This window comes from Glycine soja, chromosome 15 (assembly GCF_004193775.1).
Source record: "Glycine soja cultivar W05 chromosome 15, ASM419377v2, whole genome shotgun sequence".
NCBI classification, from domain to species: Eukaryota; Viridiplantae; Streptophyta; class Magnoliopsida; order Fabales; family Fabaceae; genus Glycine; species Glycine soja.
Window position 1 is genome coordinate 24102343 of NC_041016.1, and position 72089 is coordinate 24174431.

Here is a 72089-nt window from a genome sequence, read left to right on the forward strand (position 1 = left end):
ATCGTTCAAAAGGTGAAATCTCCATGGAGTTGAGTCTGTCGTTGGTTTTAATGATTGATGGACTAGTGATGATGATATTTGATGGATAAATCATGATGTATGATGATTGAATCTTGATATGATTATCAATGAATTGTTGATTATTATGATATTCTTTGTTATGTGGATTCTAAGACTTATGTTTTATGTATGACTCCTTCATGTTATGTTTTTATATGTAATGATAGTAGGTCATGCTTAAATGATTTATGTTTATCCCGTTTTTAGTATGCTTGTTTTTGGTAACCTTACCCTTGTGTGTGGCACATGTGGTTGTGACTGTGATGATCTCAAACATCGTATTCGTGGGAGCAGATGGTTAGGAGGTTGATCCTTTCTTTGGAGGCATCATGGATGAGCATGCTTGGACATGAAGATGCAATCCTTCTTGTGTTGTTCTTTGTTAACTTTACTTATAATGTTGACTGACTCAAAATTTAGGTAGTTTATGTTTATATGTATGTTTTGGGGAGATTTTGATTACTATGATGTTGTTTGTGTGTGTGTGAGTGTGTGACATGCGATGTTTTATTTTGGAGTCGGGCGTTGTAGCCTTTGTCCTTTGAAACGCAAAAGCTTACAAGTATTTTCATAATTAAATTAATTGATGACTTTTCAATGAATTAAAATAAAGTATTCCACTTGGGATAGTTTCTATTTCTATGTAAAGATGGCGGGTCGTTACAACTTTCTTTTGTGAAAATCTGTTATATGTAAGTTACACTTCATAAGATAACTTTGTTTTTCACGAAAAATTCTTTTAAAAATTCTAAAATCATAATTTAACCCCTCTTTGAGATTTGCCTTTACAGAGTTTATACTGGTTCACTCAATATCGTGAGCTACATCAAGTTCTCCTTCAAATCCTTGAAGGATTTCACTAATTAATAATAGATTACATTCTGGCTACAACAAATATTCTCTAAGTCACTCCTGACACAACTTTAATCTCTCCTGAGATTAAAGAACACTCAAGTACATATTTTGTCACTAAGTCACTCCTGGTTTTACAAACAACAATTTGAAACAAATACAAGATTCAAAACATTCAAAGAGAAGATACACTATAAGCTCAAATACAATAAAATAACTTTGCTATGCAAAGGTTTTCTCTTTTAGCTCAATGTTTGATCATCCAAGGATTTGAGTAGAATTTCGACACTTGTAAAATAATGAATGCTTTATTGTTGATTCTAGTGCCTTGGTCTTCTATTTATAGACTTCAATGGAATTTATCCATTGTGGGATCAATTCCTTCTTGAAAAGATATGTTGTTCATACAACTGATAGCTTTTTCTCTGTCAACATGTAGGGGGAGAGATTGAAAGGACAATGGTACTGCTCTTTTTGCAATATGTGATTTTTGCTCCACTGCTTGTACTATAACAATTTTGTCGAGAATATCCTTTTTGTTGAGTTGTTCTTGTACACACTTGAAATTCAACTAATTAGAATTCCAATTTGCGAGAGGGAAACATAATTATTTCACATTTTCTAGAATATGTATAGACCTCATGAGTATGCAAGTGTACAAACTCATCATTGGATGTTAACCAAATTAGATATAAATATTTTGTGTAAGTTAGTTAACTCCTATTGGAATTTAAAAAGATTACAACACTTTGGATGTTATTTTTCATAAATGTTTGGATGTTTGTTTTAGTTACAAATATTAGATGCTAAATTTAACTTTTAACAAAATATGTACCAATTCTTGGGTTCTTAAATAATATATCAATAAGGTTATTGATGGATTTTGTTACCAAACAATGATTGAAAGTTTTTGATCCTATAATACTCAGTAAAATCCATTCGTCCATACAAAATATAATATAATTGTTATGATAAAAAATCATAGAAATTTAGGGACCTGGCAACATTTTTACTTTTCTTTTCTTTTCTTATATATAAAGGGTCTTGAGGGAAGGAGACCAACATGCATACCTATCGCCATTGGATTCATCCCTATACAAAGACACTTTGATGCTTAAGTTAGCAAAGAGTCCAACTCAAGGTATGTTGAAATAAGTGTGTACCTATAACAATGATACTTGAGGTATATATATTTAATGAGAATAAAAGGAATTTCTATATTCAGGATCCATGGCCTAAAGGAAGGATTTATATGCTATTATTGGAGTACCATAGGATTATTTTAATCCTAAGTGTCTTTTTCCACAATGTACATGTCAAAGAAGGTGGATCCTAAACTTGAAGCGAATCAGTTGGTCACTAGAATGTGGGTTGAATAGTGACACCAAAACTAATCAGACTATTTTTGCACAAGCACACTTATTTATGACTTTGCTTATCAAGCTTTTTGCTTGGACAATTAGAAAACTTACAGGACTGACATGTTTCCTTTACAAGTACTTGGAAGAAAAAATATTTTCAAGTAAAATCTACCAAGTAATCTTGCAGTTTACCGCTTTAGAATATGATAAATACCATTTTTTTTTACTTTTCTTGTTTAGAATAGATGTTTCTTTTGAATGATGAAACAATTTTATAAAAATATTTTGATCAATGATCAAGATTGAGATTTTCAAAACAATTTTTCTAAACCAAATTTTAAGCATGTAGCAATAATACTAAAGTAGTTTTCAGAGTACTGTTTTTATTTATCTATTCCGAAAAATTGATTTCTAGAATGCAAAAATCTAAAACAACATTTCAAAAACTACTCTCTAGAACACAACAATAAAGTTTTGGGAAGTGGTTTCCAAAATTTTGTATTTTTGGGGTGGAGGCAGTGTGCGACAACGTGAAGGAAAGAATAAGGTTTGAAAAAAGGTCATTTAAGTTATAACCAAATTAAAATAGGGAAGGCAAGTGTACTTAGAAAAAAGTAGGAGTGGATATAGCATTTTCCTTTAAGTAAAGAGTGGGTGGGCTTAGGCCTTTAATTTTAGGGGAATTGCTAGGGGCACCCAGCAACATTGCTGGTGCACCCAACAATTTTTCAAAAACCCCAAAATACCCCTGAACGTTTTTCTTTTATAAAAAGCTGCTTTTTATTTTTTTTTTTCATCATTGCTTTCTTTGTTTCTCGGTGGTGCTTGTACTGTGCGATATTTCTCCATGCTGGTTGTGCTTGTGCTATGCTTTGGTGTGATATTTGTCAACTAAGGTACATAGCTTTTCTATGTATCATTGTTTATTTTGGGTAGTGGAATGGTGTAAGTGTTTGATTTGAAGCAAATGATGAACATCTTCCGCTGTCTTCTGTAGTTGTAATTACAACAGCGGAAGAAATCTTCTTCCGTGGAATGTTGCGGAAGACATCTTCCGTGAGCTTCCACGGAAGAAGTTGTCTTCCGCAGTTGTAATTACAACAGCGGAGGAAAACTTCTTCCATGGAATCTCGCGGAAGACATCTTCCGCGACATTCAACGGAAGAAGTTTTCTTCCGCTATTGTAGTTACAACTGCGGATGACAGCTTCTTCCATGGATTAATTTGTTTTATGGTTTTTAGTTTTAAGATTATTTTGAATGTTATTTTGGTTAATTCTATTTGTAATTGATGTGAAACATAAAAATATATTTCTTGGTTGAAGTGTTGATTTTTTTGCCTAGGTTGAAGTATTTTTTGGATAAATGAACTTTGTAGGTTATAATTTTGAAATTATGTAATTAAAAGTTGAATTTGGTTGTTGTTAAAATATCGATGTATATGTAGATTAAATATTTGTGAGGTTGTCAAATGTTGAATTAGTTTGATATTCATAGTTTGTAAATTATTTTGGGTTGCTGTATTTTCAAATTATTTAGTTGAATGTTGAATTAGGTGATAGTTATAGTTTGAATTAAGATGGATGAAGATCAATGGGCATATTACAGTACGATGTCCGAAGAAGTTGATATGGATTTTCAAGATGAACAAGATTATGGTGTGAATGAAGGACATGTTGATTGTTCAAACGCTTTTAATACTTCTCAGGTAATCATGTCGATCAGTTTGAGTTGTTTGGTCTAATGTATGATTTGTGTAAAAATTAATATGTCGTGGTTGTGTCCTAGGTCTTTGCAACCCGAGAAGATGTTTTGCAGTGGGCTCGAACAGTTGCCCATGAAAACGATTTTGTTGCAGTAATTATGAGGTCTGATACATATACTGGTAGTAGAGGAAGAACTTCATTTGTGTTAATTGGGTGTGAAAGGAGCGGTAAGTACAAGTGTAGGAAGAAAGAATTTGTTAGAAGAGACACAGGCACTAGAAAATGTGGTTGTCCCTTTAAGATTTGTGGAAAACCAGTGCATGGAAGTGAAGGTTGGACGGTAAAGTTGATATCTGGGATTCACAACCATGAATTGGCGAAGACCTTAGTTGGACATCCATATGCTGGGAGATTGACAGATGATGAGAAGAATATCATTGCTGATAAGACGAAGTCAAATGTGAAACCAAGAAACATCCTGCTAACATTGAATGAGCACAACGCCAATAGTTGCACCGCAATCAAACAAATCTACAATGAAAGAAGTGCATATCGTTCTTCAATCAGAGGAGATGACACTGAAATGCAACACCTAATGAGGCTCCTTGAACGTGACCAATACATTCATTGGCATAGATTGAAGGATCAAGATGTGGTGCATGATTTGTTTTAGTGTCACCCAGATGCAGTTAAGTTATGTAACACATGTCATCTTCTTTTTTTGATAGACAGTACCTACAAAACAAATAGGTACAGGCTCCCATTGCTTGACTTTGTGGGGGTGACACCAACCAGGATGACTTTCTCTGCTGGGTTTGCATATTTGGAGGGTGAGCGCGTGAACAATCTTGTATGGTCATTGGAACGATTTCGAGGCCTTTTTTTAAGAAACGATCACCTTCTTGTTGTTATTGTGACAGACATAGACCTAGCCCTGATGAATACTGTGAAAGTTGTGTTTCCAGAGTGTACGAATTTGTTGTGCAGGTTTCACATAGACAAGAATGTGAAGACAAAGTGAAAATCGCTAATTGGTCAGAAGAATGCCTGGGACTACGTAATGGATAGTTGGGGTAATTTGGTAGATTGTCCTTCGGAACAGGAGTTCCCTAAGCACCTTCAAAGGTTTCAAGTAGCGTATTCCCCGTGGCCAATGTTCGTTGACTACGTATGTGAGACATGAATTGTCCCACACAAGGAGAAGTTTATCATAGCCTGGACGAATAAGGTGATGCACCTAGGCAACACAACAACAAATAGGTATTTACATGTTTTATTATTTTTGTCAAGTTTTTTTAAATGATTGTTTTAGTATAAATGATTGTTATTAATTTGTGTTGTCTATTGTGTGTTTTAAATGTAGGGTTGAATCTGCTCATTGGTCTCTGAAAAGGGTATTACAAAATAGCGTTGGAGACCTCTGTAGTATTTGGGATGCAATGAACAACATGATGACGCTGCAGCACACTGAAATTAGAGCATCATTCGAAACAAGTACGCATGTCATTGGTCATGTTTTTAAGAAAACCTTATACAAAAGGCTTCTGGGAATGGTGTCAAGGTACGCTTTAAATGAAATTTTGGTTGAGTTTGAGCGCGTACGTCATTTCAAAGACAATCTGTCTTCTTGTGGTTGTGTCTTGAGAACCACGCTAGGTCTTCCTTGTGCATGCGAGCTACAAAGGTATGATGGTGGCAGCATCCCACTGGATGCAGTCTATATGTACTGGAGGAGACTTAGTTTTTCAGACCAGGGGCTATGTGAGGCCGAAGTGAGCATCAAGGAAGAGATGGATAGAATATATAAAAGATTCGAGGAACTTGATGTTTGCGGGAAAGTTACTTTCAAGAGTAAACTCCGAGAATTCGCATTTCCCGATGAGACCTCTATGTGTCCTCCTCCAACAAAGGTTAAGACGAAAGGTGCCCCGAAGAAAGTAATGAAAAGAAGCAAAAGATCGACAAAGCGTGATCCATCTTATTGGGAGTATGTTAATGCTTATCATTCGATTCAAAACAGCAACACCTTAGTCAGACCAAGTACATCATCTTTTGAACCACCGAAGCCAGCAAGGATGATCCCGATGTTGGATCAATTTGCGCCATTTATGCATGGTTTCATTGAGGACGTTGTTGATGTGAAAGTAGATGGTAATTGTGGATATCGGTCAGTTTTCGCTTTGTTAGGTATGGGAAAAGAGTGTTGGACCGTGATGCGTAACGTATTGATTAAAGAACTTGGCAAATGGTCGCAAGACTACATAAAGATCTTTGGTGGCATGGAGAGATATGAACAGCTGAGGTTGTCCCTACACGTGGATGGGTTATCCAAGGTATGTGTTTTATGCTTTTTATTTATATAAATAATGTTTACATGAGTGACACGTGTATTTTTTTTTTGTGATTTTGGTTAGTATGGACAAATGGATGGATATAACGGATATGAGATATGTAATTGCGTCAAGATATAATGTAATCCTTTTATCGTTGTCATGACAACAGAGCTTCACATTTTTCCCTCTCAGAAGTCGACCACCGGCCGATTCTTCTACGCACCGCATGATATGCGTCGGTCATGTGTTTGGTAGTCATTTTGTTCAGGTCCATTGAAAATTCGTTTACTCAAATAATTTCAATTATTGAATGAGTTGGTTTGTTCGTTTAAGTTATTATTGTAATTTCACTTACAATAGGTTTATCTGAAAGATCATTGTCCCTTACCGCCTATGGCGTTGTTGTGGTCAAGCAATTCGTATCTGGACGCAAAACAGTGGCCAACTGCATATGTAGGTAGAATGCAACACTACTTAAGCCTAATGACAATTAATACAACACACATAGACCTAAGCAGACACTGAACTTGTGATATTTATGTATCTATATTTACGATTGGATTTCTGTTCATGTAGTTAATCAGTATTGAAATACTAATGAATTTTTGCATGAACAAATTGACTACCTTGTCCATTTAAAAGCAATTACGTGACAGGACAATTACTGGCGTGACTCGACATTGATTGACGTGACATGACAATGCTGTGGAAGCAAAGCTTCATGATGAATCAACAATGATTCAAAGGTGTTTTGATGATAACAATGATGACAACAAAAGATGATGACAAAAGTGATGAACAAAAAGCTCAAGTGAATCAAAGAACATCCATCTCAAGAATCAAGATTCAAGATTCAAGTTCAAGAATCAAGAAGAATTCAAGACTCAAGAAGAAAGCCTACAAACAAAGATTCAAGATCTCAAGAATCAAGATCAAGATTCAAGATCTCAAGAATCAAGATCAAGATTCAAAAATCAAGAATCAAGACTCAAGATTCAAGAATGAAGAAAAGACTCAATCAAGATAAGTATTGAAAAGTTTTTTAAAACTTTGAATAGCACATGAGTTTTTGACAAAACCTTTACCAAAGAGTTTTTACTCTCTGGTAATCGATTACCATATTGTTGTAATCGATTACCAGTAGTAAAATGAGTTTGAAAAAATTTTCAAACTGAATTTACAACGTTCCAAATATTTTCAAAAGGCTGTAATCGATTACAATGTTTTGGTAATCGATTACCAGTGTCCTTGAACGTTGAAATTCAAATTTAAAAGTGAAGAGTCACATGATTTTACTCAAAAGCTTTGTGTAATCGATTACACTTATTTGGTAATCGATTACCAGTGTTTGTTTTTGAAAAATAAAAAGATGTAACTCTTCAAAAAGGTTTTGACTTTTTCAAATGGGTTTTAAGTTTTTCTAAAAGTTATAACTCTTTTGAATGGCCTTCTTGACCAGACATGAAGAGTCTATAAATGCAAGGCTTTGTTTTGTATTCTAAATCAATCTTTCTAACAACAATCTTGAACACTTATTTCATACAATCCTTTACAAGCCTTGAATCTCTTTGAACTTTTTCTTCTTCTTTTGTACCAAAAGCTTTCTGAAGTTTTCTGGTTTTCTAAACCTTGAAAACTTGTGCTATTCATCTTTTCATTCTCTTCTCCCTTTGCCAAAAAGAATTCGCTAAGGACTAACCGCCTGAATTCTTTTTGTGTCTCTCTTCTCTCTTTTCCAAAAGAACAAGGGACTAACCGCCTGAATTCTTTTGTGTCTCCCTTCTCCCTTGTCAAAGAATTCAAAACGACACAGTCTGAGAATTCTTTTGATTCTTCCCATTCCCTAATACAAAAGCGTTCAAAGGTTTAATCGCCTGAGAATTCTTTTGTATCCCCATTCACAAAGTATCAAAGGTGTAACAACCTGAGATCTTTGTCTTAACACATTGGAGGGTACATCCTTTGTGGCACAAGTAGATGGTACATCTACTTGGGTTTGACTGAGAACAAGAGAGGGTACATCTCTTGTGGATCAGTTCTAGTGGAGGGTACATCCACTAGGTTCAAAGAGAACAAGGGAGGGTACATCCCTTATGGATCTTTGCTTGTAAAAGGTTTTTTACAAGGTTGAAAGAAATCTCAAGGACCGCAGGTCGCTTGGGGACTGGAGGTAGGCACGGGTTGTTGCCGAACCAGTATAAAAACTCTTGTGTGTTTGTTTCCTTCTTCCCTACTCTTTTACTTTCCGCTGTGCATTTAATTTCCGCTTTTACTTTCTGTTAAGTTTCTCTTCTACTCCATATTCTCTTAACAACATAAGTAAAAGCCTTAAAAGAGTAATTTTTTAATTTCTAAAGTTTTAGGAATAATTAATTCAACCCTCCCCCCCTTCTTAATTATTCTGAGGCCACTCGATCCAACAAATGCTTTACTTGTAAACTTAAAAACAAAAAATGGTCACGGGTCTGTTAAAAGTGAAGCCATGCACCTGCCTGGGCCATGTATATAAATGAGACATGGGCATGTCCATGGTACTCAACAGCAAGTGGTATTCACAGTCTGTCAAAAGAAATTTGGATAAACAATGGCATTCTTAGGAGAAACTTCGTCTCAGACAATCGTCAACTCAAGGTTTGCATTCATTTTTCCAAATGGATCCGTCATTCACAATGAGTGTGGGGTTTATTTTCAAAGTTCTACTCTAGTGCCCATGAGAGTACCAAACCTGTGCGATTTGTCAACTCTTAAAAGCATAATACATAACACCCTTCAGCTAAACAACAATCAAGTTGTGGATGAAATTCATTACTGGCGACCGCTCGAAGATACAGGTAACAACATTCACTTCCAATGTATGCAATTGAAACATGACATGGATGTGAACACCATGTTAATGTGTAATGATCAATTTTCATGTGTTGGACCAGTTGAGTTGTTATGCACCGTTGGTAGAACACGAAATGCAATTTTAAACTTACTTGAAGGCCCCCAACATCCCTACTCATGATGCGGTTCTGTATTACAACGGAAGCTGGAACATGCCACGCCAAAACAACTTTGTGGGTTACGCGTTCACAGGGCATCTAGCACACGTCAGTCACAGTCAGGGCATCCATACGTCTCCAATACGGGGCTCCCTTGATCCCCGTCATATGAGCCTTACCCGTAAGCCACCTGTAGGCCCGTGGGCTCCCCTCATCATAAGCATCATGCACAACGCATGTATGCACTGTAGGAAAGTGCTCGTATATCCAGCACTACAAACACATAGTGAACATCAATAAAAAAAGGGATTCAATGCTACTTCAATTTAAATTATCAATAATAATACGTACTTGAAGAAGTGTAATGTAACAGCCCACCTGTCGTGTAGAGGCCTGCGACGCGTCATTCAGATGCTTGAACATGTGGACCAATGCAGCCGCTCCCCAGGCGAATCCCCCTGCCTGGGCCAGGTCCCTGAAAGCCTCCAGGTGCACAACATGTACATGGGTTGAACTCTTGTTGGCAAAAAGAGTACAACCCATCAAGTGGAGCAGATATGTGCGGGCTGCTACAACCCATCGTCTAGCCCTGCACTGGCTCTCATACACGTCCCGAAGCCACCCCAACCAGACATGAGGCCTACCAGCCTATCGGGTCTCAGCTGTAGCCTCCTCATGACTCACCTTAAGAAGCTTCGTCAGTAGACCAATCGCGTCTGAAGTAATCAGCAGCTCGAACTTATGCAGCGCGCCAGTGATGGGAATGTGTAGGAGTAACGCCACGTCATCCAGCGTGATCGTCAACTCGCCAACTGGCAGGTGGAACGTGCTAGTCTCACGATGCCACCTCTCGAAGAAGGCGGATATGAGTCCATGATCAGTGGTGATAACAGAACACCTGATTAGTGGACTCAATCCGGTGGCAGCAATCATGCCTTCGATCTCAGGCGCTGGTCTCCCAATTTTATCTACTTTTCTACCATGGGAGACTAACTTCAGATCGGGTCGTTCCTAAATTGAATAAAAATTTATAATAACGTGTATATAAAAAACAATCCAACTACAAATAATTTTTATGTAATTACTCAACATTAAAAAGTACGTACCTGTCCACTCCAGATGCTGTGTGCGACATGCTAAGCAAAATCGGTGAAAACCGATGGGTCACGTGGCCCACCGGGGAATCCCTCATCTGCAGTAGGTGACCCCAAGCTCCCATCAGTAGTCACTCCCTCTGTGTGAACAGCATCGGTGGCACCTATCATCTCTAGGGTAGCATCAGACACATGAGGAACATCCTCATGCAACTGAGGCACATCCTCAGTTCTCTCTGTAACGTCCTCACGCACATGAACCCGTTGCCTACGTGCTGAAGCAGTAGGCATGCAACGCTAAGGAACATCAGCCTGATGCACATCCTTACTAATGCCTCTACCTCTACTAGTTCCTAACGCACGATCTAAATCTCGTGTTCTAACCATGATCTGAAATCATGAAGAACATTTACTTTTTTCGCTCAAATTAAATATTCAAATAATTGGAAACAAAGCTTTGTCATTACTAATTTGTTCAAACACATGTTTTGTATGTTTCTCACTAATGTACACACAAGAATTTGCTAGAGTTAGGAGATTCATTTATTTGTAGCTTATTCCAACATATACACTGGATATTTTTCTTTTTTGGTCACTAAGGGTGCATGAAAGCTATCTTTCATCACCATCTAGGGTGCAATACAAACAACCACCAAGGGTGCATCAAAAGCAACAACCAAGGGTGCATGAAAAACAAAATCACCACATACATATACAAACCTTAAAGCCTCAAACAACCATATAATACATATAAGTCACAACCTAGGTTCATTAATAAAAAATTTGCCTTATACAATATCTGCATCTAATTCATATATCAAAGACAACAATTTCTCATTTCTCATATACATATACACTTTGTAATAGCAAATAAATAAAAAAACTTACTAATAATATCAATAAATTGATGGTTCAGACATAATTTTCAAGAAAAAAAACCAATATACAGCAAAACATGGTCCGCAGAAGAAGGCTCCGCAGGTTCTTCCGCAAGAAGGACAGGTAGCCTGCGGAAGAAGGCTCTGCAGGTTCTTCCACGAGAAGGAGAGGTAGGCTGCGGAAGAAGGTTCCGCAGGTTCTTCCGCGAGAAGGCGCGGGCATCTGCGGAAGACAACGTTCTTCCGCTGAATCCCACGAAAGAACCTGCAGAACCTTATTCCGCTGGATCCCGCGGAAGAACCTTCTTCACCTTCTTCTGCTGGATCCCACGGAAGAACACCTTCTTCCGCTCGAATACCAACAATCCACTTTCACACGCGCGGAAGAAGGTTCTTCTCTGCGGAAGAACCTTCGTCTTCAACCTCAAGCACCACACGTCACTAATGTCGTCTATCCTACGACCATTTACATGATTCACAGAGATACGAGGTTAGAACACTAACCTAGATGGCGGAAGGAAACGAACAAAGAAAGTCAATGGAGGAAGAACCCAATGGAGGGGAAGCCGAGGATAATGAAAGCCAACACGGAGGAGAAGAAGCCAGACGAGAAGAAACGAATGGCGTGGAGGAAGAAGAAGCCAAACGGGAAGCAAATTTGAAATGGAAGATTACTGGGTGCACGGGCAACGGAGGAAAACAGAGGAAGAAGAAAGCTAGCACGGAAGAAGAAGAAAGGCTTTTTTTTTAAAAAATATATTATCTTCTATTTTTTAAATGAAGGGTAATATTGGTACTTCATTGAATTGCTGGGTGCACCAACAATTTTGCTGGGTGCACCTAGCAACGCCCTAATTTTAGAAGTAGCATGCTTAGGTGTTGTAAAGTTGGGCATTGTTATTCCCACTACCAGATTTGCTATTGGCATTACCAGCCATAACGAATTGTTCATTTTACCCTTTTTCCTTTTTCTTACACCCCAACCCTTCTCTCTTCCTCTCTCACTTCTCCTTTCCTCTTTCATGACACCCATAACCTTTCGATATACCCCTCTCTTTGTCTCTTGAGGTCACTTGAATTTGTTAACCTTCTCTCTCGAATTCTCTTCTCTCGAACCCCTGCGGCTGCGCCTCGAGGCCTTGTGTCCGTCACCATTGCTCGTGATCGCAAGTGAGCTGAATTGAAGACAACTTCAGAATCAGAGATTTGGTGTAGTGTCGTGGCTGTTTCTGTTTAGCAGCGATGGCCAAAGCATCGATATATTCATTTACATACTCGTCGCAGTGGCACAACGAGGAACTTATGGATCCTTTGATTTTTGCAAAGTTCAAATCGTTCCTCACAAAGGTATGAAAAGATAATTCTTTTATTCAATTTTAGCCTCTTGGATGTTTAAAAAGAACTCAAGCTTTTTTTGAAGGAAAAAAAAACTAGTTGACCTAAATGCTCTAGAGACACATACACACATTCATTGATAGCAGGACATAAACCATTATCATGAAAATTTGAATTGAGTAGTTTCTGAAATTAGTGTCGTTTTAATAAAAATTAATGGTTAATGATCATGATCCTTAGCAGATCACTCAGGAAAGATTAGTTGAAGGACAAACTGTAGGTGGATACTCATCCTAAAGTTAGCATTGTGTTATATATCTAATCTTACCATAGAGTAAGATATTGGGTGACTTACTCTGACAATCATTTGTTTACTCTAAATTGATATAGAATTATTTTACCAGACTTAATCCTTTCTTTTAACAAATATTTCATTTCTATACATCACTTTGTCACCTTTTTTCAGATACCTAATACATCAAATGTTTCTATGCTGCCTATTCTTTTCATCTATCCAGAGGAAAAGGGTCATGCATTGATGTGAACTTTCTAATGATAATTCATGTCTCATCTTCAGGAGTATGATCCTTCATATCTGCGGGAGTTTATGTTGGAAATCCTTGGCAGAAGTTCCCCTTATGGAAATGCTGGATTACAAGTAAGTTTATTCTTCATTGAAAGATGCTTGATATTTATTTAGAGTTACATTCTTGTTTTCAAGTCTTTTGATGCCTTTCTAATTTCTTGCAGATACTTGATAGGAACTGGGGAGCTGGTTGGCACCTTTTATTGTTATTGCTTGCTACTAAACCTTCTCTAAGAATAAGGTATGCTATGAAGAAATATTGCTAGTTGAAAGTGTGTCTAATTTGTTCATCAATGCTCCCATATTGGGCTGAGATAAATTATATCTTGGACGTGTGTCAAGATTTTAAAAATAAAAATGGTAGTAGCATGAAGAAATTTCTGGTATAAAAAAAAGTCATAGAGAAAAAGTGTTTTAATTTTCTTTGGTATTTTAGGGGGCTTTATCTTTTGGGAACATGTTGTTAGTTTCTCATACATTTTTTAAAACATGAATATAAATGGCATTTGATTAGAGATACTGGTTTGATTTGGCCAAGTTTAAAAGTTGTACCCGTGTTGATCATGTGAACTTTATATAGTTGTTTGGATGCTCTTTGGCACACATTCCTTTGTGGGCCAAGATGGCGACTAGTCCCATCAATGGATATCATCCAATGGGGTCTGGGTTCTATTGCAATGTGTATTAGGGAGGAGTACATCTATCGATTTTCCTTATTTTTGTTTGACTGTTGTCTTCTAGCTTTCTGCACCCTGCTGACAGCAAAAATCCTAAGCTTCATCAATGGTTGTGCAAGGAGGAAGTCAGGTAACTCATATCAGAAAAAGTCTATGAAGGCTCAATATATGTGTTGAAATTACAGGGTTATGTTTTAGGTATTGAGGGAGGAAATTGAGAGAATAGAAACTTCAGATGATATTTTATTGTGTATTATCAATTTGTGATGTGTTGCAGTGTGATACAAAACATAAAGCACTAATCTTCATAATCCTAACTAAATAAAGAAACAATTCACATTTTTTTCAAGAAATATCAAAGATAGTGTTGGATATTTTTCATGTAGAAATGTGTTGGCTACCTTTGAATGTTGTCAACTTAACCACTCTGTAGGCCAGTGTTATTAATGGAGCTTAACTCTCCTGCTAAACGCAACCCCCATTGGTAGTAACGAGTGTAGATTTCTTTCTAACAAAACCGCTGATATATGATGTTATTATTAATCATGTTTAGACAAGGGTCCTCAGTTTTCATTAGATACTCTGGTCTCACTCTCAGTCATTAAGAGAGCTAAGAGTCTTCTCAAATTTTAACACAAAAAACATTGTGGAACTGAACACAACATCTTTGCATCAGTCTTCAGGTTAGAACATTCATACATACTTGATGAGATAATACAAGTGTAGTGAATTGCCCCTGTGTGTTGATTAAGAGTTTTTATTTTTTTACTTCCCAAAATTATGATTAGTCTGTTTTTTACTGTTAAAGCCAAGAGATACTGGTTACAACCATAACAAAACTACAAAGGAATCGAGTCTCTGACCCATAATTTATTGAGAATTAAATATATTATTTGCTTGAAGTTATTTTGATTGTTTGCTGGATTAACTTGGTAGTCAAATTAACGAGTTTGACTTTAACGGTTTATGTAGCAAAAAACTAATTAGTTTGAATAGTATGTTTCATGCCTAGTAATGATTAAAGTAAAATTTAATAATTTGACAAGTTAATTTGGAGTTGCACGTGTATTTTTTTTTTTAAATTGGGAATATCTCCAACCTGACATCTGCGTGGGAAGGTAATTTACAAATCTATGTATTATATGTAAAATACAGAATAGGTACTCAATACTCATACCCCAAAGATGCACATCTATGTGGGATGGTAATTTACAAATCTATGTAATTCTCCAAGTTGTGCAAACGAGGTGTCACATACACTATATACACATGCCATGCATGTCTAACAAATTGACACTTCACCACCTTGTCATGAAAAATCTACTAGTCGGCAAGTGTTTTCATTTTAAAAAAGCAACGACCTTTTTCTCTCTTTCTCTTGGCCATGACATGAACCACTATTAATCTCCTCCCTGTCTATAAATATGATAACCATGCTCCATCGAATTCTCCCCTTTTCACCGTCAACCTTGAAGTTTGAAAACAATTCCAAAAGAAATATTATTAAACTAGGAGTACTTTCTTTGTGTTGTTAGTGACACTGCATGTGCTTGGGAATATCTTAGTTTGGCTTCATATGCTAGTTACCCATCACCCACTTATCATACCCCGAGTGTGATACCCTACCCTTTCTTTTCTTTGTAACTGTTTTCTAAACTTGTTAACCAACTTCATCTCTTATATTTTTAAGCCCTTTTTTCTCCAAAAAATCAAAATTCTAAGTTGATTTCTCATCTCAATTCAAAGAGCAAATGGGTGAGGAAGCAAAACAAGTGAGCCTTCAGTTTTGGCATTATGCTTTCTCATTGATATCAGTTAACCTTCTTACAAATTTCTGTGGGCTAGAGAACTCACAATACGCTGTTGTACTTTTTATTTATATTGGTAGGAATCACCAAAGGCTGAGTCTAAGCCAGAGGAAAATCCAGAAGAGAAGAAAGAGCCTAAACCACAATCTCCGTGTGTGTTGTTTGTTGACTTACATTGCAAAGGATGTGCCAAGAAAATTAAAAAATCTATTATGAAAATGAGAGGTTCTATTATGCTATCTATCTCTTTGCTTTTGAATATTCCTCATCTCATGCATATGCATATCCACTCATCTTCATTAATTTGTATTTATCTCCTATAATAGGAGTTCGGGGAGTGGTGATTGATATGGCTGAAAATGAAGTGACCATAAAGGGAATAGTGGAGCCTCAAGCAATCTGCAACATAATTTCAAAGAAAACAAAGAAAAGAGCCCAAGTTATATCTCCACTGCCAGAAGCAGCAGAAGGAGAACCTATACCAGAAGCTGTTACTTCTCAGGTATCACAGGATTTTTATTTTCCTGGTTGCCAAAGCAAAGAAAATTAAGCTAAATCGAAGTATATTATATATACTGATATACATATACATATTCAATCAATAAATAACATAATTGGTTTTTGTTCCAGGCTAGTGAACCAGTTACTGTAGAACTTAAGATAAGTATGCATTGTGAGGCTTGTGCTAATAAGCAGCTCAAGAGGAAGATACTCAAAATGAGAGGTACGACTTATTATATCTTCTCATTTTAATGTGTTGGCTACATTGTTGGTTGTAGTTGAATTGAAAGGGTCTGATTTGGATTGATTTTATTTGGGGGAAATATAATCACTTTGAAGAATTGATTTGAACCAAACATTCTAAAAATGGTAAAGAAATTGACAGGTACTTTGTTAAAGTAGATAAAATTTAGTGGTTCCTATGCAATTTTGTGATTGTGACAAACCCAAAAACTTCATGAATCATTTTAATGATCATTCTTTCACGTTCATTTTGAGTGATATAGCTATAAAATATTTATAAAAAAGAGAGGTTAAGAAAAAGTACAGAAGACATGTAGACAAAGGGATGTTTATTAGTTAGAAGTGGAAAAAGAAAGAGATAAGAAGAAAGTAATGGGAAAGAGGGATAAGAAAAAATAAAATAAAAAATATATTAAACTATGTGATAAAAAATAATGATGAAATAAAGAGTTAAAACTTATAAGTAGTATAAATAAAACATGAGAAAAAAGAGCTTTAAGAAACTTAGAATTTTAATAATAAATTTTAGTCAAAAGTATGTTATAACGTATTGTAAATAGTTTTTTTTGCATTGAATGGGCAAAATATTTACAAAGTTAGAGATGAAGCATTAAGTGTTTAAGGAATTTTAGAATTGTTAGACTTAGGGATTGAGATCATTGTTTGATGTACTTTAAGTGTTTTTTATTCAATATTGTTAAATGGCGGCCATGGCGATGCAATAGTAGAATGGCATGGCGGTTTTTTGAAAAACTGCCATCGAATAGCGGCGGCGTGGCGGCTTTCAAATGGTCGTCGCCATAGCCATGGCGGTCATCGCGGATATGGCGGCATGGCGAAAATAGTGTCTTTTTTTTTCCTGCGGTAGGAGTTGGGCTAACCCGACCCAACCCTACCCGGTAACTTAATCAAAAGCACAGCCCTCCCCTCCCACACAAGGTTGAATCAGAACGCAGCCCTCCTCCAAGCTCCAACAAAAAGCGCGACCCCGGAACCTAGCTGCGACCCCCGCAACCAGCCGCGATGCCCCACACCCAGGTGCGACCTGCTGCACACAGAATGCAGCCAGCAGCGACGACCCACGGCGCGAACGACGACGACGAGCACGACGCGAATGGCGGCGACGACCCACACTCAGTGAACATCGCGATCCAACTCAATGGTGGGCGCAAGCTTTATTTTTTTTTTTTAGTTTTGCTTTTGCTGTTTGACACCCATTTTCTCTGTCTACAGCTTTTTTTTTCCTTTTGCTATTTGACACCCTCTTTTTACTTTTGACAGTCCCTTTTTTATTTTTTTTTCTATTTGACACCACAATTTTTTTTCTGTTCAGTCCTCTTTTAAATGGCTGAACCATCATCTAATGTTGCTACTGCAAGTGCAACGAGGAAAAATAAGACAGACCCAGGCTAGAAATATTGTCATTCATTGGTGGAAGGAGATACAAATATCATTGTTTGTAATTTCTGTGGAAAAATCACAAAGGGAGGAATAACCAGAGCCAAACAACACCTGATTGGGAAGTCAGGTAACGTTGCAGCTTTCAAGAAAACTCCACCAAATGTAGTCGAAGAGTTGAAGGAATATATGACTACCAAAAAAAGTGGGACCACTTATAGTACTTCTGGCAGTGGTAATATGGCAAATATAAGAGATTTTGAATTTGGTGAACCAATTGGATGTGATGGAAGTGAAGATGAGTTTGCGGACTCTTGTAATTCTACTGCAAGTGCAAAGACAAAGTGTGGGACTACAAAAGGACCAATGGACAAATTTTGTAAGAATCCAGAGAATGCAATCAATCGAAGAAAAATGGAGATTTTGAGGCAAATGAACATAAGAGAGTCAATGGATAAGAATGAAGTATTGAAGGTGCATCAACATATTGCTCGCTTTTGGTACCAAGCAGGTTTGTCATTCAACCTCATTAAATCGAAAAGCTTTGAGAATATGGTTGCAGCCATTGGTCAATATGGGCCACATTTGCCCATTCCTAGCTATCATGACATCAGAGTTCCACTCCTGAAGAAGGAAATTGAATATACTGAAAATTTGATGAAAGGCCACAAGGAGCAATGGGTCAAGTATGGTTGTACTATTATGTCCGATGCATGGACTGATCGGAAACAAAGATGCATCATTAATTTTTTTATTTACTCTCAAGCTGGTACCATGTTTTTGAAGTCTGTTGATGGCTCTGATTTTGTAAAGACAGGTGAAAAGCTTTTTGAGTTGCTTGATGCCATTGTGGAGGAAGTTGGAGAAGAGAATGTTGTTCAAGTTGTAATCGATAATGAGAGCAACTATGTTTTAGCGGGTAAGTTGTTGGAGGAGAAAAGAAAACCTATTTATTGGACTCCTTGTGCAGCTCATTGTATTCATTTGATGCTTGAAGATATTGGGAAGCTTCCCTTGATAAGGAAGACAATTAGAAGGGGAATTAATCTAGTTGGGTTTATCTATGCCCATTCTAGTACCTTAAGTTTGTTGAGAAATTTTACAAACAAGAAGGAATTGGTGAGACATGCTATTACTAGATTTTCCACTTCTTATCTAACCTTGGAAAGGCTCCACAAAGAGAAAGCAAATATTAGAAAGATGTTTACTTCTGATGAATGGACCTTGAACAAGCTATCTAAGGAGCCTAAGGGAAAATAAGCTACAAAGGTAGTTCTCATGCCTTCTTTTTGGAATAGTGTGGTTTACACTCTTAAAGTCATGGCTCCACTTGTGAAAGTGCTTCGTCTTGTGGATGATGAAAAGAAATCAGCCATGGGCTATATTTATGAAGCAATGGACAAGGCAAAAGAAACAATTATCAAGTCTTTCAACAACAATGAAAGCAAGTACAAAGATGTGTTTGCAATCATTGATAAAAGATGGAATTGTCAGCTTCATAGGCCATTGCATGCAGCTGCCCACTTCTTAAATCCAAAGTTCTTTTATGACAACACTGACTTGGAGTTTGATTTTGAGGTCACAAATGGTTTGGTTGAGTGCATTAAGAAGTTGATTCCACAATTTGATGTGCAACAGAAAATTCGAACCAAGTTGCATCTTTACAAGATTGGTGTTGAACACTTTGGTTCTGACTTTGCAATGGCTCAAAGGAAAACTCATTCTCCTAGTAAGAAACTTTTACCATATTATAAATACAAATACTATACTATTTCTTATATATTAGTGTTATAATTCAGAATTCTAAGTTATGCTCTTGGTTGGTAATTGGTATTGCAACATATTGGTGGCGAATGTTTGGGTCACAAATGATGTAAGCTCCATTGGAGCTTGTAGGCCTAGGATCTTCTTCATCAATGGATTCCTTTGCTTCTTGGAAGATGAATGGCAGCGGAATGGAGAAGGAAGAGAGAGAGGAGACGCCACTTCAAGGAGAAGATGAGTCTAGAAGAAGCTCACCACCATAGGAGGCCATGGATAAGAGCTTGGAGGAAGAAGGAGATGAATGAAGGGAGAGGGAGAGAAGAGCACGAAATTTTGTGCTCTAAAAGAGCTCTAAAATCTGAAGTTAATATTCAAATTATCAAAGTTTTAAAAAATGCACACACATGACCTCTATTTATAGCCTAAGTGTCACACAAAATTGGAGGGAAATTCAAATTTCACTTGAATTTGAAATTGAATTTGTGGAGCCAAACTTTGGAGCCAAAATTTCACTAATTATGATTAATGAATTTTAGTTATGGTTCAGCCTACTAATCCAAGATCAATTCCAAGATTCTCCACTAAGTGTGCTTAGGTGTCATGAGGCATGAAAAGCATGAAGGACATGCACAATGTGTGACTATATGATGTGGCAATGGGGTGTAGTAAGCAAATGCTCACCTCCCCCTCTAAAATTTAATTGGATTGGGCTTCTACCAATTCAATTAAATTTATTTCCAATCACACACATCAAATATCCACTTAGTGTATGTGAAATTACAAAACTACCCCTAATACAAAAACTAGTCTAGGTGCCCTAAAATACAAGGGTTGAAAAAATCCTATATTTCTAGGGTACCCAACCTACAATATGGAGCCCTAAATACAAGGACCAAATATAATGACATCCTAGTCTACTATGTACAAAGATAATTGGACCCAACATTGGCCCATGGGCTCAGAAATCTACCCTGAGGTTCATGAGAACCCTAGGGCCTTCTTCAGCAGCTCTAGCCCAATCTTCTTGGAACCTCTTGCTCATTGTTCTAGTGACTGGTCCCTTCCTAGGAAGGATTGCATCAACAAACTTCAAATTTGCAGAAGCTAGCTATTAAAATTTTGAGTTTAACTTGCAGTGCTTTAGGATGTGAAAGAAATTGGAGTGTGTTTGAGCAAGTAATTGTGACAAAACTCTAACTATACTTTTTAATTTTATTTGATTTTGATGATCAAGTTTTATTTGGAGTATATTTGAGATTGAAATCAACATTTATTTGTTATGTTGTAGATTCATTCCAACAAGTAATTTCCCGAGCGTCTTGTCTATCCCAAAGTGGCCCATGAGCCCACCCTCATGGCTCTCTTTCACAAGTAATTTCCTAATGGATCCTTGGAGTATGCAAAGCTTTCCCTCTTTGAACAAATACCCCTCAACCAAATAGAATCCATCTTGGGCCTTTTTCCCACAACTCTCGTAAATGGGAGAGAAATGTTCATCTAAAGCATACAAGTCCCTAATATTATCAAATCCTAAAATTTGAGCTCCTAGGGAGCAAAACAATGTGTGTCTCCTAGAGAGGGCATCAGCTACCACATTTGTTTTTCCCTTTTTGTATTTTATAACATATGGAAATTGCTCTAGGTACTCCACCCATTTTGCATGCCTCTTGTTTAACTTGCTTTGCCCTCTAATGTACTTAAGTGATTGATGATCACTATGAATGACAAATTCCTTGGAAACAAGGTAATGTTCCCAAGTTTGGAGGGCTCTTATTAAGGCATAAAGCTCTTTATCATAGGTGGGGTAGTTGAGGGTGGCACAATGAAGTTTTTCACTAAAATAAGCAATAGGGTGTCCACCTTGTAACGATACAGCTCCAACTCCCACTCTAGAGGCATCACATTCTAGCTCAAAAGTTTTAGAAAAGTCAGGAAGAGCTAGAACAGGTGCCTTAGTAAGCTTTTCTTTGAGCAAAGCAAAGGCTCGTTCTTGTTTTTCACCCCAGGTAAATGTCACATTCTTCTTCACCAGCTCATTGAGAGGTGATGCAATTGTAGAGAAATTAGGAACGAACCTTCTATAGAAGCTTGCTAACCCATGGAAGCTCCTAATATCTCCCACACTTTGGGGGTGGGCCATTCTTGGATGACCTTGATTTTCTCAGGGTCCACTTGGACCCCATTTCTACCAACTACAAAACCTAAGAAAACTATATTATCTACACAAAAGGTACACTTCTCTATATTTGCATAGAGGGTGTTTTTCCTAAGTATTGAAAGAACTTGCCTAAGATGTCCTAAGTGATCATCTAGGCTCCTACTGTACACTAAAATATTATCAAAATAAACAACTACAAATCTACCTATGAAATCCCTTAAGACATGATGCATAAGCCTCATAAAGGTGCTTGGTGCATTAGTGAGCCCAAAAGGCATCACTAACCATTCATACTAACCAAACTTGGTCTTGAAAGCGGTTTTCCACTCATCACCCTTTTTCATCCTGATTTGGTGATAACCACTTTTAAGATCAATTTCTGAAAAGATATTGGCACCATGCAACTCATCAAGAAAATCATCAAGTCTAGGAATGGGGTGCCTATACTTTATCGTGATGTTGTTGATGGCCCTGCAATCTCTACAAATTCTCCATGTACCATCCTTTTTGGGCACCAACAACACCGGCACAGCACATGGGCTTAGGCTCTCTTGGACCCAGCCCTTCTCCAACAATTCTTTAACCTGAGACTCTATCTCCTTAGTCTCTTGAGGGTTAGTCCTATAGGCTGGCCTATTAGGAAGGCTTGCTCCTGGGACTAAATCTATTTGGTGTTCTATTCCCCTTAAAGGAGGTAACCCAGGGGGTATCTCTTTGGGAAATATATCACCAAATTCATGTAAGAGTTCTTGGACCTTTGGGGGTAAGGTCTCAAATGTAGGAATTGTGGCAATGCTAAGGGATGTTTCCCTTGATAGGAGAAGGTAGAAAGATTGTTTAAGAAAGAGTGCTCTTTTAATATCACCTTTTGTTGCAAAATGATTTTCCTTCTTAACAATCTTCTTGGAGGAATCCTTTTCCTCTTTTTCCTTCCCCTTGGCCTGATGGAATCCTACCCCCCAAGGGCATTGGATAGAAGACTCCAAGAAGATTGGGCCAAAGATGAAAGAGAAGGCCCTAGGGTTCTCATGAGCCTTAGGGTAGATTTCAGGCCCATGGGCTAAGTATGAGCCCACTTATCTTTGTACATATTAGACTAGGATGTCGTTATATTTGATCCTTGTATTTAGGGCTCCATATTGTAGGTAGGGTACCCTAGAAATATAGGATTTTTCAGCCCTTGTATTTTAGGGCACCTAGACTAATTTTTGTATTAGGGGTAGTTTTGTAATTTCACATGCACTAAGTGAATATTTGATGTGTGTGGTTGGAAATAAATTTAATTGAATTGGTAGAAGCCCAAAATAATTAAATTTTAGAGGGGGAGGTGAGCATTTGCTTACTACACTCCATTGCCACATCATATAGTCACACTTTGTGCATGTCCTTCATGTTTTACATGCCTCATGACACCTAAGCACACTTAGTGGAGAATCTTGGAATTGATCTTGGATTAGTGGGCTGAACCATAACTAAAATTCACTAATCATAATTAGTCAAATTTTGGCTCCAAAGTTTGGCTCCACAAATTCAATTTCAAATTCAAGTGAAATTTGAATTGAAATTCAAATTTTCCTCCAATTTTGTGTGACACTTAGGCTATAAATAGAGGTCATGTGTGTGCATTTTTTTCAACTTTGATGATTTGAAAATTAAACTTCAGATTTCAAAGCTCTTTTAGAGCACAAAATTTCGTGCTCTTCTCTCCCTCTCCCTTCATTCATCTCCTTCTTCCTCCAAGCTCTTATCCATGGCCTTGTATGGTGGTGAGCTTCTTCTAGACTCATCTTCTCCTTGAAGTGGCATCTCCTCTCTCTCTTCCTTCTCCATTCTGCTGCCATTCATCTTCCAAGAAGCAAAGGAATCCATTGATAAAGAAGATCCTTGGCCTACAAGCTCCAATGGAGCTTACATCATGTGGTATCAGAGCCTCTTCATCTAGGTGATGTTCTTTTGCTTCCTCTATCTTTTGTTCGATAAATTCTCTTTAATTCCTTGTTCTTCATCTTATTCTCCGTGTATATCCTCCATTGTCTTGTGGTTTGGTGCTGTTTAGAGTAGATTAAAAAAATAAACCGATTAAATCTTAGATCTACACTTGTTCTTGCATTTCTATGGTTCAAATTTTGTAGATCTACTCTTGAATCTTGTTTTTGTGTTGATTTTAGGTTCTATCATTTTTCATTCATAATATTATTGTGCTGAACCTTAGATCTAAATGTTCTTCCAAAATATTGATTAAAAAAACACAAAAATCTAAATGTAATTCACTAAATCCATGTTTTCTTAGAGTCATGTTTAGTCATAGTAATTGTCAAGATGGGTGAGGGTAATCTCATTAGTTAGGCCATTGTAAATGATCTTCCTATCAAATTGCCACGGCCTTCCTAAAAGAATATGTCCTGCCTCCATGGGAACTTTATAACTATTAACTTTATCCTTATATGTCCCAATGGAGAAAGGTACCTTTACTTGTTGGTTAACTATCATTTCCCCTTGTTGATTGAGCCATTGAAGTTTATAAGGTTTTGGGTGGGGATGATAGTGAGGTTCAACTTGGAAACTATTCTTGTGCTACAACAATTGCAAAAAGATCCACTATCCACAATGAGAGAACAAGTTTTATCTAAAATTTTGCATCTTGTATGAAAGATGTTCTCTCTTTGGGATTGAGATAGATCACAAGATTGACCTCCAAGGAGCCTTCTAACCATTAAGAGGTCACCTTCTTCATGGGGGTAGACTTCCTCACTAGACTCTTCACCCCTTACTTCATCTTCACTTCCACTAGAGGAAGGGCAAGAAGTAGTCTCCTCTTGATTACTATAAATGTCTTGACCCCTCATGATCATGGTTTTCTTTGTGGGGCATTGAGAGGCAATGTGACCTCTCCCAAGACATTTGAAGCATTTAATATTGCTAGTCCTTTCTTGGGAACTAGTCTTAGGGATGTATTTCTCTATGGTCTTTGATGTGCCATCATTTTCTTCTATTTTCTAAACCCTTTTTGCACCATTTTAATTATTGATTGGTCTTAATTGTCAATTAATTAGGCAGTTTTATTATTTGGGCTCATTTAGCTAATTTGATGTTTTTAATCTAATTTCAGGAATTAATGAAACATTGGGCTTAATCCGGATTTTGGTTGTGGACTTGAAGAGGGCAAATAAAGCATCGCTTACCTTAGTTAATTTCTAATTAGGAAATTTCGCAATTTTATTATATGTTGTTCAGTGTTTATTTCGTTTTGGGCCAGAGTATTGTAATAGGGCCCAGTGACTTTGAGTGACTCTTTTTAAATAGCTGCCTTGGGATTCGTGCAGGGCATTCTATTCTGTTATGCTATTTTCATTATTCAAAGCTTTGGTTTTAGGTTTTGACATTTTTCTGTTCCCTTGCTACAGTTTTCGTTCTTAATGCAAATTTCCGTTTTCTGCTTCTAATTATGAGTTCATTCTTGCTTCTTCTTCTACTTTCATTTACGTTTCTGTTCATTTACGTTCTTGTTCATTTACGTTTCTGCTTCATGTTTCATTTGCGTTTTCTGTTTGAATCCATGGAAGGCTAGATTTTCTGGTGTTGTTTCCTTTTGAAGACGAAGCCCAACTCTCTTTGAGGTTGCATTTGTAATGTGGTTTCCTGGCAGTTTTCCCTTCACCAGTTATCCCAATTTCGTGAATATTAATCAGTGCACGCTTCGTGTTCGATTAATTGCCTCTGAGCCTAACTTGCGTTCATGCTTAATGGACGAAGGGCTAACTGGTGTATGTGGTGCCTAATCACGTATTGAAAACCCTAAGTTGATTTTCGCTTAGTAAATTGAAATAGGGTTGGATTAAGTGGTTGACTGTTAGGGACGAATTCTCCATAACCCAGGATAAGAGAGTGGCTTCTGAATCAGAGGAAACAACCCGTTTTTAATATTAGTAGTTCGTATTCCATTTTATTTGTTCTGCTCTTTAATTACCAAACAACCAACCCCCCCCCCCCATCGTTACTGTTACTGCAAGTATATTATGAACATTTGGTTTGTCACTGCTCGTTGGGAAACGACCTAGGATCACTTCCTAGTTACTGCATTTTCATGTTTATTTGATTCGGGTACGGCCTCGATCAGTCTTACCCTTATCTTCCTTAGGTTTTGAAGGTGCAGCCCCCAAAATTCCATGGGCTTGGTCCTTCCTTGGATAAGAATGAGAGACATAAGATTTTGAAGAAGGATTTCTTTTAAGTTATTGCTCCACTCTTATACAAAGTTGGACTAGCTCATCTAGGTCCCTATATGGAAGGAGTTCAACCTTGTCCCTCACTTCCATATTAAGTCCACTAAGGAACCTAGCTATGCTTGTTCTTTCCTCTTCCCTAAGACCAGCTCTTAAAAGGAGTAGTTCCATTTGTTGTCTATATTCTTCAACACTCATACTCCCTTGTCTAAGCCTTTGGAGCTTGTCCACAAGCTCCCTTTCATAGATGAGGGAATGTGCCTCTTCCTAAGGGCACTCTTAAGATCATTCCAATACTCTACTGGAGGATCCCCATGAATCCTTCGTTCCCTAACAAGGGAAGTCCACCAATAGAGGGCATACCCTTGAAAGCTAAGGGTAGCCAATGGAACTTTTCTCTCTTCGCTAATATGATGGCAAGCAAAGAGTTGTTCAACCTTCATTTCCCAATCTAAGTAAGCCTCAACATTATCTTTTCCATGGAAATATGGGAGGCTAATGTTAACCTCTTGAGGCCTTCTATCCTTTTCTCTTCTTTGAAATTGATGTTTAGTATGTGAACTATGACGCCCTCTATAATAGTCGCTAAGTTCTTCACTTAAACTCTTGCAAGAGTCATGACTACTATAGGAGGCATGTTTTTCTCTTTTCATTTCTTTCATTGTTTTTCTTCTTTCTTCCTCTCTTATTTTCTCTCTTTCATCTTGACTTATTTCTTCCACTCTTTTTTTACCTTTTTCTTTTCTCTCTTGTTTTTATTTCCACAACTTAAGGGATCTCAACTCATCTAATATCTTATACAAGGGGTCCTTAGGAGTAGAACCCTCACCATTAACACTAGATGAAGAATGAAGACTCATGTTGGTTCCAAAGTTATGGTTCTTTCTTGTTGGGGGTTTGAAAAAAAGGTAAAAGAAACTATGGTTGAAACTATCCAAAATAAACACTAAAAGAGGTGTGAAAGATAAGGTAAAAACTAATTGGTAAAAGGCAAGCTATCTAGGCGGTTTGACAATGGAGGGTAAAGGAAATAAGCTATGAAAGTAAGCAAGAAATTAAAGTGCTAGAAATACAAACTAGGCGGATCCTAAGAGTGTTTGGATGACCTCATTTAAGGTTCCCAACAAAACACTCACTATCCTAAGGGAAAATTGCCTAAAATTATTACACACAAATGGAAGTAGGGTGACCAATTGGAGGCTCCCAACTTACTTCCAATGAAAGGCCTTTTTGTTACAAAATTTGAAAGCAAAACAAATTGCCAATTACAAAATTACAAAAAAAAATATCCTCAATTGTGGTGTCTATTATCTCTTTAGTATTTCACTCAATTTGGAGTGCTTCTTAGTCCAATAGCTCTTAAGGTGGTTGGCCCCTTGCTTCTTGACTCAAATTCTTCAAGATATGGCACCAATCCTCCTTTCCAATTCCCTATATGACAACTCACAAGCAAGGAAACAAAGAGACAAGCAATAACCAAATACCAAAAAAAAATGAAATGAAAGTTAAACCAATAGAGTTTTAACAAGACAAATTTCCAAGGATTATTCAACAATTAAAGCAATGAAAAGCACAAAAAAGCAAGCTAGGACTCAAAGAGAAACCTAGAATGGCTCTAGAGTAGAATAGAAAAACTCTAGAAAAAAAAACTCAAGAAACCTCTAGGTTTGGCACATGTTTTCACAATAATTTTCAATTGAAATTTCAGAACTAGGATTGGTATAAAATAGGCACCAATTATAGAACAAATTTTGAGCCAAAACAACAAGCAAACTTTCCTTTCACTTTTTTTTTCCTGGACACTAATTTTTCTGCCAACTTTTGCGATTTTTCTTATTTTTTTCCTTTAATCCAAATCGCTTGGTTCTTTTTTTTTTATAATTTTGGTCCAGATGTCTAGAAAATTTAGTAAAACTTTCAGCTCAAAAAAAGTAGTGACCAATTCCCAGTAATTTATACATGTTCGTATGTTCAAGCTGCCAGCACCAACGATTTCAACCTAGAAATCAAGAGTAGTGTTTATGTTGCTTAAGGCTTGGATAGTTACAATTTGTGTTTGCTTATGCTTAATTATCTTGAATAACATAATTCAAGAGAGCTTAAGACTTATTTTGATTCACAAATCTAGCCACAACTCAGCACCACAACTCAACTTCATCATAGACATCATGTAGGAAACTTAGAAAACAAAAAAAAGTTCAAGAACAAGACTACTTCTAGGAATTGATTTAGAACAAGTTATGAACTAAATAACATGCATGAATTAGACTCAAAATTCAAAAGATAGGCTAAGAATGACAAGAATACATGAACAAATTTATCTATAATTCAATCAACAAAATAAAATTCAACACAAACTTAGAACATAATGTGACAATTACTATGACTAAACATGACTCTAAGACAACATGGATTAAGTGATTTACACTTAGATTTTTGTTTTTTTTTAATCAATATTTTGGAAGAACATTTAGATCTAAGGTTCAGCACAAGAATATTATGAATGAAAAGTGATAGAACCTAACATCAACACAAAAACAAGATTCAAGAGTAGATCTACAAAATTTGAACCATAGAAATACAACAAGTGTAGATCTAAGATTTAATTGGTTTATTTTTTTTGAATCTACTCTAAAAAGCACCAAAACACAAGACAATGGAGGATATACATGGAGAATAAGATGAAGAAAAAGGAATTAAAGAGAATTCACCGAACAAAAAGATAGAGGAAGCAAAAGAACATCACCTAGATGAAGATGCTCTGATACCACATGATGTATGCTCCATTGGAGCTTGTAGGCCTAGGATCTTGTTCATCAATGGATTCCTTTGCTTCTTGGAAGATGAATGGCAGCGGAATGGAGAAGGAAGAGAGAGAGGAGATGCCACTTCAAGGAGAAGATGAGTCTAGAAGAAGCTCACCACGATAGGAGGCCATGGATAAGAGCTTGGAGGAAGAAGAAGATGAATGAAGGGAGAGGGAGAGAAGAGCACAAAATTTTGTGCTCTAAAAGAGCTCTGAAATCTGAAGTTAATATTCAAATTATCAAAGTTTTAAAAAATGTACACACATGACCTCTATTTATAGCCTAAGTGTCACACAAAATTGGAGGGAAATTCAAATTTCACTTGAATTTGAAATTGAATTTGTGGAGCCAAACTTTGGAGCCAAAATTTCACTAATTATGATTAGTGAATTTTAGTTATGGTTCAGCCCACTAATCCAAGATGAATTCCAAGATTCTCCACTAAGTGTGCTTAGGTGTCATGAGACATGAAAAGCATGAAGGACATGCACAAAGTGTGGCTATATGATGTGGCAATGGGGTGTAGTAAGCAAATGCTCACCTCCCCCTCTAAAATTTAATTGGATTGGGCTTCTACCAATTCAATTAAATTTATTTCCAACCACACACATCAAATATCCACTTAGTGCATGTGAAATTACAAAACTACCCCTAATACAAAAACTAGTCTAGGTGCCCTAAAATACAAGGGCTGAAAAAATCCTATATTTTTAGGGTACCCTACCTACAATATGGAGCCCTAAATACAAGGACCAAATATAATGACTTCCTAGTCTAATATGTACAAAGATAATTGGGCCCAACCTTGGCCCATGGGCTCAGAAATCTACCCTGAGGTTCATGAGAACCCTAGGGCCTTCTTCAGCAGCTCTAGCCCAATCTTCTTGGAGCCTCTTGCTCATGGTTCTAGTGACTGGTCCATTCCTAGGGAGGAATGCATCAACAAACTCCAAATTTGCATAAGCTAGCTATTAAAATTTTGAGTTTGACTTGCAATGCTTTAGGATGTGAAAGAAATTGGAGTGTGTTTGAGCAAGTAATTGTGACAAAACTCTAACTATACTTTTTAATTTTATTTAATTTTGATGATCAAGTTTTATTTGGAGTATATTTGAGATTGAAATCAACATTTATTTGTTATGTTGTAGATTCATTCCAAAAAAAGAAATAGGCTTGAGCACAAGAGGTTGCATGATTTGGTGTTTGTCAAATACAACCAACAATTGAAGCAAAGGTATAATGCAAGAGATGAAATTGATCCAATTTCTCTTAATGATATTGATGTGTGCAATGAATGGCTTGTGGGAGAGATGGATCAAGATGATGATAATGATGCTGGAAATGATTTGGTATTTGAAGATGATGATACTCTAAGTTGGGCAACTGTGTATCAGGCTTCGAGGGTTGGAGAGTGTAGGATGTATACTAGGCGTAAAAAGCAAAAAACAACAAGTGTTGTTGCTGCCCAAACTTCTAAAAAACAGGCAATGGTTGTTGGATCTTCATCAAGGAAGCAAAAAACAGTCCAAGAAAATGATGAGGATCTAGATTTTGAGGAGAATATTGATCTTGAATCTGAAGAAGAAGAAATCATGGTCAATTTTGAGGCGTCTGATGGGGAAGAGGGAGAGGGAGATGCTCCATTACCATATGATAACAACGAAGATGATTATGTTGGGATTGGAGAAGATGATTAGAGCCTCAACCTTCACTTTGCACTTTACATTATGTTTTTATCATTTTCTTTTTTTGAACTTTTTAATGAGTTTATTTGGTGTTGGTAATTGATTATTGTATGAACTCATGAAACTTTTTTAGTTTATTTGAATGCAATTCATTATTTTTTTTCAATTTCAAAGAGTTTATATATATGTATTTTTTTTTTGTCTGCCATGACATCCGCCATTTTCCGCCACGCCATCCGCAATATTTTTATGACGGATTTTTGGCTTTCCGCAATGAACCGCCATCCGCCATTAACAACATTGTTTTTATTTAATAATATTTATACTGCATGGATTGGTTCTGATTTTAATTTGTTGGTTTGATTTCATTTAACAAATAGTCAAAACCGATGTTGTATAATAACAAAAACAACATCGGTTTGGGTCAAAACCGATATTGTTATGTATTATACAATATTGGTTCTGGAAAAACCAATATCATTATGTATTATGCAATATCAGTTTTGGTCAAAACTAATGTTATAAGTACATAACGACATCGGTTCTGATCAAAATCGATGTTGTAATACCAATGTTGTATAGTACATAACAACATCGATTTTGACCAAAATTGATGTTATTTTTTACTATACTACATCAATTTTGGAAATAACCGATATAAATTAGGCTTTTTAACATCGGTTTTTATAACTGATGCTAATGATCTATTTTCTAGTAGTGAACCAACATTATAAATATAAGATTTTTTAAATTGTTTCACACTAAATTTGGAGCCATAAATTAAGTGCATTTGATATGATATTCCAATCTCTTACTAAATTTCTTCAACAACTTGGAATCTTGCATTAATTTTCTTGTGGTTAAAGACTATAGCAACACTTTGTGGTTGTGAGGAAGCACTAGCATTTGTCTAATGATGCTCAAGTCTTATTCTTTCAATCCAAGGTTTTGCTTTCCATTTTGAGGTGATTATATTTTCAAAAATTTGTCATCTCCAATTCTTAAGCACCAATCTTTTTTGAATTATTATAAGAAGCAACCTAATTACCAATCCTTCAGGACATGGTGCTTTTTCTATTATTCAACATTGCAATCAAAGTGAAAAAAGTCCAGTCCTTGTGCTATATTAGTTATTTACTTAGCATGTCTTGTAGGATAAAAGACACACAAGCTATATGATTTGCATCACAAAAATATCATTTCTAGGGATTTAATTTTCCATGAAAACATTTTCTCCTTCCACTCCATCACACAACTCAAATTATTTGTGCTTTTTCTAATATGGTGATTCCTAGTTCCCTTATAGTCTACCATATACAAAACCAAGACAATAGAAAATCATATCCGATCCAAAAAAAATTCTCAGACCCTCCAATCTCATCAGAACCTATTCAATTGCCATTAAAAAGATCTAAGCAAATTACCAAACCCCCATCCTACCTCCACAGTTAGTTATGCTAACTTGTCCAAAACTAGGTTAGTCGCCCTATACATTAGTGTCAGCTTGACGGACTTTTTTTGGAGGGCTCAAAATAATTAAAATCATAAAGTATAAATTACATGTAATGGTTATCAACTTTTGATAATGACATTTTTTATGGGTGATTTTAATAATTTGATAATACTTTTTAAATATTAATTATTTTCTTAATTAATTACCTTTTATAAGATTAAAATATCTTTCTTCTACTTTATTTATAACATATTTTAGGTTTTTTATACAATTTTTTTGCCCTCATATGCTATTGGATAAAAAAATTAGAGTTTATCTGTAAATTATTTTTGTAAAATTCTGCTGGACATATTAATTTTTTTAAATACAAAATGAAATTTTTACACAAAATTATTAAAATTTTCTATTATTTTTAATAAGTTTTTAAAGAAATAATCATATTTTTTTATCAAAATCATAGAAAATTTTGCTGAAAAAACTGCAAAATAATCACAAAATTCATATAAAAGAATTTGCGTGTAAGAACCCACAAGAAAAGTTTTTAGGTAAGGGTAAGTTTCTTAAAACTTATTTGTTGAAATAAGTGCTTATATTAATAAAAGTAACTTTCTTTATTTAGTGTGTTTGTCTAAATTGCTTCTGCTAAAAAAAAGTTCTTTTTTTTTTTTGCTTATTTTAAGAAGCAAGTTCTATCTACTTCTTAAAAAAATACTTATATAAAAAATGTTTATTTTAAAGTTTTTTATTTAAAGTTTAAACAAATTTATCCAAAGATATATTTTCCTATAAAAAAAATGGGATATATAAGTCATAGAAAAAAATGAGTTTGAAGAATAAAGAAAATAATTTTCCATGAAGTTTTCATTTCTAGGGATTTAATTTTCCATGAAAGCATTTTCCCCTTCCACTCCATCGCACAACTCACAAATCACATATCCTTTTTTTGACATGGTGATTCTTAGTTCCCTTCTAATCCATCAAACAAAACCAAGACAATAGAAAATCAGACTCAATCCAAAACATTTTCATAGACCCTTTAGTCTCATCAAAACCTAGTCAAGTGCCACTATAAAGATCTGAACGAATTACCAAACCCTGATCCACATCCACGTACATTTACTTATGTTGACTTGTCCAAAACTTGGTTATTCACCTTATACATTGATATCATCCGTGGCACAGCTTGACAAATTTTTTTGGAGGAGCAAAAATAATAAAAATCTTAATGTATAAATTACATGTAATGATTATCAACTTTTGATAATAACATTTTTTTATGGGTGATTTTAATGATTTGATGATACTTTTTAAATATTGATTAATTTCTTAATTAATTATCTTTTATAATATTAAAATATCTTTTTTTCCATTTTATTAATAGCATATTTTAGTTTTTTTTTACCATTTTTTACCCTCATCTGCTATTGGATAAAAAAATAGAGTTTATCTATAAATTATTTTTGTAAAATTCTGCTGGACATATTATTTTTTTATAAACAAAATAAAATTTGTACTAGAATACACAAAATTATTAAAATTTTCTATTATTTTTAATAAATTTTAAAAATAATCATATTTTTGTCAAAATAAAAAAAAATTGCTTAAAAAACTACAAAAAAATCACAAAAATCATATAAAAGAATTTGCAGGAAAAAAACCCACAAGAAAAGTTTTAAGGTTTAAGTTATAGTTAATTTCCTATACAAAATGGAATATATAAGTAAAAAAAAAAACTAGTTTGAAGAATAAAAAAAATAATTTTCCATGAAATTTGCATTTCTAGGGATTTAATTTTCTATGAAAACATTTTCCCTTTCCACTCCATCACACAACTTACGAATCATTGATCCTTTTTCTGATATAGTGATTCCTAGTTCCCTTCTAGTCCACCATACAAAACCAATAGAAAAATGGATCTGATCCCAAACATTTTTAGAGACCCTCCAATCTCATCAAAACCTAGTCAACCGTCATTAAAAAGATTTAAACGAATTACAAAACCCCCATCCTACCTTAAGGTTACTTATGTTGACTTGTCCAAAACTTGGTTAGTCACCTTATCCATCAGTATCAGTGTATCATACCTATGCTACACTTATCTCTCCTTACAAAAATTTCATATATCAAATTTCCTCTAACTATGCATAAATCAATCTTAGCATTTAACATGACATTCTCCTTATATCTCAACAATCACATTAACAATATCCATAACATTTTGAGGCATAATACTAACCATTAGAGAACAATGACAATTAATTTCAGCATTGATCATACCATCCACAAATATTACATACGACATCAACTTACAAATAAGAGAATTAATACAAGATGGTCCTTATGGGTTTAGTAATTTTGTTTGTCTTAGCTTACAAGTTCATAGTGGATCCTAGAGCAGTTCTGAGGACTCCTTGACACTTTTCCTAGGGTTTTCTTCATTCTAAATCCATTTTTAGTTTTACAATTACCAAATTAAGTCATCTAATGTCTAGTATCAAGTTGTTGTCTTGTTTACAAAATTTCACTCTTAAACTTGTCTTCAAATTTCAAAGTGTTTTGAAAATCGATTTTTCATAAGTTTTACATGCTACCCAATATTTTCACATCTAAAAAAATCATTTTTGAACTCAAATCTTTAAGAAAAACACTACATACATCCATAACCACCATTATAATTTTGTGACAGATTTAATCCTACAAAATATCCTTAAACCGGTTTTGTTCATAACTTTTGCTAGAAAACTCTGATTGAAGTGAAATATAAGGCTAACCCTAAGTTTTAACACTTAAAGGACTTATTTTTAACCTTAAAACTTCCAAAAAAACAACATATCATCTAGTTCCAGTCATGGCAGTAGATATGAAATTTTAAACATCACAACAACATGCAATGATGCCTAGCTTCCAAAAACAAGGTTAGGATTTAAGAAGTGGAAAGAACCCCCCCCCCCCCCCCCCCCAACCTCTTGTAGTCTCGATGTGAAAGAGAAGGATACATCCAAGAATGAAGTTCTCTTGAGTCAAAAACAAGCTTCAACAAAACTCAAGAACGAGAGAAGAAGATTCAAGTGATGAAGAAGAATGAACAAGGCTAGAGTGAAGGGTGAACTTGCTTACCATAACACTTCTAGGCTTCTAGGTTTCTAGAACAACCCTCAAGAGCAAGAAGAAGAAGAAGTTTCTCTGCTCTTAACTCCCCTAGAATATGAAATGAAAATGAGAGGAAATGACAAGGTTTAGGGTTTTTAATGAAGCTTGTAAGTGTGCTTAAGGCTTTGGTCCAATGGATTAAGGTGTTAGCTTATCTTAATCACTGAATTTTGACTACAACGTCGGAACAACAACGGTTGTACCACAACCGTCATTAACAAATGACTAATGACAATTTTGTAATTATTGGACTCCTTAACGACGGTTTTACATAAAATTGTTGTACAGACTTTCAATATGATGATGGTTTTGATCAAAACCGCCATAGATAGGTCTCCTTCAAAGACGAGTTTGGATAATCATCATTGTATTCAATGTAAAAATTGAAAGTGGTGAGTGTCGAGTCCACTTGAGCGCCCTAGCTAGTCTCACACACTGTTGTCCCTTTACCACTATTGCTCGCGTCGTCCCTTTAGCTTTGTGGCTAGCATCGTGGTGGTGGTTTCATCGCCGTCATGGTCCGTTCATCACCGTGGTGTTGTCAGAAACCATTATCCCGTTGTCCAAGTCGATTTGTGAACCGTACCCCTCCACCACCGTGCTTTCATCATTAGAAGGTATGAACCCCTCTCACCACTTTGCATAGATATTTTATATGAAAGACAATGTTGTTCAAGTTTAATAAAATGATCATGAACAACAAACCTCTTATTTCAAGTTTTTAATATAGATGCATACAAAGAGAACATAAAGTTGAGTTCATATGCTCATATGTCTTTTTCACCCAAATACATGGAGATGTTTGATAACTGAATGTACTTAGCATGTAATGTAATGCATTAAAGCATCAAAAGCCACCTATAACTCCATAACTGCATTTGTCACTTGCCAATTGAATTATTCAATCATCGGCATTTTATATAAGAAAATTTTGAGTAGATCTAAAGTTGGGCTTTGTGAACTTTCTTATTTCACTATTTATGTTTATTCTTTCATTATTTTTATTTTTTGTTCACCGGAAAGACAACAAATGTGAGATTCTTTGCACATGTAACACCAACAATAAAAGTACCTTTGAACTCCACAATGTTGGACTGATTGCTTATTTTAGAACTCATGGCAGTAATTAAATTTTGAATAGTGAAATGTTGGAGATACAGGGAAAACTTTGTCAAATTTTAATTAAACTTTTTGATTTGTTGGAGTATGCATTCCTGGTTCAGTTTGATCTGTAGGCTTGCCAGACTATGCGTTGGTCATGGCTTTAGAGTGTGTTGTGACAATATCAAGTTTGGTCAATATCTCCAAAAGAATTATTCCACCTAATAACTTGATTATATATAAAACCATTTTTTTATGACAACCCCTGACAACTAAAATAACACTGCACCGTGAAATGAAGGAGAAGTAACAACAATCTTCTTCCTGTTAGAATGGTAATCATCTTGTTAGAATGACTGACTGTTTAGTAATTCTCTAAGGCAAAATGTATGCAAAATACTTGAATAGTACGTATGACCATTTGCCAATGCAAGTGTCTCCTACATTCTTTCTAATGCACTCAAAACTAGTAAGGATATACTATTTGTAGAGTAGTTGCCAGATTTTGTTTCCATAACAATGTTTAATGTACTCGAGATAGACTACATTGTTGCGAAATTGAGCTGGCCTACTTGCATATGATTAGCTTTGATGAATTTCATATTTGTACATTGTTTAAATAAAAAAACCTGCCATTGTAGATCAATATCCCTTTTGCTTTACTAATTGGTGGTCATAAAAACTGAGTTACTTTTGAACGAATATGTGGAGTGTGAACACGTCCTTTGAGCGTATTCACTTGTTTCTTTGTTTGGGGCATAAAATGATCAGCATTCATGTGATGTGAAGCAACAAGTTTATTGTATAGGAAAACATCAATTCATTATTTAGGCCGTGTTTAAGTTAAATGACAAAAATAAAGTGAATTTTAATAGGAGAGATAATTTGAAAAAAGGAAAAATAGAATAGAAATAAACTGATATGCTTTGTTGTTGGGTTTAAGAAAAATATATAAAAAATAGAATACAAATAATATTGTATAGTTATTTGGTATGAATAAAATAGGAAATTGAACACTCGGGACCTACAAGAACATAACTCTCTTTAAAATCGTCCCAACCAATTTTTTTTTTTAAACAAAAACAGACCTGCAAGAGCAAATAGCAATGAAGGACATCCTAACCAAGTCAGCACCTACTCCACTGCCCAAGCTAAATAGTAAATAGACCACGAAAATATAATAAGAAGAAGAACCTAATACAAAGAGACGGGGGCATAAACCGAACCCCATCTCTAAGGCTTGAACAAAGTCGCATTTCTGTCTTCCGTAACTTATCTCCGTCACACCAATCGAACACAACATTAGGAGGAAAATTTTGTCTAACATAAAAGTGAGGCTGAATAACTCTTTTGCCTTTCTATTCTCTTGATTTTCATACTACTCATAAGAAATGTTGAAACAATTTGTAATCCCATGATCAATCTAATTATTACCAATAAACTGAAGTTAAACTAAAACCATTTTCTTCCCTCTCCGAACTCAAGTTTCACGGTAATATCCATAAAGCCAAAATAATATAGATCAATTCATTACCATGACACATTCGTAAAATCAGATACTATATTTCCTTTTTCCGGACTCTTAAATTAAAGTCCTGATTCTTTATGATAATTTGGACTTTCAACAGTTATAGTACCAATTGTTGAACACATGTTTAACCTCATCAGAGGAATCAGGAATCATCTTCTATTTCTGTCATTGCAAGAGGTTAGGTTTCACTAAGCTTTTCATTGAAAACGTGACACTCAAGAGTCTCTAAAAAGAGTACCATATCCTTACTTGGTTTGAGTGCATTAGAAAGCATGTAAGAGACCCATAGACAAATGCTCGTAGTCTTAACTGCTACTCAAGTATTTCACATCCATTCTTCCTTACAAAATCACTATTACAACAACAATAAAGTCTTATCGTACTAGATGTGATCGGCTACATAGATTATACGACATCATTCGACATGGTTAAAAACTAAAATTTTAGAGATATTTCCGAAAAAAAAGAGGGTTGTGTTAGGCCTTTCGACAGCCAACGTAAAACTCATTGTTATTCTTATCATGGATTATAAAATCACTACTTGTCAATCAATTTGCACTGGTCAATTAGACTTTGTACTCCTTTCTCAATTGTGTGTCTACAAGTTTCCGGAACTTCTACGCATCCTATGGTGATAACTTGGCACAAAATGCCATCCACTCACTCCCAACCTGGCAGACAACCCTTGCTCTAATGTTGTCCTTTTTCAGAATTTGAAAATATCTACCACTATCTACTGCATATTTGCCTTGATAGGATTGTTGAAGTCTTCCCTTGATGCAAACAAGGTAAAATGTGCCTAATTCCCATTTGTAATCAATAATCTGTTTTGGCATTTGGAACAAGCCATGTTTCCACTTTTTTTTTTTTGCTAGGTTCCTCATCAAAACTTCCCTTATTGTGAAACTCCAGATAAATACTCAACTTCAACATTGAACTTGCCATCATCATAAAATTTGTAGATTTGGCTTCAGAAAAATCTATTCAAATCAATTCCATTATTGATGTAATGTAATAGTATTCACTATTTTCTAGACGGTTACTAGGAAGCATCTTAAATGCTTAAGAGCTGGGATAATGCATGGTCATAACCTCTATATTTATGTCATGCCACTGACTTCATCCAACCACATAAATGTAGCTTTGAATTAGGTCTATTTCCTGGTCACACTTTGCTGTATGTATCTCTATTCTCTATCATTATCATGAGACCGAGAGATTATTCTTCACACTATAAACACTGAGGCCTTACTCAAAAAGACTAAAAACTTGGTTCTACGGACAAAGGAGCAATGGTCTTTCCTTTTCCAATAGCAGTGCCTTGTCCTTTTATTACACCAATTATTACATAATTAATGATGAAAGTAACTATGCTCAATATAATAACCATCTAAACATCACAATTAATAGGAAGACCATACTTCAAAATCAACCTAATTAAGGATCCCTACCTCAAAATATAAACTGATAAAAAAATTACAATACGTGAAATATCTCAATAAAAACATTCCCCTATATTCTTCTGAATGGCCAAATGACATAAAAATTTGGTCTTATGAGACAAGTCAGCCAGTCATAACCTTAACTGCCAAAGGCTAATTTCAATATACACGATGAAAAACTTGGAACAAAAGGAGCAGAAAATTACTTACCAGATAAACAACACAAAATCAGTAATTAGATAGTCTTTTAGCACTCACAAACACACTCCATCCTGCTGTAAGTAGATGCCTTTCGGGCTGGCCTACAGAAAAGAAAAGAAAAAAACACCGAACTCAAACATTGTAAATGGAAAGTGGAACTCATTCAGGTGTCAGTTAGAAACATACCGAAGTAAAAACAAATAACTCAACAAAAAAATAAAAACCAAATCCTACATTTGCAATTAAAAAGAGCTTTATAACTCACCACGGAAGATATGTCTGAATTTCCACTCATTACCATGCAAATCCCTTGAGATTAACTCTTGACAAGGAGGCTGTTGTGAAAAGTCCTGTAGGTCAACATTATGAAGTTTAAGAAATTTAAGGATTTAATAAACAAGTTAAGAATTTTAGAGCATGACACTATGACAATATTTTACCAATGGAGGAAAAACTTTTTCAGATGCCCTGCAGGGAATAGAGAATCCCCCACGAGTGCTAGTGTCATTGGCTGTCAAAATTTTGTAGAAGTAGTTTGTTGGCTGTTTACTCAGAGTGGCCAACTCAGCTGGAAGGTCTGCTCTTGCTGAAAACACGACATAGTCAAAACTATAAAAGAAAAGAAGAAGAAGAAGAAGAAAGCATGGGTTACACTTTTTGTATGTTAAGACATCTGTCTTTATCATGAAATTCACACTATTGTAAAGGAAACAAAAAGAATTCCACATACCATTATCTAAAGAACTAATGCATTTTCGGAAGTATTGTAAAAGCAAAGATCTTATGGTGTGTTTTATATATATATATATATATATATATATATTATCTTAGAATTATTTGTATATACCAAATATTCTTAATTAAGATGATGAGACTAATATTTGCATAAAACTAACATAAACAAGTGTGGAAGGAAATTCAACTAGCGGAGAGTCATAATGACTTTCAAAAGATGTGGTGTATGGTATTTAAGTGTGATCAATTGGATTAGATCATAGATCAATTGGGTTCTTGCATCAACATCACTGTTTGTCCCCTCATTGCTCTTTTAGACTCACTGGTTCTGCACTTCTGTTTGAGTAATTGTTATTATTTTTTATAATTAATGTGTATGTCTTTCTCTTATATACTACTGTTTTATATTCAACTTAATGCATTTTGAGTGAACCTTAGTTTCCCATTTGAGATTCAATATAATGATTAATATGGGCAGTTTGGATTAATCGCTGTATTGAATCTTAAAATGTTCGTTTGGACAGTTTGGGAAGAGTAATTTTTTATACATAATTCATATGTATAGGTTAAGTATTTGTTGTGAAATTTGATGATATATAGGTTTAGTGCATATCGATTTGTTCTCCAAGTGCATACTTGATCGTGGTGAATTAATGTCATCGTTTTCATGTTGTGTACTTAGAGATCAATGCGAAATGTTGCCAAAATTTTATCAAATTTAATGAAAGATACTTGTACATATGAATCAAGTACAAAAATGGTCTTCCTAAATGGGATATGACCACACCTTTTATGAAATAAGTGAGATGTTCATGCATGCGGGATAACCTTATGAGTATGACAATAGAGGAAACATGGATCGAAGTTGGATGAAAGCATCACGCATCAATGGCGAGTATGAGAATGAGGTTGAACAATTCTTTAAATTTGTTGAGCGTAATGCATCATTTATGGGTGGAAAATTTTTCTGCCCATGTGTTAAATGTGGGAATGGGAGATGCTAGTCACTGAATGACATAAGATCACATCTTATATGTGACAGGATCATTCTGAATTATACAAAATGGATACGATATGGTGAATTGCCAGACATGTCAATAGTGTCTCACACTGAGCCGATTGATGTAGACATCAGAGATTGTATAGAGTGTTTTCAGCAAGCACATGCACCTTTTTATGAGAAATTACAAAGTGATTCAAAGAAGCCCTTGTATCTGAGGAGCACAACCTTCACACGGTTGTTAGCAGTGTTAGCTTTGGTTAACTTGAAAGCAAGATTTGAGTGGAGTAACAAAAGCTTCACTGAATTGCTTGTGGCATTGAAGAAGATGCTTCTTGAAGATAACACGTAAAAAAATCACTACAAGACGAAGAAGATATTATGTCTTGTGGGTATATAGTACCAAAAAGTACATGCATGCCCTAATGATTGCATATTATATAGAAATCAATTTGTCGAAATGCACAAATGCCCCACATGTGGGGTATCACGGTACAAAGTGAAGGATGATGAATTTAGTGATGATGTAACCACAAACAATGGCCTTCCAACAAAGGTGTGCTAGTATCTTCCAATAATTCCAAGGTTTAAGTAATTGTTTGCTAATGGACATGATGCAAAAAATCTTACATGGCATGTAGATGACAAAAAAAGTGATGGATTGCTCCAACATCCGACTAATTCTCCCCAATGGAAGACCATTGATCAATTGTTTTTAGATTTTGGGGAGGAGCCAAGAAACCTAAGGCTTGAACATGTTTCGGATGACATGAATCCTTTTGGAAACTTAAGCACTAACCATAGTTCATGGTCTGTTTTGCTGATGATTTATGACCTCCCTCCTTGGTTGTGCATGATGCAAAAATACATTATGCTGTGTATGATGATAGCGGGTCCAAGACAGTCAGGAAATGATATTGATGTCTATCTGTCATACCCTAATTTCGTCCGGGGACCTTTGCTTGATGACATGCGACTTTTCTTTGGTCCTTGCAAGGTGCTTGGCACCCATCATTAGGCAATTTGTGAAATTCCAGGACATGCCGGAAAACCAAAAAAAATATTGATGCACAATCCGTAAGTTTCCGTGACACACCGGAAATCAAATGGAAGCATCGTTGCATAATTAAGTGAGATTCCGTAACATTTCGTAAGTCAAAAAGGGGATAATTATGTAATCCGCAAGGTTCCGTAACATTACGAAAAGAAAACAAGTATCTTTACGAAATTCGTAAGTTTCCGTAACTTTACGAAAAAAGAATCACAAAAAAAAGCAGAGGGAGGTGTACTTAGTAAAAATGGGGGTGCAAATAGCACCCAGGCCCACTTGGGCCCTCCAGAATATTCCTCCAGAAGGCTGTTGCTTCTAGAGGAAGCAACCTGGCTCGCCTGGGCGAGCTGGGCGGCAACCACCTCCCCTATTTTGCTATAAATAGGGGAGGAAGTGAAGAAGAAAAGGTTCAGCCCCTTAGGCACTTCTCTCTCTTTCGAATTTGCTTGGAAAAATTGTTTCCGTGAAGAAAATCTAAGCCGAGGCGCTTCCGAAACGTTTCCGTAACGTTTTCCGTGAAGAATTTCGTGAAGGTTTCGACCGTTCTTCGACGTTCTTCATCGTTCTTCGATCTTCAACGGGTAAGTACCTCGAACCAAGCTTTTCGATTCATTCTATGTACCCGTAGTGGTCCACATTGTGTTTCGTGCATTTTTATTCTCGTTTTGTTTACTTTTTATACCCCCCTCTTGACGTGCTTAAGCCATTTTACTTAAGTCATTTCTCGCTTAACTTAAAAATAAAATAAATTTCCACCGAACGTTTGAATTGTATTATCCGTTAACTTCGGTTAAAATAAATTCCGACCATTCGGTCGTGCCGTAACCACGTTGGAAATCAAAAAAGGAGGTAAAAAATAATATAATAATAAAAAAAACATCTTTTAGCAAAATAAAGCGGAAAATCAATCGGACGTTTTCTCTTTGGGATTTCTCATTCTTAATCGAATTGATTAATAACTAAAGTGAAACTAGGGCTAAAATCAACTCGCCTAGTCAAGCTCGTCCACAAAAATAGGCTTTTGAAGTTTGTCATTTCAATTTCTCACTAAGTAAAATGGATCATTTTTAAGGTCCAACGCCTTAAAATGATCACCTCTTAAAGTAAAAAAGAATCGCTTGATAAGAAAGAACTACGTAGGTCTGATTTTCTCATCGCAAATTGAGGATACGTAGGAGCAAAAGCCCCGCTTTTGTCGACCACCCCAAGAGATCGTTAATGGTCCAACGCCTTAACGTTTCTCTCCTTTCAAAAACAAGAGATCGTTAATGGTCCAACGCCTTAACGTTTCTCTCCTTTCAAAATCAAAAGACCGTTTAATGGTCCAACACCTTAAAAGACCTTTTGTTCAATAAAAACATATTTTGCAAAAAAGACAAAAACAACTTAACCAAACACTTTGTTCCGAAAGAACTACGTAGGTCTGATTTCCTCATCGCAATTGAGGAATACGTAGGAGCAAAGGGAAACACCCTTGTCGACCACAAAAAGAGAAAAATATAAAAAGGGTATAAAGGATATAGAGACATAAAAAGGGAACATAAAAAATCAAAGTCATGTTTGCACATTCGATTAAAGGCTGCCGTCCCTTGGGACGAACGTGTGGGGTGCTAATACCTTCCCCGTGCGTAAATACAACTCCCGAACCTTTCACTTAAAAGTTCGTAGATCGCGTCTTTTCCGGTTTTTCCGACGTTTTCCTCAAATAAACGTTGGTGGCGACTCCGCGCGTATTCCTTTCGTGGAACACGCATCCCGCGAGTCACGCGTCGCCCTCCCGCCGAAGGTTAGGTTGCGACAGTTGGCGACTCCACTGGGGACTGTTTTTAGAGAGTTAGGCCATTTAATCTTGTGCAATGTTTTACCGTGACTTACCCCTTTGTTGGTTTCCCTTCATTATGTTCTTGTGTATGTAAACTCTTTGTTGCCTTTAGTGCGTTTTAAAATGTATGCATGAAGTAGATATTTATTCATTTGATGCACACAAATACCAACACTATTTGCACACACTGTGAGTGAAAAAGGGCCCTATACCCGGGTTCGTGGGAACATAAGGAGTGGAGGTGAATCTGTGATCATGCTAGGTCTCTGACTTGCTTGATTACAGTGAACCCTCATCTAGAGTTTTTCTCTTTGAAAACATATTGTTGCTAGTAGTCCCTACTACTGCAGTATGTTCTTCGAAGGGGATGATACCTCTAGAAACCATTAAGAGAGATATGACTACCTTGGGGGTTATTGCTAAAAGCCTAGTTAGCTCTCTCCCTTATAGGTCCCTTAAATAGGTGCACGGAGCAAACACATTGCGTACCATTTTTCACACTGCCATGCATAACTATCATATACCCTTTTGCTTATTTGTTTGTGAATATTGTCGTACTATGTACATCCCCGTGTTGTGCCTTTCGCATATGCATCATGCATGGGTTTCGTCTTTGATCCCCTCACTTTAGCAAACCGACGGAGGGTCCGTGTCGCCTTCTTAAAAAAAACATACGTTGGGTGCCATGCTGCCCAAACGTTGTATCCAAGAAGGAAACAATTTCTCGGGCTCCCGTATTCGTAAATTGCATCTGTGTCATATGCATTTCTTCATGCATTCATCCATGCCACCCATGATAGATGTCGGAGTTTTGATTCGGACTAGATTTTATTTCACTTTAGTAAAACATGGGATCAAGTCAAAAGCCTTCGCTTAAAAAGAGGTTCTATCAAGTCAAAATCAAGAGCTTAGAGGTCACTAGTTTACGAGAGTTGGGGCAATTAATGGGTCAACTTCAACAGCAAGCCTTCCGCAAAGCCTATGGTAAGATTTGGGACCTAGCTAGGGTAGAAGTCTCCATGGAACCGATTGCATCCCTTTCCCAGTATTATGACCAGCCCTTAAGGTGCTTCACATTTGAGGACTTCCAGCTAGTGCCGACTGTGAAAGAGTTTGAAGAAATCCTGGGATGCCCACTGGGAGGAAGGAAGCCATATCTTTTCTCTGGGTTCTATCCCTCCACGACAAGAGTTGCCAAGGTAGTGAAAATCTCAGCACAAGAGTTGGACCGTGTAAAGCAAAACAGGGATGGGGTAGTCGGAGTACCAAGGAAGTGTTTGGAGGAAAGGGCAAAAGGCCTTGGCAAATCAAGGCGATTGGGCTTTCTTTTATTGACATCTTGGCGCTCTTGATCTTTGGAGTTGTCCTCTTTCCGAATATGGAAGGGTTAGTGGACCTGGCAGCGATTGACGCTTTCCTCGCCTTTCATCATGGCAAGGAAAGCCCGGTCGACGCCATTTTGGCCATGTATGACACGTTCGACCGGGGATGTGAAAAGAGCAGTGCAAGAATTGTTTGTTATGCACTGGCTCTCTATGTGTGGCTGGTTTCACACCTTTTTCTCCAAGAAGGTAGGCCCGTCTATCCGCTACAAGGTCACCGCTCGTGCATCGAAAAAAGAAAGGCGAATTGGGACCAACTCTTGGCTAGCATGGAGGGGCGTCTGTTAATTGGTTCCCTCGCTAGAAGGAAGGAAGAATCAGGATTCTATCTTCATGCGAAGGATGTCCAAATGTTCCCTTGATGGGAACAAGGGGTTGTATTAAATATAATCCCGTCCTCACCATAAGACAGCTTGGCTACCCCATGAGAGGAGTGCCATCAGACGAAAGCATCACGCCTTTCATCGCACGAGGTTTCAGTGACCACAATGCGAGGGTACTCCAAGGAGTTCGCAAGGCATGGGATGCGGCGTGAAGAAAGGACAGAGAGCTTAGGGGAAGCAGTAATGGGATCGTCGGCGGCTATCATAAGTGGCTGAGAGTCCGGACACAAGGATTGGATTGGCTCCCAAATCTAAAGACTATGAGAGATGACGAGGTTAAAGCTTCAGAAGAAAGTGATGAGGTACAAGCCCTAAAGGCAGAGCTTGAAAGAGCCCGGGTAGTCGAAGAGAAGTTCAAGTTCATAGCCATCAAAGTCTGAAAAGAGTATGGTGAACTAAGGGACGTCAATATGGCCACCGCTGAATCCTTGGAACGAGAAACCAAGAAGGCCCGAAAGGAAGAACACGACCAAAGCAAAGTTTTGAGGGGCTTTATAGGGCAGCAATAGTGAGCTCAAGCTCCGAAGAGGTGAAAGGAATCATCATGGGTCAAAGGCATGATCTTGAAGGACGAGCTAAAAGCTTGCCTCAGGTCGAAAAGAAATTTGTCCCAACAGTTAAGCGAGACCGAAGGGAATATGTGGGCCATCATCGATGAGTGCAAAGAGAAGCTAAATCTAGCGGCGACTCACAAGCAAAGGCTAGAGGATGAGTACGCCAAGATATCAGCAGAAAGGGAAGCAAGGGAAAGGGTAATTGATTCATTGCACCAAGAGGCAACAATGTGGATGGACCGATTTGCTCTTACTTTGAACAGGAGTCAAGAACTTCCCCGATTGCTAGCCAAGGCCAAAGCAATGGCGGACACCTACTCCGCCCCCAAGGAGATCCACGGACTTCTCAGCTATTGTCAGCATATGATAGACTTAATGGACCATATGATTAGAAACCGCTAGGAAGTTTGTATTGTCGCTCAGATCTTGACTAGTTATAACTTTTTGAAAAAAAATGAGTTTATCCCACGTTTTTACTCCAAAAATTAGTGCGAATCAAGTCACTCCCGCATTTTATCTCTAGCATGCATTGTATGTTGGTCTCGTCCTTTGTCACGGGAAGCTGGAAGGTCCATATCACCTTCTTAATTGTACACATGGGGCACTGCGCCCCCAAATGCGCAAGTAAGAAGAGATAATTTTCCGGGCTCTCGTGTCCGTAAAATGCATTCATATCATGCACCGCATAAGCATCTCTTCATAACATCATAATGAACATATCGTTCCTGGATTTGTCCGTTATCATATTCCAGCCTCACATTTTGCATGAGTCATGGCATCATCATGCATATGCGTTCAACAAACTTTTTGATCTGCAAAATTGCATACCATTTGTTTTCATGTTTGCTCATCCTTGCGTTTTCCTCTACAAAACAAAAACAAAAAAGGGGAAGTGTGAAACTTCACACTACATTCTTAGTTGCATGTGTTAGGCACCATGAGCCAACCATGTTGGGATCATAAACCCATTTCTAAAAAAAAAAAAAAAACACACACAACAACAAAACAAAATGATTGAACATGGTACCTAATGCATGGTTAACTAGGAAATGGTGTTTCTTCGGGCATCTCAATTTCATAATTACCTTTTCCGTGCATAAGCTTAAAGTATGCCCGAGACATTCATCCCTATGAGATGTTGTTGAAGTATTGGCGATCAGAATTGTTATTCCTTGGATTATAGGGTTGAACCAAGCTCATGCTTTTACAAAAAGGTTCATCAAGTCAAGTTGAAATATGGAAGTAACCGTCTTGCAAAATTGGGGCAAAAGATGAATCGAGTCACATCACTGCTTCATCTACTGCCAAACATATTTAGGATTGTTGATGTCCTTGTTACTTCCAGTTTCACTTTGACAAAGATGTCATGGACCATGTTGAAAATCTAAATTGATTCAACCCCATATCCTGCGTAAAAATTCGCAATACTTCAACTATGCATCATTCGCATGCATCCATGCTTTTCATTGGTAGCATTGCTCATTGCATTCTTTCCTTGAAAAATAAAATAAAATGAACTTAATCATTGTTATCAAAAAGAAAAGGACACGCTTTACAACACCCTTACCGAACTCGTGCTAGAGCTAGAGTAATGGGTGAAGCATAGGAGGTGCAAGTGAAGATGAAGGCCGAAATGGAGGCCATGAAAGAGCAAATGGCCACAATGATGGAGGCCATGATGAGCATGAAGAAGATAATGGAAGCCAATGCGGTTATAGTTGCCGCTACTAGCGCTGTCACTAAAGTGAACCCGATGCTCCCATCTAGCCTCAAGCAAATGAATCATCCAAACCTCAAATATGGTAGGCAAAGATTTGGGAAGTACGGATGACCCCATGATGTGCAAATTCAAAACAAGCACGCCTTCCTGCCATATGGCTTGCCTCCCAAACTATACACCACCCAATGTGGCGTACATTCCCAATGAGGATGTCAATAACTCCACTCCCATACTCATTAAGAGCCAACAACCTCAATCTGATCATGCACATGTCTCTCGACCCATGGAGGAGACGCATGAAATTCCCCACCACGATCTAGCCAACTTCGAGCCTTGCCTCGGATATGCCGCTGAAGGGCAAGCAGTTGGTGGTGTACCCCTGCAAAACACTTTGGAGGGCCCTCAATATCATCCACAACCACAACCCTCACGTTCCACAACAAGTAAAAACCCTCGTGCTATGGCAGAAATGGAAAAGTTGGATCATTTAGAGGAAAGGCTCAGGGCCATTGAAGGAGGTGAAGATTATGCCTTTGCTAACCTAAAAGAGTTGTTCCTAGAACCCAATATCATCTCCCCTCCCAAGTTCAAGGTGATGGACTTTGACAAGTACAAGGGGACTACTTGCCCCAAGAACCATCTAAAGATGTATTGTCAGAAGATGGGGGAATACGCAAAAGATGAGGAATTGCTGATACATTCCTTCCATGAAAGTCTTACTGGGGTAGCTGTTACCTGGTACACTAACTTGGAACCTTCCCGAGTCCATTCTTGGAAGGACCTAATGGTTGCCTTTGTTAGGCAATATCAGTACAATTTTGATATGATTCCGGATAGGATGCAACTACAGAACATGTGCAAAAAGGGGGACGGATCTTTCAAAGAACACGCCCAAAAGGTGGAGGGATCTGGCGGCCCAGGTGGTACCCCCAATGATGGAAAGGGAGACGATAATCGTGATGGTAAACACATTATCGATACTCTACTATGAAAAGATGGTGGGCTGCGCACCCTCAAAGCTTTCCGGATTTGGTCTTCGCCAGTGAAAGGATCGATGTGGGTCCGAAAAGAGGCAAATTTGATCATCCTACTAGGACGACTGAGAAAACTGGGGCAAATGAAGAGGGTGAGAAAGAGGGAGAAACCCATGCTGTGACTGCCATTCCTATACGGCCAAGTTTCCCACCAACCCAACAATGTCATTACTCAGCCAATAACAAACCTCCTCCTTACCCACCGCCCAGTTATCCATAAAGGCCATCCCTAAATCAACCACAAAGTCTGTCTACCGCACTTCCAATGACGAAGACCACCTTTAGCACAAACCAAAAAAACACCAACAAAAAGGAATTTTGCAGCAAAAAGCCTGTAGGGTTCACCCCAAATTCCGTTGTCATATGCTAAACTTGATCCCATATCCACTCAATAATTCAATGGTAGCCATAACCCCAACCAAGGTTCCTCAACCTCCATTTTTCTGAGGATACGACTCGAACGCAACGTGTGCTTATCATGGAGGAGCCCCGGGGCATTCCATTGAGCATTGTATGACCCCGAAGCATAAAGTGTGAAGTCTAATTGATACGGGCTGGCTGAAATTTGAGGAGAATCGCTTAACATTGACAAGCAACACCATACATGGGGCAATTCTAGAAGCTGTTGTTATGACTCATCAGGATTTTCAAGTTTATGCCATAAACCACAGTTACAATGCTAAATGATATGGATAAAATGGACATCCTCTCATGAACACATCTTTGCTTATTCAACTTCCACCGGAATGTGAGTGTAAGCCATTGGTCTGTTTGCTCAAGCAACCTGCGCTCCTGAGTGTTGACTTCCAAGATCGTTCAATCAGAGATTACTCATCTTGCACGTTGGTGGGGATGTCGTAAAACAACGAGCAAAGTTCAAAACAAATAAGTTTCAAAATAAAAAATAAGTTTCAAAATAAAAAATAAAAAGGCATTTGATTGACTGTGTTTTCAAGTAAAAATATAGACGTTCATGTGACCTCATTTTGTCTTTTTAGAGAGAAGTGAGTTATCAAGAATAGGATGTTGGACAAATGGCCTCAGTTACCTTAAGAAAAAGGGGGGTTGAATTAAGATGCAAAGACTATTCCCCAATTGAACTATCACTCTTTCTTTTTGGATTAACAATGCACCCTTAACATGAATTACTCTAAAGACAATTCAAAATAAACTTCTTTAAAGCAAAAGATAAATAGCAATAAATGAAAGAAGTTTAAAGGAAGAGAGGAATGCAAACTTGATTTATACTGGTTCGGCCACTTCCCGTGCCTACGTCCAGTCCTCAAGCAGCCCACTTGAGATTTTCCACTCTCTTTGTAAAACTCCTTTTACAAAGTCTGAACCACACAGGGACAACCCTTCCCTTGTGTTCAGGAATCCTCTACAACAAGAGACCCACGGTCTCTTAATCCCTTTTCAGAAATAAGAAGAAGAGAAGAAGAGATCTCTCTTAAAAGAGGTAGATTGTAAAATGAAGATCAATCGAAAATTCCTTATTGAATATGCAAGTGGTTGACCAAGGAATCTTTTTGAGAGGATAAGACATTTCAGTTCAGAAAAATTCTTGATCTTTCGAGAGGATAAAACTGTTTGGGCAATGAAAACTCTCTTTAAAACATTTGAATGGCCGTTCATAAAACATTTGAATAGATATGTCTCTTGGAAATTATTTTCTGAAAATCCCCTCTGGTAATCAATTACAAGACTTATTTTATCGATTACAGGTTTTAAAAATTTGAATTAAAACATTTTCAACTGCTGGTAATCGATTACCAGAGAGCAAATCTCAATTTGAAATGATAGAATTCTTTGGTCAAACCTTTTGTTTGTTTCAATTTGGAAACTTCTTCCTAAAGATTCTAAGAGATCAAACTTGATCATATATCTTGATTTTCTTGGATTCTTGTCTTGAATAAAACTTAGAAGCACTTGATCCTTTAGCATCATCAAGACATCAAAACATCTTGCTTCTACATAGGAGTCATTTGACTTAATCCATCAACTGAAAGATCCTTCAACTATTTCTCGTCCTTGGAAAATTCTTTTTGCAAGAATCAACTGCTTCTTTCATTCTTCCTCACTACGAGGTCATGAAAACAAGACAACACTTGGTACCTCTAAGCCCTACACTGGGGCAACGAAAGGAACCATGCAAAAACCTCAAGCAAACCTAGGGGCAGATTAGAAGTTCTCACCCAATAGGTTCCCTCCTACAAGGTCATGACGAAAGACAACGATTGGTACCTGAAAGCCTTACACTGGGGTAATGAGGGGCACAGTGCATGAGCCTCAAGTGAACATAGGGGCCAATCAAAAGTTCTCACCCATCGATGTTTTTAACAAAAAAGGGGGGACAAACCCTAGGATTTCAATGGATTGATCAAACATCAAACGACTCCATTGCCGTCACTCCAAAATGGTCAAGTGACTAAATCAAACAGAACACACACTCTGAGGGAGTTCCCAGAGAGATTTGCAAAAAGATAGGATGAGGTTGCAGAATTATCACCTCTTTCAAAAGGACAGTCAATCTGTGTTTTCCAAAAAAAAAATTAAATCAAAATCACAAAATAGGTAAAGAATGTCATGAACATTGTACAACTTTCCATTACATTGCATTGTTTCATATGAAGTCCGCATTTACCAAATTTCACGACAAAGGTAGCATGCATCTGCATCCCTAAAAATCATGTTAACTACATAGATTTCCTACATCTAATGTCCAAATCTTGTGGATTTGGGATGACCGGCCCTCTCGATGAGTCGATCTCTTGCTTTCTCATAAGGGTGGACCCTTGGGTACTTGTACCTATCACCGTTGAGAGGACTACACGTCCTCGCCTTGAGAGGACTACATGTCCTCGCCATCAGAGGACTGCATGTCCTCACCTTCAGAGGGCTACACGCCCTCGCCACCAGAGGACTACATGTCCTCGCCTTGAGAGGGCTACACACCCTCACCTTGGGTACTAGTTACCCTCACCGTTGAGAGGACTACACGTCCTCGCCTTGAGAGGACTACACGTCCTCACCATCAGAGGGCTGCACGCCCTCACCTCCAGAGGACTACATGTCCTCGCCTTGAGAGGGCTACACGCCCTCACCTTTGGTACTAGTTACCCTCACCGTTGAGAGGACTACACGTCCTCGCCTTGAGAGGACTACACGTCCTCACCATCAGAGGGCTGCACGCCCTCACCTCCAGAGGACTACATGTCCTCGCCTTGAGAGGGCTACACGCCCTCACCTTGGGTACTAGTTACCCTCACCGTTCAGAGGGCTACACGCCCTCGCCATCAGGGGATGCATGTCCTCACCGTCAGAGGGCTGCATGCCCTCACCTTCAGAGGACTACACGTCCTCGCCTTGAGAGGGCTACACGCCCTCACCTTGGGTACTAGTTACCCTCACCGTTGAGAGGACTACATGTCCTCGCCTTGAGAGGGCTACACGCCCTCACCTTGGGTACTAGTTACCCTCACCATTGAGAGGACTACACGTCCTCGCCTTGAGAGGACGACATGTCCTCACCATCAGAGGGCTGCACGCCCTCACCTCCAGAGGACTACATATCCTTGCCTTGAGAGGGCTACACGCCCTCACCTTGGGTACTAGTTACCCTCACCGTTCAGAGGGCTACACGCCCTCGCCATCAGAGGACGCATGTCCTCACCGTCAGAGGGCTGCACGCCCTCACCTTCAGAGGACTACACGTCCTCGCCTTGAGAGGGCTACACGCCCTCACCTTGGGTACTAGTTACCCTCACCGTTGAGAGGACTACATGTCCTCGCCTTGAGAGGGCTACACGCCCTCACCTTGGGTACTAGTTACCCTCACCATTGAGAGGACTACACGTCCTCGCCTTGAGAGGACTACACGTCCTCACCATCAGAGGGCTGCACGCCCTCACCTCCAGAGGACTACATGTCCTCGCCTTGAGAGGGCTACACGCCCTCACCTTGGGTACTAGTTACCCTCACCATTAAGAGGACTACACGTCCTCGCCTTGAGAGGACTACACGTCCTCACCATCAGAGGGCTGTACGCCCTCACCTCCAGAGGTTACATGTCCTCGCCTTGAGAGGGCTACACGCCCTCACCTTGGGTACTAGTTACCCTCACCGTTGAGAGGACTACACGTCCTCGCCTTGAGAGGACTACACATCCTCGCCATCAGAGGGCTGCACGCCCTCACCTTTAGAGGACTACACGTCCTCGCCAACAGAGGGCTGAACGCCCTCACCTTGAGAGGACTACACGTCCTCGCCATCATAGGGCTGCACGCCCTCACCTCCAGAGGACTACACATCCTCGCCTTGAGAGGGCTGCACGCCCTCACCTCCAGAAGACTACACATCCTCGCCTTGAGAGGGCTGCACGCCCTCACCTTTAGAGGGCTACGTGTCCTCATTTTCAGTGTGCTCCACATCCACACCTTAAGGGAATTTAAGGTCCTCTGCCCTTAAATGCTTAACCGAGACTTGCACTCCCGGTTAAGGGGCTAGTAGTTTCCTTTTAAACGGTTCATGGGCCACCCCCTGATATTGGAGGGCGACCAACTGTGCAAGCACAACCAGAGAAGGAGGCTATCACACAGCTACTATGCATACCGGGGTAAGATTTCACCCGTGCCGCTGCAAAGAAACGAGTGCAGATCATGCGCACCGACATGACCACTCTTACACAGATATAGATGACATTGCTACTTAGCAACATTTTGCCCAGTGACCGCAATGCCAATCTCCCCCTGCAAAAGTATCAGTTGGTCTGTGTCGTCCCGACGTGGGTAAGTATGCATATGGTTCAACTGATTTTTGATACCATCTATTGTTTGCAGGGATCGCACCCACAAAGACACCCAGTGGACCCGGAAAAGTCAAACAGGGCCCTGGGGTTTCCAGCTCTGGTTACGGGCTTCTATCAGTCCTACAGGGTGCCCGTACCCCCCCGGCAAGGTCACGTCATCATAGGTAAGTATGCACATCGCTCAAACTGATTTCTGATTTCATCTATTGTTTGCAGGGATTGCACCTGAAAGACACCCAGTGGACCCGAAGAAGTCCAACAGGGTCTTGGAGTTGTCAAGCTCTAATTACGGGTCTCTGTCAGTTCTACGGAGTACCTGTCACCTCCAGCAAGGGCATTAGGCCCCCTACTAATCGAGCTTTCATCAAGAAGTACTGCGCCCCCAGACGGGCACAGGGCGAAACACCACAGCAGCATTGGGATGGCCGGTAGCGGGCAATAGACACATCGCCACCACCTCTAGAGTTCACCTCAGCTCATCCACAAAAAGGTTATAGCGTTGTCTACGACACATGGCCGACCAGCAGGCTACCAAGTCCAAAGCCAAAGGTAAGCAAAGTACTAAGTCAGTGACCGACAAGTCATAAGGCGTCCAGCTCAAGACGTTAAAGAAGCGCTACTAGGAGGCAACCTAGTACCTTTTGAATATATTCTTGTTATTTGATCACTTTTTATAGTAGGATGCACCTAGTTGCTCATGATCCTGGGAATTTAAATAAAACAAGCGCAAGCTCGGAAGGTAGTCATACCTCACAAAATATATATATGTATGTTTAGGTAGTGAAAATACCTTAGATATGCATGTATGTAAACAAAAAAAATACTTCACAAAATATATATATGTATGTTTAGGTAGAGAGATACATTAGATGTGCGTGTATGTAGCAAAAAAATACCTCACAAAACATATATATGTATGTTTAGGTGGCAAGATACCTTGGATATGCATGTATATAGCAAAAATACCTCACAAAAATATACACATGTTTAGGTAGCAAAATACCTCATGAAAAAAAAAACAAAAAAAAACAAACAAGAAAAAGAAATAAACAAATGATAATGATAAAAAAAAGGAAGAAAAAAAAAGAAAAATAAGTTGTCTAGCTAAAAACCGACATGCTTTTGAAAAGAGATGATTTCCAACTTTTCTTTGAGAAAAATTCATTGATCATAACCAATTTTTTGAAAAATGTGTCTACACCTGAAGGGTGAATGCTGTGAAATTTTCCCGAACGCCCAAAATGGACTCGGATGAATGCACAAATTGATAAAAGAATATATCTTGGAAACATTGGGTTGACTAAAATGGAGGAAATGAATCCTGAGCCCTAGCATCACATGACCATAAAAATTTGACACTTGAGTGTCCGCATAGGTGCATGCATGACCAGTTTTGCATAAAGTTTCCAAATCATCATTTTTGCATTTGTGTCATGGAAATAATGTGGGGCATCCCTTTTATCCTTGAACCAAACCAAACCCCGCCATGTATCATGCCCAGTCATTCTACAAGTCTTGAGCCAAAATCCTGACTCACCACAAACCTTGACCCAGGGTGAGAATGTCAATCCTTACCCTCGGAAACAAAAAGAAGGAAAGGAAATTTCCAATCAAAGAAAGAAAAAAGAGGAAAGGAAATTCCCAATCAAAGAGAAAGAAAAGAAGAGGAAAGGAAATTCCCAATCAAAGAGTGGGAGAAAGAAAAAAGAAAAGAAAGAAAATTCCCAATCGAAGAATGGGAGAAAGTAAAAAGGGAAGGAAAGAAAGTTCCTGATCAAAGAAACTAGAAGAAATGTGCAGAAAGGTCTTTTGACCAGACAATATCTGAACAATACAGAATTGTTACCAAATGAACAAAAGAAAGGAAAGGAAACCATGACCTAAAAGTGGTCTTCTCCCTTTGATTACCAACCAAAATCATGTGCGCTAGCGACTTTTTCGCCCCGCACTAAACAAAAACAGAAAAGGAAAAAGCCAACAAAAAAAATCAAAAGCCAAAAAACCCACCAAAAGAACCCATTCCCAAGGGAAGCCCTATTGATCCATGATCACGCATGTAATTTTTGATTTGATAGGAAATAATTTGCAAGGTTAAGTCATGACATATCTATGGTTCGGAATTAGGATAAAACACTTACCTGTGCGAGATTGATACACTTTGAGTGGATTTCTTCTATTTTTGTCGAACCCAGTGTTTCCTCTAAATGGTCATTTAGAAACGAAATGCTAACATCCAAAATCTCATTTATGGTTATGGGGGATTCCATCAGCAGACTCTCCTTCCCCGGTAGACGCATTGTTTTTCACTCAAAAAAAGGCATATGCTGCTCTAAAATCAGTTGGAATATTTGTCTTTTTGCTAAAGCATGTTTGTATTTTAGTGGAGAAACACCGAGACTTTCTCAAGTCTCACAAGTTATCCAGAACTACGTAGGTCTGAGTTCCTCATTGGAGGATACGTAGGAGCAAAAGCCTCGCTTTTGTCGACCACACTGCTTTCTGTTACCATGACCCAAGAGCTGGTAGCCCGCGGAGACACCTTACGGTTATCCGCACCTCGAGTGTGATTGATAAGCGGAGGCCAATATGGTCATCTGCGCCCTTTCCGAAGATGTAGGCATCTTCTGGTGGAGACTTTTTCAAGTCTCACAAGTTATCTAGAACTACGTAGGTCTGAGTTCCTCATTGGAGGATACGTAGGAGCAAGAGCCTTGCTTTTGTCGGCCGCCCCATAATCTTTGTCATACTGACCCTGAGGTCATGTGACATGCACCCTTGTGTCATCCAGAGGCGGCGGGCCCGATGACACGCGGAGATACCTTACGGTTATCCGCACCCTTTTGTCATCCAGAGGCGGCGGGCCCGATGACACGCAGAGACAAAATTTGGTCATTCTGCACCCTTGTGTCATCCAGAGGCGGCGGGCCCGATGACACGCGGATATACCTTACGGTTATCCGCACCCTTTTGTCATCCAGAGGCGGCGGGCCCGATGACACGCAGAGACAAAATTTGGTCATTCTGCACCCTTGTGTCATCTAGAGGCGGCGGGCCCGATGACACGCGGGGATACCTTACGGTTATCCGCACCCTTTTGTCATCCAGAGGCGGCGGGCCCGATGACATGCAGAGACTGACATAGTCTTCTGCACCTTTTGTTCCTCCGGGAACAACAAGTCATTTACATGCGGAAATTTTATGGTCACCCGCGACTCTCGTCAACCGAGAGGAACGAAATTAGTGTCATACCCTAATTTCGTTCGGGGACCTTTGCTTGATGACATGCGACCTTTCTTTGGTCCTTGTGAGGTGCTTGGCACCCATCATTAGGCAATTTGTGAAATTCCGGGAACAACAAGTCATTTGCATGTGGAGATTTTATGGTCACCCGCGACTCTCGTCAACCGAGAGGAACGAAATTAGTGTCATACCCTAATTTCGTCCGGAGACCTTTGCTTGATGACATGCGACCTTTCTTTGGTCCTTGTGAGGTGCTTGGCACCCATCATTAGGCAATTTGTGAAATTCCGGGAACAACAAGTCATTTGCATGTGGAGATTTTATGGTCACCCGCGACTCTCGTCAAATCGAGAGAAACGAAATTAGTGTCTTATCTTTACTTTCCTTTTATCTCCAATAAAAGACAAGTAAAGAGGGGCAACTGTCATACCCTAATTTCGTCTGGGGACCTTTGCTTGATGACATGCGACTTTTCTTTGGTCCTTGCAAGGTGCTTGGCACCCATCATTAGGCAATTTGTGAAATTCCAGGACATGCCGGAAAACCAAAAAAAATATTGATGCACAATCCGTAAGTTTCCGTGACACACCGGAAATCAAATGGAAGCATCGTTGCATAATTAAGTGAGATTCTGTAACATTCCGTAAGTCAAAAAGGGGATGATTATGTAATCCGCAAGGTTCCGTAACATTACGGAAAGAAAACAAGTATCGTTACGAAATTCGTAAGTTTCCGTAACTTTACGAAAAAAGAATCACCAAAAAAAAGCAGAGGGAGGTGTACTTAATAAAAATGGGGGTGCAAATAGCACCCAGGCCCACTTGGGTCCTCCAGAATATTCCTCCAGAAGGCTGTTGCTTCTGGAGGAAGCAACCTGGCTCGCCTGGGTGAGCTGGGCGGCAACCACCTCCCCTATTTTGCTATAAATAGGGGAGGAAGTGAAGAAGAAAAGGTTCAGCCCCTTAGGCACTTCTCTCTCTTTCGAATTTGCTTGGAAAAATTGTTTCCGTGAAGAAAATCTAAGCCGAGGCGCTTCCGAAACGTTTCCGTAACATTTTCCGTGAAGAATTTCGCGAAGGTTTCGACCGTTCTTCGATGTTCTTCATTCGTTCTTCATCGTTCTTCGATCTTCAACGGGTAAGTACCTCGAACCAAGCTTTTCGATTCATTCTATGTACCCGTAGTGGTCCACATTGTGTTTCATGCATTTTTATTCTCGTTTTGTTTACTTTTTATACCCCCCTCTTGACGTGCTTAAGCCATTTTACTTAAGTCATTTCTCGCTTAACTTAAAAATAAAATAAATTTCCACCGAACGTTTGAATTGTATTATCCGTTAACTTCGGTTAAAATAAATTCCGACCATTCGGTCGTGCCGTAACCACGTTGGAAATCAAAAAAGGAGGTAAAAAATAATATTATAATCAAAAAAACATCTTTTAGCAAAATAAAGCGGAAAATCAATCGGACGTTTTCTCTTTGGGATTTCTCATTCTTAATCGAATTGATTAATAACTAAAGTGAAACTAGGGCTAAAATCAACTCGCCTAGTCAAGCTCGTCCACAAAAATAGGCTTTTGAAGTTTGTCATTTCAATTTCTCACTAAGTAAAATGGATCATTTTTAAGGTCCAACGCCTTAAAATGATCACCTCTTAAAGTAAAGAATCGCTTGATAAGAAAGAACTACGTAGGTCTGATTTCCTCATCGCAAATTGAGGATACGTAGGAGCAAAAGCCCCGCTTTTGTCGACCACCCCAAGAGATCATTAATGGTCCAACGCCTTAACGTTTCTCTCCTTTCAAAATCAAAAGACCGTTTAATGGTCCAACACCTTAAAAGACCTTTTGTTCAATAAAAACATATTTTGCAAAAAAGACAAAAACAACTTAACCAAACACTTTGTTCCGAAAGAACTACGTAGGTCTGATTTCCTCATCGCAATTGAGGAATACGTAGGAGCAAAGGGAAACACCCTTGTCGACCACAAAAAGAGAAAAATATAAAAAGGGTATAAAGGATATAGAGACATAAAAAGGGAACATAAAAAATCAAAGTCATGTTTGCACATTCGATTAAAGGCTGTCGTCCCTTGGGACGGACGTGTGGGGTGCTAATACCTTCCCCGTGCGTAAATACAACTCCCGAACCTTTCACTTAAAAGTTCGTAGATCGCGTCTTTTCCGGTTTTTCCGACGTTTTCCTCAAATAAACGTTGGTGGCGACTCCGTGCGTATTCCTTTCGTGGAACACGCATCCCGCGAGTCACGCGTCGCCCTCCCGCCGAAGGTTAGGTTGCGACACTATCTCATTCCCTTGATTGAAGACCTGAAAAAATTGTGAGTAGACGGGGTTGATGTGTTTAATGGAAATCTCTAGTAGACCTTTAGGTTGCATGCAATGATATTTTGTACCAGTAATGACTTTTCAGCATATGAGAATTGAGTGGATATAGTATAAAAGGATATCACGCATGTCCTTTCTGTGAGAAAAAAGGACAAGCTACATCCAATTGAAACATAGAAAGAAGACAGTATATACTACGCATCGAAGATTTCTCAAACCTTATCACCCATATCAGCGATTGAAAAAAGCTTTTAATGGAAGCCAGAAGAATCAAAGTGCCCCGAAATCCTTAGCTGGAAACGAAGTTTATGATCAGGTTAAAGACATCTTAACCATCTTTGGGAAGACCCAAAAGAAGAATGCATCTGAGAAGAACATATGGAAGGAAAGGTCAATATTCTTTGATCTTTCATACTGGTCCGATCTAGATGTTAGACATTGTATAGACATAATGCATATGGAGAAAAATGTTTGTGATAGTTTAATTAGCACCTTTCTTAACATTAAAGATAAGATAAAGGATGGTTTGAAGTGTCGTCAAGATTTGATTGACATGGATATACGTGAGCAATTGCATTCGATATCACAAGGTCTGTGAACGTATCTGCCTCCAACATGTTACACAATGTTATCATAAGAGAAAAAAAGATTTTGTCAATGTTTGTACATTGTGAAAGTCCCACAAGGATACTCTTCAAATATCAAGAGTCTTGTATCCGTGAATGATCTCCAATTGGTTTGGCTTGAAGTCTCATGAATGTCACATATTAATGCAACAACTTTTGGCTATTTCCATTCTTGGTATCTTGCCTAACAAAGTTAGGGTTGCCATAACTTGTTTGTGCTTTTTCTTTAATGCTATCTGTAGCAAAGTCATTGACCCTAAAAAGTTGGATCATTTGGAGAATGAGGCTGTCATTATCCTTTGTTTGTTGGAGATGCATTTTCCTCCTTCATTTTTTTGACATAATGGTTCACTTAATTGTTCATCTAGTGAGGGAGATCAGGTTGTGTGGTCTCGTTTTTTTACAGTGGATGTATCTAATTAAGTGTAACATGAAGGTCTTAAAAGGTTATACCAAGAATCAATATCGACCTGAAGCATCCATTGTTGAAAGGTACATTGCTGAAGAATCTATTGAGTTTTGTTCAGAATACATTGAAACAGTAAAACCTGTTGGGCTTCCTGAAACTCATCATGATGAGAGAAAGGGAGGTAAGGGTACAGGAGGATGCAATGTTGTAACTATGAGTCGACAGGAGGTCTCATAAGTGCATCTGTATATATTGAATAACACACAAGAGGATCTAACCACTACTTACCCAAAAAAAAACTTGATGAAGGTTTTGCAAGAGTATAATAGAAGTTTCATAAATTGGTTTAAAGAAACAATCTTCGGTGATGACAATGCTTCTAAAACATTAAGACTATTAGTTGTTGGGCCAAATCTCAATGTCCCCACTTGGAAGGGATATGATACACAACGTGTCTTATGCAGATGACATGGTCAAGGTGAGTGTTGGAAAAGTTTACAAAGGTAACGCTCAAGTCCCTTTTCCCACATCAAAGTTTAAGTATGTGAGGTAGGCCCTTGACACATTCATTGCATGGCTGAGACATCTCGTGAAACCTGTTTAACATGAGGTATTTATTTAATGTTCAACAATATTAAGACATTCTTATGTTGTTAAAAACTCTTTATTAAGATTAGGTTAATTATTATGTTTGTTAACTAAATAAGATTCACAGATGTATCCAAAGAAACAAGTTGAACCTGTTCATATGTTGACTCTTGTTGGTGGAATTGACCCTTTAGTTGATTTGATTCAAAATTTGTATGATCTTTACGAGAAGGCTCTTGAATTGTTGTGAGATGGGACTAAATTTGGGATTTCGAATGCAGAAGCATCCTTCTTCATAACATATTATGATGTAAATGAAATAATATTTGGGGACAAATTTTTGAACATATATATATACTATAGTCATGGATGATATAAATAAATTCTATTTCAAGGTCTACTTTCATTAACTAATAATTAATATTCCTTATGATATATATGAGTAACGATTTTCATTTGTAATCTTAAAAATAGGTTTATGGATGAGTCGAGTATAATGTTGGGTCATGGTTTTGTGTATAGATCCATTGAGCCTTAGTCCATACACAATGCAAAGGATAGACGTGATGAATGTTAACATTACATTGAAACATGGGTGAAGGAATCACAAAGAGAGTTTTACTTAGGATCTTACTTGAATCAGTAAGTAAAATTTAACAAATGCATTTAAAGAATGTTTGCAATATAAGTAGCTAATTTTTCTCGAATTCAAGGGCCATTGGCAGCTTGTCGTTGTGTGTCTTAGGAACAATCTTGTTGTCTGGTTTTGTTCCTTGCGTACGAAGCCTAATTTTCACATCAAAGACACAATTAACAAGTTAGGTTTTAAATTATAACTAATTTACTTTATTCTTAGCATGGATACATGATTCCTTTTATCCTCCTATATATGTTGATGTTTTTTTTTAACCAGTGCAATGAAGAGATTGAAGACTTGTTTGGACTGTAAATCTGATAAACTTGCACCTCACTGGATTGAAGTAAAGGTTAGCCATTTAATCAATGCATTAATTCGACTGGTAATATTTTTGTAAATTGTAATTATGCGATTTAAATATATTTCATATTGAATTTAGAGTCATGTTCAAAGCGGAGGCTATGAGTGTGGCTATTATGTCATGCACTGGATGTCAAACATAGTTATAGGGGGTTTGAAGAATGAATGGAGCATGGTATATTTACTTTAACAAGTTTTAATTATTAGTTTACTATCACTTTTTAATCATTTTAAATGTCCGTGACTAATTTGTATATTTTATATTTTGTAGTGGTTTGGTGATTTAACATTGTTAGACATGGAAACCATAAAATCAATTCCAAGAAATGGGCAACATATATTTTCAAGTTAAAAACATGTGATTTAGAAAGGTTTAGATGATATAAGAGAAATTTATATATTGTATTAATGTTTATTGTAAACATTATAAACAATTTTGTTGATTTATTGACAATTATTTGAGCATAAACATATATATATTTGTTTATTAAAAATTGTCTGGGTCTAGTTTTTTGAAATGGTAGAAGGGTTATGGGTCTTACAACCTACTCACCAAAACAAGGTATAACTCAAATCTAAATAAGTCTCATCAATGACTAGTTTATGTCATGCAGTGTGTTGCAAGTTTTCATTTAAGAATTTGCTTTCTTAGTCATGTTATTTCTTTCAACTTCTAATTATGTAGCAAATTACTTTACTGAGAAAGTCAAAAGTGAATGCCATTGTTTGGACTTGTAGAGATATGCAAGAAATTTGTTGGAAGGATTTTCTCAACCTAGATTAGCACATTAGCCATCAAGGATAATCTTGTTGCCAATGGCTTCCAAGGAGAACTTACTTGTAAGGTGAGTCTATGTGATTTGTTCCTTATCGTATACATGATCTTTAGGCTTCTGATACTTCATTCGATAATGAGTAACTTCTTTAGGATACAAATACATCTCTCTCTTAGGGGTAGGGGGACTACTATTGTAGTTACTTGACTTACTTGCCAATATGATTATTTAAAATGAGGACATAATGTCTAGTATGCCACTTTTTATTTTTGCATGCTTGTTCTCTAGGAAGTGGGTTGATATGAACAAATTCTCCCATGAAAAATGTAGGGTAGGTGGTTATAGAGGGCTACACATTCATTAAAAGAATTACAGGTTATCAATATGGAATTAGTGATTTGAAGGGTTTGGTTGATATGTGGTCCCTTGCATTAAGTTACTAAAACTAAGTCTAAACTCACTCCTATGGAAACCTTATCTTTTATATTATTCTTAAAAGAGGAACACCTTTTTGTTTAGATTTTCATTTCTGGCAGATTCCCTGTTAAATATTGTTGAGCTTTTTGACTTTGGAGAGTAATATCTAGAGGTAAGATTGAATCTTGGGAAACAAAAGGCTCGTTTAACCAGCTAGTTCAAAATACCACCTTGTTTTCACTTTAATAAATGGGTACCTCTACTTGTGAGGAGCTTGGTTTCTCTTATTTCTACTCTTCTTGTTTCTGTCGCAATCACTTCTCAATCAAGCTCCACTTAATAGCCTAAGATTAACTCGTAGTTAATGACACTTGTTTTTAGGTGTCAAACCTTCCTTAATTCACATGGCTTGCCTTAATACTTCAATAGCAAAATAACTCTTGGTCTTTCTCACTATTGTAATGTTGTTTTAGATAAGAGAAATGCAGAAAATAAAAGTTTTGCTGATACATCGGTAGCTCTCCCTTTTTTTCTCCTAATTTTAGCTTCAAAGAGAAATGAATGCCATGATAGGAATTTAATGAGAAAAATTGCAATTTGATATAATTTATGTAGTGTACGAAGGATCTGTGTATGCTTTAATGCATTAGTGTTATTCATCTGATAGACCATAAGAGCAAACTGCTTCATCTGATGCATGTTGTAATGGTCATTATGCTTATAATGCGATGTTAACATTGATGTAAATTCTAATAGTAGGAATGCAATATTATTAATTTTGTCATATGTAGTTTGAGATATTATAAGTTGGGCATAGACAGTTAGGTGTTGTCTTCACTACCAAATAAAGTTAACTTCAATATATTATGTTGTTCCCTTGCTATCTCGTAGGAAATTATAAAGATGGTCAGTCTCAAAGACCTACATTCCAATTATCTGATTGAGGTATGGTGATGTAGCTCCTTTCAAATTTGATTGATTTGCACAAGTTTGATTGTGAATTGTCTGATAGGAAATGTTTGTTTCTCTCTGTCTCCCTAATAAAAATAAAGGTTTTGCTGATGGATGAAACCTTTAGTTCAAATCCATTCTCTTTTAGTTCTCTTCTTTCATGCCCCCCTTGCACTTCCAATCCTTCTCTTTATATTATCATTTCTTATCCAACTGAATTCCCACCTCCTATTATTCCTTATGCACTTTTTATGTTCTAAAACAAAATTATTATTCCCTTTATAATTTATATCCTATTCAGTCCTCCTCACCCATGGGTGTTTATCACTTTATCCTTTTACTTCTCATCCTTTTATTGGGATCTATCGTTATTCGTATTGTTTAAGTTTTGTTCTTTCCATCTTTGTACGCTCTTACCCATGTGTTGTTGCAAACTTGGAATCCTTTTGATTTAATGTTTGCTAGAATAGTCTTTTCATGCTTGCCATAACATTGATCCTTAGATTATTGACATGCCTAACATTCCAGTTCTTGTACTTTAAGCAGTAGACAGGTGTTTGGGATTTATAGAATTTAATTTTCGAGTTGATGTAAGCTGGAAGGTGTTCTTATGCTTGCAAATGTTTTCTTCTATTTTTTAGTTGAATTAAGTACATAGAGTCATGGATTTCTTTGTACCTTCTACTTCAATTTCACCAGATATCCTTAAAAGAGAGATAAAAATACAGTTCGTGTTACAAAAATGACACGTTATAGATTGTGTTATTTCACTTCCATATATGCTCTATAATAGCAAGACTATTTGTATTTTATAAAATGAATAATAAACTGAATGTAGAATTTCATTTCACTACTCTTTTTTTACACGACTTTTCCTCAAACGTGCACTATGTTGGATTACTTATATTAATAGGAAATGTGAATTCTTTGTTGAGTTTTTGTAGTTAACTCCCTACCAATATAAAAATAAAACAAATGGTTTATTTTGTAGGTAAAGGGCATGCCTTTGATATTTGAGATAAATCAAAGTCGTGTGAAGTAGTGCCTGGATCACATTTCTGACAATTCACATACTAGTGTCGATTTGTAAATGAAGCAAGGGGTCCACTTACATAGAAGGTGCTTATTTTTATTGCACTTACTGATTTTTGGTGAAATGATAAGCAATGACCCTATTGTTGTATGTCATTGCATTTATTGATGAACTTGTGTTTCCCCCGAATGGATTTCTATGGCTCTACACTTTCTTCCTGATGTTCTTTTGCCTACAAAAGTAAGATAATTCAACCCAAGAATCATGTAACATGGTAAATTTAGCCAACCCTTAAAGTAAGATAATTGCACAATGAATCTTATCACCACCTTGCATTTTACCCCCGGTTCACATGATACATAATCTATAAAGCAACATTCTATTAATTTATTTATTATTGTTTACCTTTGAACCGTTCAAACCTTCACTAGCCTCTGAAGTGAAAACAATGATTTGTTAGTTAAAAAATGCTGCATTTGAATGTGTAGTTGCACAGGTAATAAAATTACCATTTCTAATTAAATGTCATGGACCTTGTCATTTGTTTATTGTTCGAATATTGTTTTTTCTATTTTCAATTTTTTGATTTATTTTTAATTGCTTAAAACCGTCTTAGAATATGGAGCTTCTAAGATGGTTTTCTAGAAAATCGTCTTAAAATATTAACATTTTTTAAACAATAAATAAAATTATCTAAGACGGTTTCTAAAAGAATCGATGTAGAAACCAGCATACAAAGATGATTGAAAAATCATCGTGGAAAGTGTTCACTTTTCACGACGACGACTTCAAAGACGATTTTAGAATCGTCGTGGAATGTGCTAAAGAACTTACATGGAAAACGTTGTTTCTAGCAGTGCTTGAAAATCCTTTTAAACAATTATTAGTAGGGAGGGGAGGAGAAAAGGAAAATTCATTGGGTGAATGGAGTAAGGTGTGTATGGAAAAGGACATGGACACTTGGGGATTAAAAATATTAAAATTTTTAATTTGGCTTTGTTGGGGAAGTGGTGTTGGAGAATAAAAAGCTAAAACAAATTCTCCGTGGTCCAAAATGATAGAGTATAAATATGGGAATGTAACCTAGTTAGGGAGGTTTGTGGGGGTTTGAGTTCTGTTTAGTGGAGGGATATTAACTCCCTACAAGGAGATAATCTAGGCGTCACAAGCGGCTGGATATTTAGGAGCTTGCTCAGAAGCGTAGGGGTGGGAGAGAAACTTCTTTCTGGAATGATTGTTGGGTTAGAGTAGAACCATTGGCTCTAAAGTTTCCAAGGTTATGTTCCTTGTGTGATTGCATATGCTATATAAAGGTTTTGATGATGCCAAAGATTGAAGCAATTCAAAGTTTACTACAAGTTCAAGTCAAGATCAAGAGATCAAGAAAAAAGATTTACGTTAGTTCATTATTTGTTAAAAGAATCTCTTAATGGTTGAAAAGGTTTGGCCTTAAAATCTTAATTCTCAAAATCTCTTATAAAAATATTTTAAGTGTTTTACACTTTTGAAAATAATATATTTCTCTGGTAATCGATTACCAGAGGCTGTAATTGATTACCAGAAGCCAAAATTGATTTTACAAGCTGTTTCAAAAAGTTTGAATTTAAATTTTAAAAACTGTAATCGATTAATACCTTTGTGTAATCGATTACCAGTAACGGAATTTTTGAAATTCAAACGGAAAAGACATGGCTCCTCATTAAATAATTGTGTAATTGATTGCCAAAGGTTTATAATCAATTACCAGTGAGGAAATTTCAAAAATAACTCTGAAAAGTCATATTCCTTCATGAGTTTTTGAAAAGCCACCAAAAGCCTATATATATGTGACTTGTGTTCGAAAATCTTCAGAGTTTTTTAGAACTTCATTGTCTTATTCTCTCAAAAACAAACCTTTGGCTAAACACTTACAAATCAATTAACGATTCTTCTAAGTTCTTTAATTTGTATTACACTTCTCTAAAAGAGAGAAAAACTTATGTACTTCAAAAAGAAAACTATTGTTGTGATCAAGAGGCAGTGAGTCTCTTGATTTGTGAGTTTTTCTGAACATAAGGGAAAGGTATCCCTAGGTGGTTCAGAAGTTGTAAGGAATTTACAAGGATAATGGAAATCTCAAGTGGGTTGCCTGATGACAGGACATAGACACAGGAAGTGGCCGAACGAGTATAAACTGAGTTTGCAATTCTCTCTTCCCTTATCTCATTTACATTATTGCAATTTAATTTTGTCTTGCGCATTTAAAGAGCATCGATTAAATTGTTCATTGCTTCTTCTACTGCATATTAAGTCTGCATATATCATTTAAAGAGAGAATTAGAATTTGTTTAGGGAAAATTTTGAAACTTAATTCACCCTCCCCTCTTAAGTTATTGAGGCCACTTGTTTAACACCGTGGTCGAGGATAAGGAGGCTAAGGTTGGATGTATAAAGCATTGGTTGGATGTTGTACCCTTGTGGCCATGGAGGTGGCGAAGGCAACTGCTTGAATGGGAAAAATATTTGGTACAAGAACTTGAATTGCTCCTAGGACAAGTAACACTCAAAGAAAATGTGAAGGACAAATGGATTTGGGAAGGGGATCCTATAAGTATTGTCCTAGCAATGGATATCTTGCAAAGAATGTTAAACAAGTGGCCTCAATAACTTAAGATGAAGGTGAATTAAGTTTCAAAATTTCCCCCTAACAAATTTTAATTCTCTCTTTAAAAGATATATATAGACTTAATAGGCAGAAAAAGAAGCAATGAACAATTTATTCGATGCTCTTTAAATGTGCCAAATAAAATTAAACTACAATAATGTAAATGAGATCAGGGAAGAGAGAATTGCAAACTCAGTTTATACCGGTTCGGCCACTTCCTGTGCCTACGTCCAGTCCTCAAGCAATCCACTTGAGATTTCCACTATCTTTGTAAATTCCTTTACACCTTCTGAACCACCTAGGGATACCTTTCCCTTGTGTTTATAAAAACTTACAAATCAAGAGACCCACTGCCTCTTGATTACAACAGCAGTTTGCTTTTGAAGTACAAAAGATTTTTTTTCTCTCTTTAAGAGAAGAATAATACAACTTGAAGAACTTGGAAGAATCCTTAATTGATATGCAAGTGTTTGGCCAAAGGTTTGCTTTTGAGAGAATAAGACAATGAAGTTCTGAAAAACTATGAAGAATTTCGAACACAAGTCACATATTTATAGGCCTTTGGTGGCTTTTCAAAAACTTATGAAGAGATGTGACTTTTCAGAGTTATTTTTGAAATCTCCTCACTGGTAATATATTACAGATATGTGGTAATCGATTACACAGTTAATTTTAAGGAGTCATTCAGTTACTGGTAATCGATTACACAAAGGTAGTAATCGATTGCAGCCTTTAAAATTCAAATTCAAACTTTCTGAAAGCTTTGCAAATTTAAGAAACATTTAAGGCCAAACCTTTTTAATCTTTTAAGAGATTCTTTTAACAAATAATGGACTATCATGAATTCTTTCTTGATCTCTTGATCTTGTCTTGAACTTGTTGTAAACTTTGAATTGCTTCAATCTTTGGCATCATCAAAACCTTCATTTAGCATATGCAATTACATTCTCCCCCTTTTTGATGATGACAACTTTCTGAAAACATGATTAAAAGATATTCTATTTGCAAGACGAGCACTCACCCTTACTACCCCTTAACTTTGCAATTTATTGCCTATTTTTAGAAAAAAAATAGTCTACCCATTTTCTTGAGTTTCTCTCCCCCTTTGGCAACATCAAAAACTCAAAAATATCAGACAAAATAAAGAAGCCACAAAATCCAAAGCAATCAACACAAAATAATCAAAAGCTAATCATCCATAACAACATAAAATAACCAAGTGTCAAATATCCAAAGCAAACATGAAATAACCAAGTGCTAAGTATCTAAAGCAAGCACAAAGGAACCAAGTTCTAAAATATCCAAAGCCAGATACAAGGCAAAAATAGTGAATTGTAGGATGTAAAAGATCTTCTATGGATCCACAAGAGGATCAAAGAATCGTCGAATGAAGCTCATGTTCACTTCAAGATGCGTGATGCGTGAGTCCATAGCATCAAAACGATCGCCAACGAAAGCCCAAAGATCTCTAAGCTCAGTGAGAACGTCATTTAGTAAGGAAGAGGAGGAATCCTGTTGCGGTGGTGGGAAGGGTGTGCGTTCATCAGGAATTGGAGGTGGAAGGTCTTGTTTACGCATTCATTGGCCATCCACATCCTTCTGGTATCCGAAGGAGGTAACAGCACCAGCACCAATCGCAAATGATCTTTTAACCTTAACAAAAGGTTCATCCTCTAAAGGAACATTGAAATGCTGAAGAAACAGAGTGACAAGATGGGGATACGGAAGAGGTGCATTGGCCTGTAATGCCTTATGCATACGGTACCAGACAAGATGGGCCCAGTCAATTTGGCGACCGGTTTGATGAGCCCATAGCAAGACTAAATCCTCCTCAGAGGCCTGAGCAAGATTTGTGGACCATGGAAGCAAAATGCGACAAAGGATATAATGCATAATGCAACATTCAAAGGTAAATGAGCCAACAAGCAATCTGCCTGTCATATCAGCATGGTCATTACAGACCATTTTACGGGCATCATGACTAGAATAGACATGCTTCCAATCATCAACTAGAGTGCCCTCAAAAGGAACACCCTGACTGCTCAGTTTTGTCAAAGAATAAAATAGAGATTGATAAACAACAATGAGTATTTGATGCACCTAAAAAAATGACATCATCCTGAATTTTTAGATTATTGTAAAAGACTCAAACTAATTCAGGATAGAACGGCAATTTTAGAGACGTAAAATCAAGTAATTCAGAATTTTGGAAAACCTGATAGCAATCAAAGGTTTCCCCATCAAAGAATTCTAAGTTTAGATACTTAGGATCGAGAATGACACGATTTGAGAATAGGGAATAATACCTTTGACGCTGGTCATTCGAAGAAAATAAAGTCAATGACCTTGGAGAAGAAAAAGAAGGAGAAGGTGGTGTTGGTGGGTCACTGGATGTGTAGTGGCGGCATTGGCCTGCAGCGGTGGTGGTGGAGGATGAACCCTTTCTCTTCTTTGAGGGTTCTACCATTTGAGCTTGTTTCTGCAAATTCTAATCAATGGGGTTTGTAAAGAATTGAAAAAGAAGAAATTTGAGCATTTGAAGTGATTTGGACAAGAAACGAGAAAGTTATGAAGATTTGAAGTTTTGATAGGGAGGGGCACTGTTAAGGAGAATGAGGAATAAGAGGGTCTGCGCAAGGAGAGAGAAAACTCAGTATTTATAGATAGGGACGAGCTGTAGTCGATTACAACCTATTGTAATCGATTACAGGGAGTGGTAACCGATTACCTGACCCTAAAAACAAGGATTTTTCATTAAAACTAACTATTGTTCACCCACAAAACATACACATTCAGTATAAATAATCAAAATATACAATAATTAAAAAACACAATCATCAAAAGAAATCATCATAACTCTCAAACACAATCATCAAAGACAATCAAAACTCAATCAAAAACTAATCATCAAAAGCAATCAACAATCATCATAATCTATCAAACACAATCATCATAAACAATCAACAATCATCATAATCTATCAAACACAATCATCAAAGACAATTAGCAATCATAAAAAATAATTATATAAAATAGACAAACAAAATAGCTTATTTATCTAAATAATTGATATCTAGGAGTCCTAATTCTCTTCTAATAGCAAAGAAAGTATCTTTGGGGAGAGGTTTTGTAAAGATATCAGCTAACTGATTCATTGGGGAGAGGTTTTGTAAAGATATCAGATATCAACAAACTGATTCTTTGTGTCGACAAATTCTAGTACACAATCCCCTTTTTTGAACATGATATCTCAAGAAATGATGCCTAATTTCAATATGATTGGTTCTCGAGTGCAGAATACGATTTTTAGATAGATTTATTGCACTCGTGTTATCACATCGAATGGGAATATGATCAAGAATTAATCCATAGTCAGAAAGTTGTTGTTTTATCCAAAGTATCTGTGCACAACAACTGCCAGCAGAAATATATTTCGCCTCAGCAGTCGATAAAGCAACACTATTATGTTTTTTTACTATGCCATGAAACTAGAGCTAAGCCTATGAAATGACAGGTTCCACTAGTGCTCTTTCTATGAGTTTTGCATTCGACAAAATCAGAATCAGAGTATCCTATTAGATTATAAGTGGAATTTTTAGGATACCATAATCCTAGATTGATAGTGCCTAACAGGTATCTCATGATTCTCTTAACTGCACTAAGGTGAGATTCTTTGGGATTTGCTTGAAATCTTGCACGCATACAAACACTAAACATTATATCAGGTCTACTTACAGATAAATAAAGAAGAGATCTGATCATACATCTATATTTCTTTATGTCTATTGACTGACCGGTTTCATCTTTATCCAGATAGCAAGCAATACTCATAGGAGTAGCCATGTGTTTAGCATTTTCCATCCCAAACCTGTGAATTAGGTCTTTGTAATATTTTGATTGACTGATAAATATTCCATTCTTTGTTTGCTTGATTTACAGTCCAAGAAAAAAGTTTAACTCACCCATCACTGACATTTTAAATTCATTTTGCATATCTTGAGAGAATTCTTTACAAAAAGAATCTTTAGTTGACCCAAAAATGATATCATCAACATATATTTGTACTAAGAGTATATCATTCAATTTTCTTTTAATAAAAACGGTGGTATCAACCTTGCCTCTTGAAAAACCATTTTCTAAAAGAAATTTACTCAAACGTTCATACCAAGCCCTAGGGGCTTGTTTTAAACCATATAAAGCCTTTTTCAGTTTAAAGACATGATTAGGCTTTTCTAAGTTTTCAA

At 37.2% G+C, this 72089-nt stretch overlaps 5 protein-coding genes across 6 annotated transcripts; 3 read left to right on the forward strand and 2 right to left on the reverse strand.

Moving 5' to 3' along the window:
• Positions 1–3851: 3851 nt before the first annotated feature.
• Positions 3852–6772, forward strand: LOC114385990. The gene is made up of 7 exons (XM_028346010.1): positions 3852–3980; positions 4061–4589; positions 4707–4791; positions 4899–5012; positions 5342–6311; positions 6393–6429; positions 6672–6772. The coding sequence occupies exons 1-7, from the start codon at positions 3852–3854 to the stop codon at positions 6770–6772; spliced, it is 1965 nt and encodes a 654-aa protein (XP_028201811.1).
• Positions 6773–9394: 2622 nt separating this feature from the next.
• LOC114385991 (protein MAIN-LIKE 2-like) lies at positions 9395–9838 on the reverse strand. The gene is made up of 2 exons (XM_028346012.1): positions 9647–9838; positions 9395–9568 (listed from the first exon to the last, which is right to left on the reverse strand). The coding sequence occupies exons 1-2, from the start codon at positions 9836–9838 to the stop codon at positions 9395–9397; spliced, it is 366 nt and encodes a 121-aa protein (XP_028201813.1).
• Positions 9839–9943: 105 nt separating this feature from the next.
• LOC114385992 lies at positions 9944–10680 on the reverse strand. The gene is made up of 2 exons (XM_028346013.1): positions 10453–10680; positions 9944–10306 (listed from the first exon to the last, which is right to left on the reverse strand). The coding sequence occupies exons 1-2, from the start codon at positions 10678–10680 to the stop codon at positions 9944–9946; spliced, it is 591 nt and encodes a 196-aa protein (XP_028201814.1).
• Positions 10681–12235: 1555 nt separating this feature from the next.
• On the forward strand, positions 12236–24971 carry LOC114387526 (heavy metal-associated isoprenylated plant protein 9-like). Of its 2 annotated transcripts, XM_028347725.1 has the most exons (8): positions 12236–12614; positions 13180–13260; positions 13353–13429; positions 13930–13995; positions 15754–15898; positions 16000–16175; positions 16304–16397; positions 24847–24971. In XM_028347725.1, exons 4-8 carry the CDS (start codon positions 13972–13974, stop codon positions 24933–24935), a joined length of 528 nt encoding a protein of 175 aa, XP_028203526.1. In that variant the 5' UTR covers positions 12236–12614; positions 13180–13260; positions 13353–13429; positions 13930–13971; the 3' UTR covers positions 24936–24971. The 2 variants fall into 2 exon arrangements, with proteins under 2 accessions (XP_028203526.1, XP_028203527.1); XM_028347726.1 differs by lacking the exons at positions 12236–12614; positions 13180–13260; positions 13353–13429; positions 13930–13995 and adding an exon at positions 14006–15637.
• Positions 24972–29701: 4730 nt separating this feature from the next.
• On the forward strand, positions 29702–30542 carry LOC114385993. Its single transcript, XM_028346014.1, has 2 exons — positions 29702–29803; positions 29916–30542. Exons 1-2 carry the CDS (start codon positions 29702–29704, stop codon positions 30462–30464), a joined length of 651 nt encoding a protein of 216 aa, XP_028201815.1. The 3' UTR covers positions 30465–30542.
• Positions 30543–72089: the final 41547 nt, after the last annotated feature.

What these genes read in the sequence shown, in the direction of transcription:
- LOC114385991 (XM_028346012.1), bottom strand. Translation starts at nt 9,838, where the DNA reads ATGGGTTGTACTCTTTTTGCCAACAAGAGTTCAACCCATGTACATGTT. An exon ending in GTTACATTACACTTCTTCAA is followed by an intron (nt 9,569 to 9,646) that starts GTACGTATTATT and finishes ATGTGTTTGTAG; the next exon opens with TGCTGGATATACGAGCACTT.
- LOC114385990 (XM_028346010.1), top strand. Translation starts at nt 3,852, where the DNA reads ATGGATGAAGATCAATGGGCATATTACAGTACGATGTCCGAAGAAGTT. An exon ending in AGGATGACTTTCTCTGCTGG is followed by an intron (nt 4,792 to 4,898) that starts GTTTGCATATTT and finishes TTATTGTGACAG; the next exon opens with ACATAGACCTAGCCCTGATG. An exon ending in ATATAACGGATATGAGATAT is followed by an intron (nt 6,430 to 6,671) that starts GTAATTGCGTCA and finishes CACTTACAATAG; the next exon opens with GTTTATCTGAAAGATCATTG.
- LOC114385992 (XM_028346013.1), bottom strand. Translation starts at nt 10,680, where the DNA reads ATGCCTACTGCTTCAGCACGTAGGCAACGGGTTCATGTGCGTGAGGAC. An exon ending in GTGGGCCACGTGACCCATCG is followed by an intron (nt 10,307 to 10,452) that starts GTTTTCACCGAT and finishes TATTCAATTTAG; the next exon opens with GAACGACCCGATCTGAAGTT.
- LOC114385993 (XM_028346014.1), top strand. Translation starts at nt 29,702, where the DNA reads ATGCATCAACAAACTCCAAATTTGCATAAGCTAGCTATTAAAATTTTG. An exon ending in ATTGGAGTGTGTTTGAGCAA is followed by an intron (nt 29,804 to 29,915) that starts GTAATTGTGACA and finishes GTTATGTTGTAG; the next exon opens with ATTCATTCCAAAAAAAGAAA.
- LOC114387526 (XM_028347725.1), top strand. Translation starts at nt 13,972, where the DNA reads ATGGTTGTGCAAGGAGGAAGTCAG. An exon ending in TTGTGCAAGGAGGAAGTCAG is followed by an intron (nt 13,996 to 15,753) that starts GTAACTCATATC and finishes TTATATTGGTAG; the next exon opens with GAATCACCAAAGGCTGAGTC. An exon ending in GAAGATACTCAAAATGAGAG is followed by an intron (nt 16,398 to 24,846) that starts GTACGACTTATT and finishes ATCTAATTTCAG; the next exon opens with GAATTAATGAAACATTGGGC.